This window comes from Elaeis guineensis, chromosome 2 (genome assembly GCF_000442705.2).
Source record: "Elaeis guineensis isolate ETL-2024a chromosome 2, EG11, whole genome shotgun sequence".
Lineage (NCBI taxonomy): Eukaryota > Viridiplantae > Streptophyta > Magnoliopsida > Arecales > Arecaceae > Elaeis > Elaeis guineensis.
The window spans coordinates 72915207-72987295 of NC_025994.2; the positions used below are offsets into that span (position 1 = coordinate 72915207).

The 72089-nt window shown below is 43.0% G+C and overlaps 2 protein-coding genes across 8 annotated transcripts; both read right to left on the reverse strand.

Moving 5' to 3' along the window:
* Positions 1-27005: 27005 nt before the first annotated feature.
* On the reverse strand, positions 27006-29398 carry LOC109506143 (uncharacterized). The gene is made up of 2 exons (XM_073251837.1): positions 29243-29398; positions 27006-28478 (listed from the first exon to the last, which is right to left on the reverse strand). The coding sequence occupies exon 2, from the start codon at positions 27489-27491 to the stop codon at positions 27225-27227; it is 267 nt and encodes an 88-aa protein (XP_073107938.1). The 5' UTR covers positions 27492-28478; positions 29243-29398; the 3' UTR covers positions 27006-27224.
* An 11269-nt stretch (positions 29399-40667) lies between these two features.
* On the reverse strand, positions 40668-45619 carry LOC105058577 (uncharacterized). 7 transcript variants are annotated; one of them, XR_012138585.1, is made up of 6 exons: positions 45413-45619; positions 45187-45316; positions 44440-45078; positions 44127-44313; positions 42269-42362; positions 40668-40929 (listed from the first exon to the last, which is right to left on the reverse strand). XR_012138585.1 is itself a non-coding variant. In XM_073251840.1 (5 exons), the coding sequence occupies exons 1-5, from the start codon at positions 45487-45489 to the stop codon at positions 42349-42351; spliced, it is 1047 nt and encodes a 348-aa protein (XP_073107941.1). In that variant the 5' UTR covers positions 45490-45619; the 3' UTR covers positions 40668-42348. The 7 variants fall into 7 exon arrangements, 2 of the variants coding, with proteins under 2 accessions (XP_073107941.1, XP_073107940.1); XR_012138584.1 differs by having other exon boundaries at positions 40668-41593; XR_012138583.1 differs by having other exon boundaries at positions 42269-42374; positions 45413-45618.
* Positions 45620-72089: the final 26470 nt, after the last annotated feature.

Here is a 72089-nt window from a genome sequence, read left to right on the forward strand (position 1 = left end):
TTAGAGATAATAAAGGTGCTCAAAGATTTACTGTTACAGACTTTAACAGTTATAAGATGATAGACAATATCCCTATTAATGACCAAATCCACTAATTTCAAAACTATATCCATGAGATTCATAGGGGTAGTTCCATGTCAGATGAAAATTAACAAATTACTTGTTTAATTGTAAGTTACCATCTTCTTAGTCTAATTTTACCCAAGAACTTAGGAGAACCTAAGGAACACTTAGTCTTAGATTAGTCATCCAATCTATTAGAATATCGATTTAGGGAGACTAAAAAGAATCAGCTATAAACCAAGGTTAACTTAATTGAGGTTAATTATCAAAATAAGAATCATAACTTTAAGGATCATCGGTCTAGACAATTTTAAAATCACAATTTTAAACCTAAGGGGAGGAACTTTAAACCCACAGATAAAGATCCTAAAGACAAACCTAAACCCAATCAGCCAAAAGGGAATAAGAAGAATAATGATGGAAGGTTCTGCTATATTTGTGGTTGGAACAACCATCTGGTTGTTGATTGTTTTTATAAAAAGAAAAAAAATATCACCACTTATAAGAAGGATCAACTATACCAACCTAAATCTCAAATCAATATGATAGAGGCTGGACCTTCAAATACTACCTTTAGATCAGTAACTTTTGTACCTACTGTTAGCCATATCTTTTCAAATTTAGATTGGTGATTAGATTTTGGCACCAATATTCATGCCTGTACTGATAAGGCTTGGTTTTGTTTCTATTAGGATTCAAATGGAAGATAGAAAAAAAATTTGACATAGTTGAAAACTACATAAGAGGGAATTAGTAATAATATTATCATATGTTACACTGTTTAGAGTTACTTCACTCTTAAGCAAAAAGAAGATGCTTTCTTTATTGACTAAATAGGAATCTCATCCTCAAACTCATAGAATATGAATGTAACAAGGAAACAAAGTAGGATGACAGTTGCTCGTGAACTAAGGAGACAATTAGATACTTCATACTATTTTATGACTTGGCCTACATAGAGCATATAGGATATAATTTCAGATATCATCGAATATGATTGAGAATATTATCATCATTATTGATATCATGCAAATGTAATCATTATCTTGATTGTATGATTGAGAATATTTTTAGCTAAGTTTGATTGAAAGCTTCAAAAGAGAATATATTCTACCATTATCATTGATTAGTAATTTGATAAAAATGGTTATTAATGAGTATCTCAAAGGTTGTATGCAAAAAAAGAGAATATGGTGTATTATTTGCAATATAGCTTCGGAGTTATATGTCAAAATATAGTTATGAATAGGAATGCTATTTTAATATTGGAACACATGTAGAGAAGAACATGCAATGTTCGGTGAAACAGATACTCAAATGGCAGGATATGACTAAAAGAATATTTAAAATTTAATTAAATAATGTGAACACTTATGTTTATGAACTACAATTGAAGATGACAAAAAGATCGAACACCTTACCCCCAAAAAAAAAAGATTGAACATCCAACAAAGTGGAAAAAAGAAGAATGGCCATAGCTTCATTTTAGTATTGAATTTGTTTTACAACACTCAAATAGAACTTTTATTAATGGAATTCATCAATATTCAGATAACTCTTAAGTTTCCAACCTAGATTTCAAGCTAGGATATTAAGTTAGTCGCGTTCTCAAGGAAGATTCAAAAGTTGAGCTGCTTATGATCTCAAGCTCTTTAAGCCAAATTATCCAATCCCTTTGTTAGCTTCAAAAAATGTTTGTTGAAGCTATTTGAGTCTCCTAAAATATTAATGTCTTGCATAGAAGATGTTACAAATAGAAATCACAACTTAAATAAAAAAATAAAAAAATAAAGGAAGAAAGAAAGAAAGAAAAGTCATCAAGTTAAAACCTCCCCACAAGATTCTATTATGTTTAAATGTAGCTACACAAGTAAGAGGATTCTCCTAAAACACTTAATTATTATCATGCTTCTTTATTTTGACGTGTGTTACATTATATATATCTTAGATATTTTGTTATTTACAAAAATTTTATGTTTTATATAAAAATACAAAATGTGATTCTTTTACCCTGCAATTAAAACATATAAATCACCCTCTCCAGAGTAGTTTAGATCTTATTTATTGTGTGAGCATACCACTTGATCTCGATCTTTTCTCTTCAAACCACCAGCACCCACTTCAGTTTCCTCAAAATGAAGATTGGGCGGCTAGAGGGGAATTAACCTATTTCCTCGGTCGTAACTTGATGATGTGTTGTGCTCATGCCGACTCTATGCTCGGATTTGAGCCGACTACTCATAGAGAATTTCAAGGCATTAATTGGACTATTATAGGAGAGAACATGGGTTGATGAAAATTTTCTCTAATCTCGGATAGTTACAGGAGAACGTGGCATGTAAGTTAATGCCACTTATTGTTCATTACTCATGATCAATATAATCATGGGTCTTAATTCTTCATGGTGGTTACTAATTAATGGGATAGTGTACTGCTTCACTCCTTCTATAAAAGGAGCACAAAGGACTTTCTAGTAAGAGCTTCTCTAAAAAAATCAAAAACATCTACTCATTTTCTCTCTCTCTCTCTCTCATTATTCCCAAATCTCCGACTAACTTAAGTATCGAAGGATTCTCCAGTAAAGAATCTTCAGTGATCGGACTTTTTTTTCAAAATTTGGAAGTAATCATCCATCCTCAGATCTCTACTGACCATCGAGCCCTAGATTGGACAAGCATCGACCACAGCCATACTCTCTTCATACTGCAGCCTTGTGGCAACAGTTTAGCATCAGAGGAAGCATTTTTTGATCCAACAACAAAGGAAAAAAAATCATGGTGAGGATTAGAGTACACAACAACTCCATTACCTCCCATCGATAGTCATCTCGACATAGCTTAGCTGGTGCCATGCAATGTCTGTCCCAGAGGGACCTACACAACCACCCATGATGGCGGATTGATAGCAATCTAATACCTTGGTCCAATAGATCCACACTTTGACCAATGTCGCATAGCAACTTCAATAGGTCGTTGAGCAACGATAATCCTAAAAACCTGCTCATCAGGCAACACCTTTTTGGCACAGCCATCGGATCCCCCCTGGAGTGTGAAACTAGACTCCAATGCGTGCATTATTCTATTCCCATTGCATGGTGATCACTATCCCCTTGAGGCTTGAGGAAGGAGGAGCAATCTCGGCACTCCCTGACCTCTTACAGCAGTGATTTGATCCCAAGCTACCCTCCACATCTCAGAAAATCTTATCGAGAGGAAGATCTTGATCAGAAAATCCGAGAGATTGAGTATCATTTAAGCGAGATGCAAACTGATAGCCAAAAGATTAATGATGACCCTAGCTTCAACTCTCGGCCACCCATTTCCTACATCATATTGCAGGAATCGATTCTGAGTTGGTTTAAGATGCCGTAGATAGAACTATAGATGGCTCTTTGGACCTCCTTGACCACTTGGAGGGTTATGAAACCCTCATGATGCTTTAAGATGCCTTGGACGTGCTCCTCTGCATCATCTTCTTGGCCACTCTTAAGACAGCGTGAGTATGGTACTTCAGGCTCCAATCAGAGTCCATTTATTTATTTGAGTAGCTTGAAAAATTGTGTATCATCCACTTCGACAATAATTGAGCACAGCTAAAGAATGATGATAGTCTCTTCTCGACTCAGTAGGAAGAGGACAAATCTCTATATAATTACATGGCATATTTTGATGCGGCCACACTGGAGATGCCCAATTTTGATTAGTCGGTGGCGATGTCGGTCCTTAAGAGAGGACTTCGAAATGAGCATCTCATCTTCTTCCTCGATAAAATTTTTTCGAAGGACTATACCGATCTCCTAGCACGGGCTCAAAAGTATGCATAGGTAGAAGAGGCCCAAATTATGTGTAAGTATGCTAAAGGAGGAGGACTTCCAACAAAAAGCAGAGATGGGGGGATCTGCATGTAATCTATGCTGAAGAAGAATCCTCCCAACCAACAAAGAGTCTTAGGTCGAGGAGTCTCTATAGGTGATTTAGCAATTATGCTCTTCTGACTGCTCATTGAACCCTAATCTGGATGGAGATCAAAGGCCAACGATATCTCTGCTGACCTTCACCGACAAAGACTCCATCCATAAGGAGGAATAAAAGGAAGTACTGTCACTTCTATTGAGATCACCACCATGATATCTAGGACTACCTCCAATTGAAAAATGAAATTGAAGCTTTGACTCGGAAAGGCTATCTCGAGAAGTATGTTCGTGAATTCGAGGAGCACATGATTAAGGAGCTACCTCAGCACCAGTCTGACGAGGAGAACAACAACAATCGACCAACAGTTGGTATTATCAATATGATCTCGAACTTCGATAGTGGTGGGAGGTCAAAAGATTGAGTTGAGGGCCTGAAAACACAACGGATTGGAGAGGTTATTTCTTTTTTTGATGATGATATCTGAAATATTCAAACTCTTTATGATGATGCTATCATCATATCAATAGCAATAGCAAATTATGATATAAAAAAATTTTAGTTAACAATGGTAGCTTAATTGATGTATTGTTTTATGATACATTTCGATGAATGAGAATGCCAACTACTCGACTAAAAAAAGTTAATACCCTTTGGTCGATTCTCTGAGGATTTGATAGTAGATGAAGGGGAGATCATTCTACTAGGAGCCACTGGATTATAGCCTCGACAAATGACTATTCAGCCCACTTTCTTTGTCATTTGCATTCCTTCGAGTTATAACACAATTCTCAAAGATCCTGGTTGAATGCATCGCAAGTAATTATTTCCACATATCATCTGCTCATTAGATTTCCAATCTAAAATGGGGTTAGAAAAATCTAAGGAGACCAAATGCTCATCTAGCAATATTATCTCACTATAATCAAAGAAAAATGACTAATAGAGATCCTACTGATCGAAGATCACAAAGACAAGTCAGAAGAGTCCCATGGAGAATCAGCCAAGCAACTTATCACAGTCCCCATCAGAGAATATCTGAATTGAACGATTCAGATCGATTCTTAGCTGATGCCCAATAATAAGGATCAGCCAATGGCATTTCTATCGACTAATGAAGACACCTTCATCGAGTTAGCATCTAACATGCTAGATATTTTTTCTAATGTCATTGTCCATAGGTTAAATATGAATCCAGAGCATTGACTAGTGTAGTAGAAAAAGAGAAGTTTCTCCCCTGGAGTAACAACAAGCAATTAAGGAAGAAGTGGACAAAATTCTGATAATGGGTTCATCCAAGATGCTCACTATTTGGAGTGGCTTGCTAATGTCATCATGGTCAAGAAAGTAAATGGCAAATAGATGATTTATATTGATTATATCGATCTCAATAAGGTGTGTCCAAAGGATGGCTTTTCTCTTTCGAAAATTGATCAGCTTGTGGATGCTACCTTGGGACACCAACTACTGAGTTTTATGGACACCTTCTAAGGACACAATTAGATTCGGATGGCATCCGAAAGCAAGAAAAATACTGCATTCATAACCAATCAAAATTTGTATTATTATAAGATGATGCCTTTTGGATTAAAAAATATAGAAGCTACATATCAACACCTCATCAATAAGATATTTAAGTGTCAGATTTGATGCAACATAGAAGTCTATGTTGATGATATGCTGGTGAAAATTATTGTGGCTGATCGGTACATACCCAACCTAGAAGAAGCTTTGGATGAGCTAAGACAGCACCAAATGAAACTCAATCTGAATAAATGTATTTTTGTAGTGATCTTGAAAAAATTTTTAGGATTTATGGAGACTCAGCGTGCGATAGAGACCAACCTGGAGAAGATCTAAGCACTACTGGACATGAAACACCTAGGTACCAAAAAAGATGTGCAGCGCTTGGTGGGTTGGATGGCGGCTCTCAGTCAATTTATTTCAAGATCGATCGAGAAATACCTCTCCTTCTTTAAAATCTTGAGGCAAATGAAAGTTTTTAAGTGGTTGGATGAATGTCAGATCGCTTGCAAGGAACTCAAGCAGTACCGTGGGTCCTATCTGCTTCTCTCCAAACCAACAAAAGGTGAGGAATTATTAATCTATCTATTCGTCTCAACTATTATTGTTAGCTCAATTTTGGTTCAAGAAGATGTAGAAACTCAGAAGCCAATTTATTATACAAGTAAAATTTTTCAGGACACGAAAATTAGATACTCCAAGACTGAAAAGATGATTTATTTTTGATTATGTGCTGGTGCAACACTTGATGGGACCCGAGAGGGGTTGTCAGTCGAGGGTGGTTGATGATGTGGCAACATCCTTAGAGGTCGACCTGGAGGATCGACTCGTCCTTGATAGGTAAGGATTAAATGGGATTGACTATCTAACCTGCTGCTTGAGGTCGATCTGCCTTGATGCGCATCGACTCAAGTGCGAAGTCTCTCAGACCCGCCTGTAGCATGTATAGATACGGAGTTCTATTTTTATAAATAAAGGCAAATAAACTTATCTTCTATTAGGCAATTATCTTCTAGAAGAGTGGTCGGAGCTACGGTCCTAATAAGCGGCTAGAGGAGAATTAATCCATTTCCTCAACTGTAAGCCGATGATTTGGTTCGGCTCATGCCGACCCCATGGTGCCAACGACTCATAGAGGACTTTGAGACATTGGACTGTTACAGGGGGAGAATATGAGCTGGTGAAAATTTCCTCAAATCTCGAACTGTTACAAGGGAAGAATATGAGCTGGTGGAAATTTTCTCAAATCTCGGATGATTACAGGAAAATATGGTATGTAAGTTAACACTACTTATTTTTCATTCTCCACAATCAATATAATCATGGATCCTAATTCTTCGTGGTGGTTATCGATTAATGGGATAACATACTGCTTCCCCTCCTATAAAAGCAGGCATGAAGGACTCTTTGGTAAGGACCTCTCTTAAAAAATCAAAAACACCCACTTATTCGTTCTCTTTTTCTCTCACTATTTACAAAACCCCAGCTAATTTAAATATCAAAATATTTTTCATTAAAAAATCTCTGACGACCGAATTTATTTTTCAAGATCTGGGAGCAATAAACCCATAGATGCGTTGTTTCGTGGCCTCTAGCGGCAGTTAATCCATACGATCCAGAATACATGGATGGCATCAAAATTCTTTGATTCAAAAAGGTTCCACGGCAAATATATATCATTGTATGTCAAACATCACTTGACATCTTTTATTGCATCAATTATTGGACCTCCCATGGCCGGAGTATGGACACCGGAGCCAGCCAACACTGCCCACCGTCCATCTAGCAGTCCACATGTGTGGAGGTGGACTTTGAAGGCTGTCTGCATCCAGATGTGTTCTAGATGTCATCTTCTAGATTGCTGCTGACCAGGCGGTGAACCTCAGACCCTTTTAAACCGTCCAATGTTGTCTCTTTTTCTGGAAAAATTATATCCACACGGAGTGCGCCACGATTGCCGTTGGTCGGGCGTTCGGAGAAGAATGCGTAAACTTCTAGAAAGTACAAATGTTCGAAATAGAGAAGTGTCGTGATGTTTGTGGGCGTCGGGATGCCGACCGAGCTTTTAAAATGAGGCTCCGCTGTGCGGCCGGTGATCGTCGCCAGCTTTGCTTTGTTTTAGTGGTCAGCGACCGAATGATGCAAAATTTTTGGCATATGGTCTTGGTCAACGATGGGAGGGTGTAATTTTTGGTTAGTATAAAATGCATTCAGAGACCGTGATGAGTGACCACGAGAAAAATCTTACGAATATATAACGATTTATGCTTATTCCAAAGATGTTTGTATTTATCATTTATTGTTGTTGTTTATTATGAAAGATAAAAAAAAATAATATGTCCCATCCATATTATTCATCTCCCTCATAATAAATAATAAAAAATAAATATAAATTTCGGATGAAATAAATATAAACTCCATCACAATAAACGCAAATCTTTCTAAAACAAACGCAAAGATGTCTTGAATAAAGAGAAACGGTCTAAAATAAATATAGACTCTGTGGTAATAAATAAAAATGCTAAACAGACATAAATTTGATCCTACTCATTCGCGCACGTGGTTTTCCATGGCCCATCCCATCCGCATTAATGCCTGATTTCTAGTTTTTAATTTTTTAAAATCAAATAGATAAAAAAAACCATTAATTTTTATTTTCTTGCATGGACATCCGAATCAGACAGTGGGAAACCTAACCAAATTGAAGGCAGATCTGATCGATTGAGCCTAGTCTATTATATATTTATTTATATGATTCTCTCAATCTAAAGATGCAATGGTTTGGTTTTCACAGTGGATTTTTTTTTGATTTTTTTTCTTTTGAGAGATGGAAGCTTAATTTTTTCGGGCAAATTTTTTGAGATTTCTTTTCGAATCTCGATGACGGAGATTTCACAAGATTATTAATAGGTGAAAGCTATGGAGATCATCCGTGATTAATTAACTATGAAGGCTAAATGATTATTCTTCTCCTCCAAAATAAACAAACAAACAAGCACATTATGGATGCTAAACTTACTAGGTACATCTATTATGGTAAATTCTCCAAATAATTCACGTGATTAAATGGCATTACTGTTGTTTGTCTGATCAAATTATACTTTATGATCTATAGAATTCAATCTGTTCAATTCTCTTGACAAGGAGTAACTATTCTATATATGTATATAAAAAATCTTGATAAGGGAACCATGTTAAATCAATAATCACCATAAATTACACCAAAGTGACCTTGTGACAATTTCAGTGTCTAACACCGATCGTTGGAATTTTATATAAAAAATTAGTGGTTGGTTGCAATTCAGCAAAGCTAAACATACTACCTAACAAGAAGCATATATTTCAAAATTGCTTTTGTTGGTTCCGGAAGGAAATTAAAAATTAAAATTTTTTTCTATTTATTTTTAAATAAACATCTGGTCTTTATGAAGTTTAGTCTCATATTGAGAAAAAAAATGAGAAAATGATTTATTTTGAAAACCTTTCTCTTAGGCCTATAAACATGCACGCCGTCTGACTTGGCCCAGCCCGACCTACACACGTGCAATCGCATCGCGGCCATGATAGGTAGGGTTGGTAAAATATGATCCGACCCACCAATTCGATCCGTATTCGATCCGCTATAAATATGTTTGCATTTAGGCTAAATGGGTTTGGATCATAAACGGATTGATCCGTTTAACCCATTTAATAATTGGATCGGATTTGGATTTTAAATATCTAATCCATTTAACTCATTTAATATCCAGATCGGATTGAGTCAGATAATCTATTTAACATGTTTAACCTGTTTAATCTATTTCTGACTCATTTAATCCGACATGTTTAACCCATTTAAGATCCGTTTAATCTGTTTAAAACCTATTTAACCTGTTTCTGACCCATTTAACCCGACCTGTTTAATCTATTTAATCAGTTTAACCTATTTAATCCATTTAACCTAATTTGATCTATTTAATAAATAGATTAAATTGGTCGGGTCGGGTTACCTATTTAATAAATAGGTCGGGTTCAAGTTTGAATTTTTGATCCATTTAATAAACAGGTCAGATTTGGATTGACGATTTTCTGACCCGATCCATTTATGATCCGACCAGATCCGATTGCCACTACTAATGATAGGGCCTACATTTTGTTTCTCTAATCTTTATTTTTCTGTTAGTGATAGTATAATATTTACTTCATCTTAAATTTCTCATCTTGGTATGATAAGTTTGAGTTAACGATAGTATTTATTTTTTCTGCTAATACCCTATTGAAAATTTATTTTTTTATAAAAAAATAAATTTTTATTTATCAATTCTGTTCTATATTAAAATTTATTTTTTACTATCAATAAAAAATTAATAAAATTTTATAGATAAAATATTGATATGGAATCACTAAAATATTTCGATATATATTTTTTGTAGCTCTTTTCTCTTATAGTCTTGTTCTTTAGTTTTCTTTTGAGATTTTTTCCTATGGGTTCTAAAGATTTATCTAGTCTTAAACTTGATAGGTTAATGAAAAAAAAAATTTTAGGTGGTAAAATTAATTAGAAGCCTGGTTGATATCTTTAGGTTTGCTATCTGCTCTAAAAAAATCACTACCATTTAAATCATCCTCCTCTTGTATAGATTCTAAATCCTCTGAAAAATAGATTATCACTATAGATTTAGAAGTTTAAGTTGCCTATCTGATAAACTATATAAAATTTATAGAAAATATAAGACCTCTATAAATCTTTAATAACTTTTAAAAGAAATCTATATTCGAGATAATGAGAGGACTATAAAGTTTACCATTTTTGACTTTCATAATTTTAAAATGATGAATAATATATATATCAATGACTAAATTTATTAATTTCAAAATCTAGTCCAAGAGATTCATAGAGGGAGATATATTCTGGATGAAAACTATTAGATATCATGCTTGATAGATAAGCTTCCACCCTCTTGGTCTTAATTTATCTGTGACCTTAGAAGATCATAGTCTTTCCTCAATCTTAGGACTATTCTTTAATCTATTAGGATAGAAGATTAATTTAGAATTAGAAAAATTTAAAAAATTATGAAAACCAACTTCAAACTAAGGTTAATCTAACTAATTAATCTCAAAATCCAAGTCCAAATTCTATACGTCAAATTTATAGAGGTCAAAATCTAAATTTCAAAGCTAAAGAAAAGAATTTTAAAAGAAAGGACAAAGCTAAGTTTCAAAATCAAAAGCTAGGTCTAATAATCAATTCCAAAAACTTAAGGATCAAGGTGGTGAGAGGTTCTACTTTGTCTGTGGTTAGGACAACCATCTTACATTCAAATATTTCAATCAAAAAAATAAAATATTATCTATAAAAAGAAAAATATAAAGAACCAAAATCAAACCAAACCTTAGGTCAATATAATAGAAGGAGAATCATCTTCTTTTAGGTTAGTCTTTTTTTCTCCATCAATCAATTTAACCTACTTAGATTCAAAGTGGTGGTTAGATACTGAAGCCAACATTCATGTTTGTTCTGATAGACCTTATTTTTCATCATATTAGGGATCAAGTAGAGGAAGTATAACCATGGGTGACAAGACAGCTGTCAAAATTCTTGAAAGTGGAACTGTTAATTTGAAGTTTACTTCAAAAAAAATTTTAACTCTTTGAAATGTGCAGCTTATACCCGCCATAAGAAGAAATTTGTTAACTAGTTCTCTACTTGTTCAATTAGGTTTTAAGATTGTTTTAGAGTCCAATAAAGTTATAATTTCTAAGGAAGATGTATATGTTGGAAAGAGCTTTATGTTTGAAGTGTTGTTCAAGTTAAATGTATTCTCTTCTTTCAAAATTAATGAAAGTTCAATTAGTTCTTTTTTATCTCTTGTACTAAATTTTGAATGTTGTGGAATATGGCATGGAAGATTAGATCATGTCAATCTTAGATGAATCAAAAGAATGTCTTGTTTTAACTGGATTCCAAAATTCAATATTGATCAAAATTTAAAATCTGAAGGTTGTGTTCAGGCCAAACAGCCTGAAAAATCTTTCAAGCTTGTCGCTTTTAGAGATACTCAAATTCTCAAACTTATTCATAATAATATCTATGATTCTAGTAGAGGTCCAACCCATGAAGGTAGTCATTATTTTGTAACTTTTATTGATGACTTCTCCAAGTTTTGCTATACCTATCTTTTAAAGATCAAGGATGAAGTCTTAAATAAATTTAAGGTTTATAAAGCAGAAGCTAAAAATTAACTTAAAAAAAAATAAAATGGTAAGGTCTGATCGAGGATTGAATATACTTCAAACGAATTGATCCTATTATGTGAAGAAAATGAGATAATTCATGAAGTTATTGCTCTTTATTCTCCTCAATCGAATGGCATAATTGAGTGAAAGAATTAAATTTTACTAGACATGATCAATATCATGATTATAAATTTTGATGTACCTCAGAAGTTATGGAGAGAAGCTCTTCTATCAGTCTGTTATATCCTAAATAGAGTACCTCCTAAAGATAGAAAAAAAACACCCTTTGAATTTTGAAAAGGATATCCTCCTAAGCTTAGTTACTTTCGAGTTTGGGGGTGCTTGGCTAAAGTTAAAATTTTTCAACCAAAAAGAGTTAAAATAGGACATAAAACTATTGATGCTATTATTGTTGGCTACTTTTTAGAAAGTAATACTTATAGGTTCCTTATTGTCAACTCTGAAATACCTTCAATATCAAATAATATCATTATTGAATCTAGAGATGTATTTTTTTCAAAAATATCTTTTTTTAACCTCGAACATTTAGATAATATGATTAATCATTCTCTTCAAATTGACCACCATCATCATCAACAGTTCCTACTCCAATAGAATTAACCTCGAAATCTGAGCTTAAGAGAAGCAAGAAAATTAGAATTGAAAAATACTTTGATGATGGCTTCTTTATCATTTTGATAGAAGATACCCCTATCTTTTTTCAAGAAGCCATGTATTCTCCTGACGCTTCATTTTGGAAGAAGGTAATAAATAGTGAAATCGAATATATTATTGAAAATAATACTTGGATTCTTACTGATTCACCTCTTGGAAACAAACCTTTAGAGTGCAAGTGGATCTTCAAAAAGAAATCGAGGACTGATGATATAATTGAAAAATACAATACAAGGCTTGTTGCTCAAGGTTTCAGATAAAAAGTCGGTATTGACTCCTTCAATACTTATTCGTCTGTAGCTCACATTATTATTATTCGAGTTCTATTTGCATTAGATTCCATCCATAAACTTGTTGTTCATCAAATGGATGTTAAAACTATCTTTTTGCACGGAGATCTTAAAAAAGAGATTTACATGCAGCAACCTGAGAATTTTTCTATGCCAGACTAGGAGCATAAAGTTTGTAGATTTTTTCGATCCCTCTATGAATTAAAATAAGCTCCTAAGCAATGGCATAAAAAGTTTGATCAAATAATATTTTTTTATGTATTTCAAATCAATAAATCAGATAATTATCTTTATTATAAATAATTTGATGATCGACTCATTGTTTTTTGCCTCTATGTTGATAAATTTTGATTCTCGCTTCTGATATTGACTTAATCAATAACATCAAAAATTTTCTATTACATCATTTTGATATGAAAGATTTAGATGAAGCTAATACAATTTTTGGTATGAAGATCATTCATACTTCTGATTCGATCTGTCTATCCCTATCTCACTATACTCAAATGATTATTAATAAATTTGGATATTCTAATTATACTTCTGTATCTACTCCTTATGATCCATCTATCCACCTCTTGAAGAATATAGAAAAATCTATGAACCAAAAAAAATATGCTCAAATTATTGATTTATTAATGTATCTATCTAATCGACTAGATCTGATATTGTTTATGCTATTTCTAGACTCAACAAATATACCAATAATCCTAGTCTAGTTCATTGGATTGCTTTATAAAGAGTATTCCAATATCTTAAAGGTACTACAAATTATTCCTTATATTTTGTAGGTTATCCAAATATACTTGAGGGTTATAGTCATTCAAATCAGATTTTTGACACATTAGATGTTAAATCAACTTCTGGCTATATGTTTCTTCTAGAAGGAAGTACTATTTCTTGGTAATCTTTCAAACAAATAATTTTAGCTAGAAATACTATGGAAGCTGAACTTATTACCTTGATTTTACTTGTCTAAAGTTAAATGGCTAAAAGAACTTCTATCTAAGATTTCTTTAGCATCTTCTTCTATTCCTCCAATATCAGTTTATTGTGATTCAAATACTATAATAGATTTTTATAAAAAAAATCTTGTGAATATTAAAATAAACAGACATTAAACTAAGACAAAAGTCTATAAAAAGAAAAAAAAATTCAAATAATTTTTTTGAATCATGTTGCAACTAATCTTAATTTAGCAGATTGCCTTACAAAAGGCTTAAATAGAACTAAGGACCTAGAGTTATCGAGAGGGATGGGGCTTAGCTTATAAAAGATCTTCTAGCAGTGAGAACCCAATCTCTGAGATGGAAGATCCCTTGAAGGATGTTCAATATGGTAATAACAAGCTGATTGGTTGGTCAGAAAATGCATGTGATTTATTTGATATAGGAATCATAGACTCTAGCCCATCTTTATAGTGATTAGTGCTCCTATGTAGTGATTAGGAAGAGTTTATCTCTGAATAAGATCCGAGAAGTATTCCTCAAGATATGATGCTACACATATTCTTGGAGGGATTCACTTATGTGAGAGTATCCATACTCGATTATGGCTAAAGACATAAGCAATCTCTAGAAACTCTTATGAAATAATCAAGAAACTTGCATACGGCCATTAATGTGCAAACTTACGATATGAGCTTCTGTATTGTGTGTGTAATAATAGAAATCTAAGTTAAAAGAACGTAGTTCAAGATTTGGTTCACTCTATTTTTTTTAGATTGATACTATTAATACTAAATGAAGTCAAGTCAAGAAAGATACTTCACCCATTGCACAATATTTATACTCAACAAAAACTTATTTCACATTATTAATTTTAATTATGTTAAAAGTTTTGAATTTTGAGGAGGATTGTTGGTTTTGGAGGGAAATTGAAAGTTCAAAATTTCCACCATCTATTTCCAACCAAACATCTAGTTTTCATGAAGTTTAGTCCCATATTGCAAAAAAAAAGGGAAAGGGGTTTATTTTGAAGACCTTTCTCTTGGGCTTATGAACGTGCGTGTGCGGCTTGGCTCAGCCCAGCTTGCACATGCGCGATCGTGGTGCATCCGCATCTGCAGCATGTTTTTTGAGGTTTGTTTAATTATTTTTGAGATTATCGTTGGACTAGCTAGTCCATGGGCCTATCGAATGGCTCTGTCTGATCTCGTTTCTTTTTCTTAACCAGTGTTTTTTCTTCAAAATTTTTCTTTGATTTTTTGATCATTCATCAAAATTTTTTTTTTGATTCTTTAATCATTCATCTACTGGTTAAAGCTTTATCATCCTCTCCACGGTCGTGTCCATAGAGAAGATCTCTGGTTGTATCTTGAAGCTAATTTCTTGAGTTTGATCCTGCACGAGGATGAAAATTATTTTCAGATAGTGCATTGCACGTCTTCGATCGGTAAATTTTAGATTGATTTAATATTAATTTTATATTTATTTTAAATTAATTTAATATTAATATTTATTTATTTATTTAATTAGCTGCAATCGACTCCCGTGAAAAGTAAGTTACCTAATATCTTTCTGGATTATCGTTTCAGCATTTATGGCACTAAAAGTTTATTTGTGGGCTCGCATGATATTAGAAATATTCTCCAATGAATATTTAGATATGATAAATTTTAGTCATTTAGAAAGAAGGGGGTCCAGTAAGTCCAACGCTTCTCGATAATTTTATGTGATGCAAGCTGCATGATGTACTTTTCTTATGTTGATTTATCTTGTTGATCTGTTTTCCGACGACTTCTGATTTTTAGAATCTACTGGTTAGCTAACATACAATATCGAAGCTAATTAGCTAAGGTTGTCGATGGCTGTGGGTTTCGGATTCCATCCAAATAAATCATTCACCAATATGGTAGGTCGAGATGCAATATTAATCAAGCCTAATATTAAAGAAATAACTAATTAATTATTTGATAAACACTAGACTTGAAACATAAGAGTTTAATTAACACTGATACGAAAGATTGGATACACCCCTGCCATATTAATTGCGTGCATGTGAGAATGCATCTCAAGTACATATACATATCATTAATTGGCTGCCCCACAAAGTGCTGGAACATGAAAATTAGTTGAGAAACGCCAGACTCGACCAGCCTGGTACACCAAATGACTAAAAACCAAACGCATGCTCGGACAACACTGAAAGCTTTGGAAGGCAACAGTGCCCAAAACTTGGAGGGTGGAGATCAAAGGCCCCACAGCGCACCAACCAGCAGGGATACAATTCATATACCTGCAACGGATTCGCCGGATCTAAGGACTGAGTAGGATGAAAGGGAACTGGTACAGCCAAGCCCACGCGGGAGAATCGTCGCAGCTGACGACCACGCGTCCGGTGGTGAACCCATCTGGCAACTAACGTGCACTAAATTCTCTCTCTCTATTTGTATTTGTTGACATGGGAACAATCCAGCTCAATCTTTGCGCATTTTATTTTCTGATTCCCACGACACGTTTATACATACGCGATTGATTTAGTTTAATCGATTCTAGACAAAGAAAAAGTAGTAAGATTGTAATCAAAACTCGAAAAAATTTATTCAATCCAATCCAATAAATATCAATTTTGGTCGGTTGAAAGACATGAACCGGATTGAAGTTTGTAAAAAATTAATTATTTATGATCGGATTCGATTTTTATATTTTTAATTTGTGTGAAACTAAATCCAATCGATGTAATATTTCACAAACTCACTTTCATTTTAGGATGACGTCGTTTAGACTTCAATATTTCATTTTAAAAAATACTCTATCATCCATTTGGATTTATTAAAATATTAATGTTGAATTGTTGATGGAAATAAATGAATTTGGAACAATTCTAAAGTAAAAACTTTCAGATGTAGTTGCTTTCGGATTAATAATTTTTTATTTTTTATTTTATTTTGTATAGATTCAAAAATAAATATAAAATTTATAATTTATAAAATTTAATTTTTTTGTATTAAATTAAAAAAAATAAATAATTCTACATGGGTCAATGTTGGACTTAAAATCAATATTAGGTCAATATTGAAGTCCAAACCGACACAACCCATCCAAATCCATTATAAATTATTTATTTCAATTTTAAATAGTTTATATATAATAAATGATCGACAGTGGATTGAATTTTTTTTAATTCGATTAAATTTGATTGGATAAAAAATTTTTCAATTCGACCGAATCCGATCTATGCTCAACTCTAAAAGTAGAACCGATCCCATTCTTCGAGGGTCAACCTTCAACTTTTTGTTATCGATATTTTCTGGATATCTGTGAACCCAAGTCTATATGCCAGAGACCAAAAAGGAAAAAGCAAAGAAAAAAAAGGGATAAAGAGTAACATGGTTCCATGCTCACGTAAGTGTTTTTTTTTTTTTTTTGATAATTCATCAAATCTTTTATTTAACCAAATAAAAGCAAGAGGATGGCCTTTGTAGAATAGAGTTGTGAGAGTTTCTTTTCTTCTTTTGGAGAGATAGAATAAATATTTTTAGAGAGATAAATATTATTTATTTAAAAATAAGTTTATCTCATGTTTGGGAGCAGCCTATCCACCTGATGGTACACCAGCCAAACAATCCATAGGATGCATAGGAGTAAATTTTGGAGTAGAAGAATATATATTTATTATTCTTGATGTGTACGTCCACAAGAATAAAATCATATCCTTTGAATTAGGAAGACAATATTGCCACAATATGATTAGTGCATCTTTTGCACCGCAAGGAGCATAGATGATCAACATGTCATTCATATTAAGAATGAAAAACTCCTGCTTATTTTGGAAGATAGCCATGCTAAGATGCCCAATACATGGGTAGCCAGATGGGGGATTGTGTAAGAGTCCTCCATTTCCCATATGGGTAACGTGGCGGCAATCCAGGCACGCATAGTATCAAGCTTCTGGATAAAAGATATTTGGAATCACAAGCAAATTTGTAGCCAATTGTGAATAGATGGAAGCATTTATCTCAAGCAGATTTGTAGCCAATTAGTGATAGAAGGAAAGGTTTTGAGTTTCAACTTAAAATCTTCTTTGCCCATTAATGACAAATGTTTCAATACATAGGATATGAGACTAGGTGCTACATGGCTGCCTTCCCATGATATCAAAATGCAGTTGTGGGGTCAATGTTAGACTTACAACTGGCAAAAATAACATGGTGATGTACATGGTTCAATTAAAATAAAATCTTCTTTCCTATTTTTTTTTAGTGATCAAGCATGATTGGACCGAACTTTTTTTTTTTTCTTTTGTAATTATTCTAGCATTGCTCTTCCTTGATGCAAATGGAGGAAGGCTATTGGAGGATTGCTCGTGGAGAAACATTAGGTATTATATGATGGTATACGTTGCAACCAAAAACCTACCTCAGCCAACCCTTTTGGAAAAAGAAGCATCCCTTTTTGAGGTGCCAACCGGTTGAGTCTGCTAAAACAATTATCACTAAACAATTGTGCAGAAAAATGAAACTAAGTGGGGCTTATTTAAACCCATGTAGATCGAGCTGCACTAGAGGGGCCCAACCCCTCCTTTTGGTGCATGATGGGGGTGCCTACCTCTCCTTCACCAAGATTATCATGGCAAGGCACACACCTTGAGCTAATCTTGTTGATGTGTGGATGGCGAGACCAGTCTTCGATGGATCTTTTGCAGGGTTGGTCATACCTTATATTACATGCATCATGTGGCTACGTTGAAAGAGGCCTATGGAAAGGAGATGAAATGCAATGCAGCACACCAAACAATCTCATAATTTCTAGACATGTGACTTATAATATAAGTAATTCTCCTAAAAATAAAAATATCTCATAAAAAAACTAGATAGCCTGCCGTGTTGGTTTACTGATTGTTCAGATTTGACGTCTCGAGATTTGATCCACATTGAGCTCACAGCGAGGTTCGCGACAAAAAACGAAGTCTAACGAGATCAAGATCACCCAAAATGGAGCTCGGACGGAGGAGATACGTGCTTTTGAAGTTGGCACGCAACTCGAGGTGGTGGAGGACCACCAGCGGTCGGTGGCGAACTGACGGAGCGACGGCCGTAGGAGGTGGGAAGCCGCCTAGCGCGCGGCAGCATGGGGCACGCCGCCCAGGTGCGGGCACGCAGCCCAGGGCGGGCGTGAGGCTCGGCCCAGGCGCGCGTGGGGTGCGGCCTGGCCCAGGTGCTCAGCATGGGTGGCCCAGGCCCACGCGCACGGGCCGGCCCAGGCCCAGGTGTCGCGCCTCGGGCTGTACCCCGGTCCATCATGGATCGGGTGGTCCACGGCCCAATGCGTGGACCGCATGGGCGTTTCCCACGCGTTTGCGGTCCACGGCACTGTTCCCTGGATCGGAGTGCGATCCAACGGTGTGGGTTGATTCTGATCTTGATCCAATGTTTGGGACTTGATTTGAGGTTGATTAGGAGTTTTAATCCCTTTCTAATTGATGTTTAAGCTCTTTAAAAGGCCTGATTCTCAACAGAAGACCAGATGGTGGCTTGGTTCTCTCACAGAAAGCTATGATTTGGTTACTATTCATAGAAATAGTAACCTGTGGTCTCCTGGTGGCTTTTTGTTTGCGAACAGAGACCCAACGGCCTGGTGGTCTCACATGGGTGCAGAAACCCAGAAAACCCGAAAGAGAAGAAAGAGAGCCATATACTGGGAGAGAAGGAGCATGGCTCCTAGACAGCAGACAATGATCGCTTCAGGGGTTCAGGGAGTCTTCTAAAAGAGAGAGCTTTTGTGAGGGAAATTTTCTGTGAGAGAAAAATTGGGTGTACGAGGGTTGAGGGTGAGATCTCCTCTTGTAAAATTTCTTTTTCATAGTGAAGTTTGCATGCCCCATAGAGGCGAGCCTTTTTGTGGCTGATCCACGTATTTTGATTGTTTTTTGTTTTAATTCTTTTTTCTTTCTGCTGCATCATGCAGTACTGAAAATATCTTGAGAGGTACTGTCCTGACCAGACATCCACCCAACAAATGGTATCAGAGTGAGGTGGTATAAGGATGCAGATTGCAGCAGTAGTGAGCAAGACTGAAGATGGAGAAAACAGGAACAATCAAGATGGAGATCAACAAATTTGATGGGAAGAGCAATTTCTTCTTGTGGCAGGCAAGGGTGAGGACGGCTCATCCAACAAGGGTTGATCGATACTCTCTTATGCGATAAGAAGCCGATCACCATGGAGTTACGGGATTAGAAACGGCTACAGATGCACCGGTGAGTACCATCCGCAATACCTAAGGATGAGGTGGTGATCTCTATGCTGAGCGAGACTTCTCCGACAGTGCTGTAGTCGAAGCTCGAGGAGTTGTACATGGCGAAGTCTCTTACCAACACTCTTTTCTTTAGAGGCAGTTTTACCAACTGTGGATGGCTGAGGGACAGAGCATGCAAGAGCATCTAAGCCACTTTCAGAAGATCCTCACCGACCTCCTCTGCATTGGTAGAATGTTAAGGAGAAGATTAGGGTTGGTTTTGCTAGCATCGCTTCACCTTCGTACGAATCCTTGATGACTGCTCTTCTAGTGGGGAAGAGCACCATTAAGATGGACAAGTCACCACAGCGATACTCCAGAAGATATTCTCATGAGGGAGAATCCGGCTTCGAGCTCAGATGACGGTAGCTCAGCTTTGGTGCTTCTGGAGGAGCAGGAGGTGGTGACAGAGCGATAGGAGATGCGATGAGGGGGTCCAAGTCCAGGAGGGACTTAAGCAAAACAAGTGTTACCGGTGTGAGGAGTTGGGGCATCTAGCCAGAAATTATCCTCAACTCAAAAATCGGACGATGGCTGCTGTGGCGATGGGCAGCAGTGATTCAGATGGAGATGTCCTAGAGATATCTGACGAGGTATCTACTTCTTTCCAGTAGTGGATATTAGATTCTGCATGCCCCTATCATGTATGTAGCAGAGATGAGCAGTTTGACTCCCTGGAGAATAGTGAGGGGATGTATATCTACCGGATGGATGAGCTGTGTGATCAGAGGCATTGAGACGGTCACTAGAGGACACATGATAGTACAGTGAAGAGATTGGGAGAGGTCCGATACATATCCAATTTTAGATGGAATCTTATCTTACTTAGCAGACTGGATTCGAGAGGCTACAGGATAGTAGCTGATGGAGGAATCCTGAGGGTGCTACACGGCGATAAGATTATGCTAGAGGAAAGAAGGGGAGTAGAGGACATTATTATCTGGCAAGGAGTCCAATGCGAGGTGGAGCTTCAGAAACCAGGTGGAGCCAAACGAGGTGGAGCTCCAGGTGAAGGTGGATCGGGCACGAGATAGGAGACTCGGAGACGAGAGGCGACGTCGCAAGGTGAGATTTTATTACCGTAGGACGATGCCCCGAGCAGGTCTCAGGTTAGAGGAGCACAGCATACGATGGAGATGGGATCGAGCAACCTGGCTAGACTCCCATATTTGTCCATCTATGATCGGCAAGCGATTGCCCAGGATATGGGGGCGAGGAGATCCAGAAGCTCTCAGAGTTAGGAGGAGACCGAATATCGAGTCGAGATAGAGATTGTTAGAATTTGACACTTGAGATTCGATCCATATTGAGCCCACAGCGAGGTTCGTGATGAAAAATGAAGTCCAATGAGATCAAGATATCCAAAACGAAGCTCGAACGGAGGAGATACGTGCTTTTGAAGTTGGCACCAACCCAAGGCAATGGAGTATTGTCGGCGGTGGGTGCGGTTGCGGGCGGTGGTGGCACGACCGTAGGAGGTGAGATGCGCCCAGCACTGCAGTGCACGGGCCCGATGCGGGGCGCGCGGTTGACCCAAGCACGCACGCGGGGTGCAGCCTGGGCCCAAGCACCCGACGCGGGCGCGGCCCAGGCCCGAGCACACGGGCCGGCCCAGGCCTAGGCACAGTGCCTGGGGCCTTTACCCCGGTCCACGACCCAGTACGTGGACCGCGTGGGTATTTCACACGCGTTTCGCACGGTTCACGGTACTGTTCCATGGACTGGAGCACGATCCAACGGCGTGGGTTGATCCCGATCTTGATCCAATGGTTTGGGACTTGATTTAAGGTTGATTAGGAGTTCTAATCTCTTTCTAATTGATGTTTAAGTCCTTTAAAAGGGCCTGATGCTCAACAGAAGATCAGGTGATGGCTTGGTTCTCTCACGGAAAGCCATGATTTGATTATTATTCACGGGAATAGTAACATGTGGTCTCTTGGTGGCTTTTTGTTTGCGAACATAGACCCGACGGCCTGGTAGTCTCGCATGGGCGCGGAAACCCAAAAAACCCGAAAGAGAAGAGAGAGAGCCGTACGCTGGGAGAGAAGTAGTAGGGCTCCTGGATAGCGGATAGTAGTTGCTTCAAGGGTTCAGAAGGATCTTCCAAAAGAGAGAATTTTTGTAATGGAAACTTTTTGTGAGAAAAAAATTGAGTGTACGAGGGTTGAGGATGAAATCTCCTTTTGTAAAATTTCTTTTTCATAGTGAAGTTTGAATTCTCCGTGGAAGCGAGTCCTTTTGTGACTGATCTATATATTTTGATTATTTTTTATCTTATTTTTTCTTTCTTCCTTTTGTATCGTGCAGTACCGAAAAGATCTTGAAAGATGGTGTCTTGATCAGACATCCATCCAACATTGATTAGTGCAGTTTAGCATATTATCATGGTGCTCCGATTTAGGAGTAAGTTCATGAAGGGAGAAAGGCTTTGGGTGACCATATTTGATTTAGGAGATGGTGGGGTCCACAAGCACAACCACACAACGATGAAGGGTAGTTTCCCCTTCCATCGTTGCTCTCTTACGTGTTATAATCGCTTGATATGGCAATCTAAACTATTTCCCATGCAACATGCGATGCCTATGGTCTACTCAAGTGGACCTATTATTCATGTTGGCATTGGATTTTAGAAATGGAATACATGGAACACAAATTATGGCTAAGGTTAATTTCTTATTTAAGTAGAATAGACTATGTCCAATTTCAGCAGGATTTTTACGTCTGATTTGAGTTCAAATCAGGTTTGGCCTAGGCCACGCTATATATCCAATTACCACTTGAGCCTTACCATGTTCAAGCACAAATATACAAACTCTCAAATGGATGACATGAATTGTGATATGTTCTCAAAATGGAAAAAAATAAGCCATTTCGTCACGTAATGTAATTGGACTAGGATAGCTTAATGGATAGCAACTTCTTTCTCAAAACTGATTTGGAGAAAGAGTGCGGGTTGTATATTTCGCATGGAAGAATGATTAATCTTTTCTTGCATCATCAACTATTTGATCATATCTCACGTAAATTTCAAAGCATTTCAAACTTTCAGTTTCATCTACTTGCATAGATCTCATATCGGCTATTGCGTGATCTAATAGCTCATATCACGAAAAAAAATGGGAATCATCCTTTTGCACGAAAAGATACAATCCGAACCCTTGGTAGAAAAGCTCAGCCCACGAGTTAGCTTCGCATAAGATTCAAGCTAAGATGGACAGATTCTCAATTCTTATCTGAAGGGAATTGCCTTGCTGGGTATGAGCTGGAATTTTTTGTGGGAACCAAGATATCCTGTTGCTGATAAGACAAGAAGGGTTGAACAAAGATGCTAAGACGGAAAGGGATGAACAAAAGATGCTAGCTGGAAGCTATATATATATCTCACATGATAGAGAACTAGTTACTTGATAGCTGAGTTTTGGATAAAGAGATCCCTCTGGTAAAGGACAAATACGGGAAAGGACAAATAAATGGAACGAAAATTATCTAACAAACTTTCTATACCTTCGAAAATTAAGTTAGATATTATTGCACATTCAAGTACTTCCTCTCTTAATACAAATGTTTCAATCATGTAGGTTAGTAGTTGAACAAAGTTTAGGTATAGATAATCCTCCAAAAATCCAAAAGAAAGAAAGTACATAGGAAAGAAAATATCCATGAATCAATTAACGGTGCAAAATAATATAATTGGCAACATTATTGAGTGCCGAATGCGAAACACCGGGTTCAAAGATTTTGCCTTCATCTTGATCTAGCCAAGCTTCCTTCTATAGTATCTAATATCTTATCATTTCTTTGATGAGATTTTTACATGTCATCCCTTGACCATTATCATTCAATTTTTGGTCTTGATTTACACTTATATTATACACACACTAGTTCTTGGTGAGATGAAAGTGGATTGAATAATTCTATTTTCGCATTCGAATTTATCTGGATATGGATAAATATTTGAGCATTCGATTACCATCTATATCTATATCCATATCAATCAAAGAAAAATGAATATAAAAATGGATAGACAACTATCTGATCTATATCTGAATATTCGATTATATTTATAATATTATTTAATTTTCTATAGCACTGATTAACTTTTAGATAAAATATATAATGACATTAACATGATATTAATCTGATTTACTATCTACTTAATAATATCTTTGATTTCGTGGTGATAAAGTTTAATTATCCAATTAACATTCATATTTATATCCATATTTTCAGTAATCCAATTTGTATCTATATCCATTTAAAATAGATATAGATATAGATTTTTGCATTCATATCTATGCCCGAATTTGTATTCGTCAGATACAATAAATATGGATATCGATATATTAATATCCGATCTATATCTGAAATAGTTTCATCCTCATTATGCACAATTATACTCTCTCTGTAGAAAGTTATATTGTTACAATAAAGATTTCTCTTCCTTCCTTCTAAAAGAAAAGGGAAGGATGTGCTATCTACGAGGGTGATACGGGATACTTGCATTAAAGGGAAACACTACTCTTTCCCTCGATTGTTTCATGAGAAACAAAGGAAGCATGCTTCCAAAGACTGCTCGAATTTTATGCAGAGGAATCGAAATTTTCATTTAATAAACTGTGGCATCAGTGGATTCCTATGTCCATCTATCTGGCTTTCAAATTTTTTGATTTTGTTTATCGATCAAGTTGAGTATAATACATCAATTGGATGGCTAGTCCAATCCAAGAGTACCGTAGGAAAAAGCATGAAGCTCTAACTTTCTTCACATGGATCCCCTCCAAAAGCTGGTGGGTTATCACTCAACAACTTGGCCCTCACAAAGATATGTAAGTTATGTTGATGGCACAACCCAAGCTAGCTAATAGATTCATGAACCACATGAGCTCTTACAAGCACAAGTATCCACACCGTCACCCACGTAAATGGCGTTCTTATGTATCTAAAAGCGAATGTTGCACAACGAAAGGGGCCGACCATGGCTTCCCAACATAAGACTTCTGAAATTTGATATATGGCTCATGGCACAGATTTCCCTTGAAAATTTAAAGTAGGAAAAAGTCTTATATTCTTTATATTAAATATCATGCAAAGGCTATGAACTTACCGCTTTATTTGTTGAAGCAACGTAGGGCATTATTCTTTTTGAATAGTTTTTGGGATTCTTCATCTTATTTGCTAACTGCCATGTATTACTTTTGATAAGTTGATTATTAATTAATCTGGTTTCATCGCGGTGAAAATTTATTCTGCCAACTTGTTGGTTCTCTACAAGGCCATTAATATAATTTCATTTTTAATAGCCAAGTGGATGGATAAGTTGGTGAATTATTGTTCAAAAGAATATTCAACATCGTGAGGTTGCAGAAGCCAACGGTCACAAACCATAAATCAGGTTAAATAAAGCATGCACATATTCCTTCTTTTCCTTTTTGCAAGGAGAAGATGCCATGCGTTCATTATCCAATAGTGTTTTTTTTCCTGGTGAACGTTATCCATTAGTTTTAGTTTTTTTTTGAATGCTACACCAGTTAGCAGCTTTGCGAAACCTTTATTACTCAATTTACATGTATGCTTTGCTCTCATCCTCATCATCATCATAGGAAGAAGAAAAGGAGGGAAGACACGCATGGAAGATGGAGAGGTCATGTAATGATATGTGCTTCAGCTACTTAGTATTAGTCGCATGTAAAGAAAGCTATACTCGGCAAGGTTCTTGATCATCTAGTCAAGGATTTCACATATGTAATAAATGTTCTAGACAAGGCTACTGTCAAATATATGAGATTTAAGATAATCTTTTGTTCAATTTCTTCTTCTAGATGCTCCTCACATCCAAGTGTTAAAACTATGGGAAATTTAATCAAATGAGACAAGTAGGTAGGCCTTGACTTGTATGCTGGCTAAAGCTAGTGGAAGCTGCTTTAACCTTAAATGGGGTAAGTGGCAGCCCTTAATTTGGTTTTCATGAGACAAAATCATAGAAAACATTGACTCTATAGCATATCCACTAGCTTTTATCGTCTATCTAATCTTATTGCGCATAACGATAATTAGAGGTCCTGAAAGGACAATCACCCCCGCATGACAACTTTTGAGCTGAAAGGTGCAATTTTGAAAACAAAAGTTAGTGGTGAGAACGAAACCTAATTCATTCTTTTTAAGTAATGAGACTTTCCCACAAATTTACCGGAGTTGCATTCCCATCAACAACCTTTTTCTAGTTCATTTTCCTTCAAACGTCAGAATCATTAGTGGATTTAGAGCTAGGAAAAAGAGATAGATGTGGTGGGAGATATCGAGGGAATAGTGATCGAATAAAGGAGAGAAATGCCAAATACGGGCATGACCGAGACGCAGAAAGGTAGAAAGTGCTGGCCTCTGATAGACTAGCAACACTGGTAGAAAGTGCTGGCCTCTAATATAGGGAGAGGTGTAACAATGGTTAACATATGTTTTTATGAGGCAAATTCTTAAAACATCTATACCAGTACTTTTTTTTTTTTTTTTAATGTTTTCCACTGACATTTCTTGTAATGCTGCTGCTTCAAACAATTGGCTAAGGAATTGAAGATATTGGGAACTCCACCCAACATTATCTCCTATGATGTCGTGCATGAAACAATAAAGAGGTCAATAAAAATAAAGGTATTGAAAAAGAAAAAGGAATAAAGGGAGGAAGGGCTAAGCCCCACTGAGCTCCATTGTGGTAAAGAAACAAACTTAAAAGCATCACAATTGATCCACCGAAACTAGAAGAAAGCTAAAGAAAAAGAGACAAAAAAGCGTGCAGACTTCAAATGTTTTTATCCTTGACCCTTGCATCAAACAACCACCATCCATAAATAGCCCGGATCACTGTCATATAGATTCGCATTGCCCCACCTTCCAAAGTATGCGTCAAACGTTGGAAATGGACAAGCACTCAGTATGTCATACACGATTGATTCATAGAGGTGGTAAATGGAAACCAATACACCTACTCGATCGTATCTTTAAATTTTATGCAACTTTCTTTTCTTAAAAAAAAAAAGCATCAAGAGGGGGCACATATGTCTCTCCCTCATATAGAGAGAGAGAGAGAGAGATGCAACAAAGATAGGTACATTGTCACATTAACAATAATTCAAATACGATCATGATCACACAATGACATGTAACGCCGACTAACAAGTTCAGCAGGAACAATGTTCAACCAACTTATTAAACTAACCATGCCAAAGAGCACAGCCTAGTAACGGGTCATGCATGCATGGGACTCCCAAGAACTCATGCAATTCCCTCTTGCTAGCTATATATACCTAAGCTTACGCGGTGCTCGGGCGGTCGCCGGGATCAATGGCGCGGACCTCCTTTTCCGATAGGCCGGTGCCGGAGAGCATGGGGCCATCGGTGGCACCGCCGTGCCTCGAAGTGTCGATGGCAGGGAGGTGGCCGTGGGTGCCATAGCCCTGCTGCTTGTAGTCCTCTATGTCCGAGTACTTCACGTAGGGGCTGCTCTCCAGAGGCAGCTCCTCTATTCCCTTGACTTCCTCCTCGCTTGCCCTTGGCCTCGCCGGTTGCTCGCTCGCCATCTCTTTTTTATTTTCTCTCACACTCTATCCGTTGGGGTGCACATATATATATATATATAAAGGCCAGAGGAGAGGGAAACTTGGGTGACGGTTTCTTTGACCCCGGAAAGAATGCGATGCCTCTAAACCAGCCTACATAACAAACTGGGGCTTGCTCTGTTTTTGGTGATGTTTTTAATGGCAAACTGCGCATCTCTGAAATGCCGCTATAAGGAGAAGTGGAATGGAGAAAATGTCGAAGAAAATTGATGGGAGGAAACCAGGAACAGCACCGGCCAAAGCGGTTCTTCAAAAAAATCAAACCTGCAGATAAATATTACTACATTAACTGATAAAAGAAGGATATTAGAGGAAAGACAACAGAGATCCAGCCCAGCCCGAGGAGCCAAAACAATACACATCATCTGAAAAACAAACTACTGCATAAACAATTAAATATTAGGAGATTGTATTAGATGTCTTTCCCAGCTTATCAGTGCATTTCTTATGCTCCAGTTATAGTATAGGTAGGATATATCATGCCACACAAAGACCCTATACAACTCAATTATATAATTTGCCATCAGTTTCCTATGTTGAACGTGCCACATCATCACTACATGAATCCTCATTCCAAGAGATGCCTAAAGATGTGGTGCGTTGCCCAGGTTGATCAACCAAGAGGTGTCAACAAGGATTGCAAGGCCACTGCCTATACGTTTCCATTTGAGTACAAGCCTAAGATGCATTTTCTCAAGCAATTTAGTATATATATTAATATCATAGATAGATAAAGGGAGATTGATCGATGAGCCACCTCAATCCCGAGTCTTTCAAGAAGCCTTGCCTTGTCCGTGCCCGTACCACAGCACGAGAAAGTCTATCACCTGACTCAACTCTGGCTACTCTCAGCCCACTGGCTCTGCAGCTTTGTATTCCCCAATTGCTGCTATTAGCTGCTCCAATTTCACCAGTGCCTCTATGGTCCCAATGAATTTGTTCATGTACCTGAGCATACCAGAAACCATTCTTTGATGATAATGTAAGAGATTCAAGTGGAGTTCTCATGTGGCATTTTCAGGAAAAATGATCACGTTCATGCAGAATGATATGTTATTCATAAGACAAGGGGGAAAGAGATTGGAAAATGACCAATGGAACTACGTACAAAATTAAAACTCTCCACGGAAATTCTATGCAGGAAAATGTCAGGCAGAGAAACCTTTCAGTGGTATATAAATCGGCCACCATTTGCCTAAGCTAGGAAAGAAGAGGGGGGAGGGGGTGACCTTAGTTGTTCAAGGAACCTAACAATCCAGCTTGAAATCTTGGTCGGAAACTTAACAAAATATTTGTAAATATTGTTGATAAAAGTGCTATTTGAATGTTGTAAAACAAATTCATTAACATACCAAGTATATACTAAAATTTATTTATAATAAATAAAATATATTTTCTAATATATATAATATTTAAAATATTTATTAATTCATATAAATATATTTCAAAATTTAAAATGGTCTATATTGATAGTCTTGAGATATCTGGCACATAAATGGGCAGAACAAAACAAAAATGTTGTTTGAATTGTTTATTCAATAGTATTGTCAAAAATTGGATAATATTTTTATATAAAATTACCTCCAATTAAATATAATAATTTTTTTTTTCCAGTGTCATAATTCTCCAAAAAATTGTTCCACTAAGCAAAAATAATAAAATTTATTTTCTTTCACAACCATTTGTAGAGATAAATAATTTTTAGGAGTTACCAGATTATGTCATAATTTGGCATACTACAACCAAACGAATCCTTTGAAAAAAAGACGTTGGCGGTGATAGATCCGGACACCGTGCAGAACCAAGGATTGGTTTGACAGCATCCTTTGGAAGGCAGGAGATTTAACGCTTGGGACGTGTTGGGTACAAAATACCCCAACAATCGAAGTTTGAGCCAGAAGTGATTCTCTGAAAATTCTGCCAACCTCTGAACTTCGACGACATCTTTTCGAATCTCTCTGACAGTCGAGCCTCCACAGCATTCCCGAGTTCTACCAATGGATAAACCCCCACCAGCGTCGATCAGATTCTTCACGACAGACGGGCTCCTACGGGAATCGGACTTCGCCGACTTTGACCGCGTGAGGACTTCGTCCGGACTCCTACGGGAGCCGGACTTCGTCGACTTCGACTGCGTGAGGACTTCATCCGGACTCCTACAGGAGCCAGACTTCGCCGACTTCGACTGCGTGAGGACTTCGTCCGGACTCCCACGGGAGTCGGACTTCGTCCCCGACTTCTACTGCAGGTGAGCTTCATCCGGACTCCTACGGGAGCCGGACTTCGTCCCTGACTTCAACTACAGGTAGACTTCGTCCGGACTCCTACGGGAGCCGGACTTCATCCCCGACTTCTACTATAGGCAGACTTCGTCCGGACTCTTACGGGAGCCGGACTTCGCCCCCGACGTCAATTGCAACTTCGTCCGGACTCCTATGGGAGCCGAACTTCGTCCCGGCTTCTACTGCAGGCAAACTTCGTCCGGACTCCCACGGGAGTCGGACTTCGCCCCCGACTTCAATTGCAGGTGAACTTCGTCCGGACTCCTACGAGAGCCGGACTTTGTCTTGACTTATACTGCAGGTGAACTTCGTCCGGACTTTTACGGGAGCCGGACTTCGTCCTGACTTCTACTGCAGGTGAATCTCGTCCAGACTCCTACGGGAGCCTGACTTCGTCCTGACTTATACTGCAGGTGAACTTCGTCCGGACTCCTACGGGAGCCAAACTTCGTCCTGACTTATATTGCAGGTGAACTTCGTCCGGACTCCTACGGGAGCCAGACTTCGTCCTGACTTCTACTGCAGGTGAACCTCGTCCGGACTCCTACGGGAGCCGGACTTCGTCTTGACTTATACTGCAGGTGAATTTCGTCCAGACTCCTACGGGAGCCGGACTTCGTCCTGACTTCTACTGCAGGTGAACTTCGTCCAGACTCCTACGGGAGCCGGACTTCGTCCTGACTTCTACTGCAGGTGAACCTCGTCCGGACTCCTACGGGAGCTGGACTTCATCCCCGACTTCAATTGCAGATGGCCCTCGCCTATAGTACTAACGCTCAAGGCACCCAATGGTGGACGGCCCGCCAGCAACATCCGAGCTCCTTCCAGATGGATAGCCACCTCTCTCCATCAGGCGCTTCGACCGAGCTTCGGCCGATAGGCCTAGACTCCCTGATAGGCCACAGTAACGGCCACGACCCTGCTCCACCTCCTGCGATGGATTCTGCGCGGCTCCACCACTCCCCGCAATAGGCTCCACGCGGCAGGCCGCAGTAATGGCCACGAATCTACTTCACTCCTCGCGGTGGATGCTGCGCGGCTCCCCCACTCTCTGACGAGTCACGATAATGGATGCCGCTCCACTCTCCGCAACAGATTCCATGTGGCGAGCCATGGTGACAGCCATGACTCCACCCCATTACTCTTCATGATAAATTCCTCCTGGCCTCGTGCGGCCCACGACTGGCGGTTACAAACAGTCGCTATCAGTCTATCGCACCCCCCGCCTATAAAAGAGGGACCCCAGATACGTTATTCTCTAAGCTATAATTTCTATTCCAAAACTCTGCTAAAATTTTCGTTCGAGCACTCCATTCTTGTTGAGGCAGAGAACTGACTTGAGCGTCGGAGGATCTTGCCGGAGCAACCCCAACTCTGGTTTAGACTTCTTTTACAGGTCCCGGCGGCGACCGCGACTTCCTCGACTCCAGCTTCTTCGACGCAGGCAGATTTTTGCACCAACAGGATTGGCGCTAGAGGAAGGGCTGTGTCTTCGCAGTATCCTTGTTCTTAAAGGAGCGCTCAATGGGACCGCCTCCGGTCATCTTTTCCGGCATCCTCTTCTCCTTCCCCCACTAAGTCTTCACCCGATGCCTCCCCGCAAAGCATCCACGCGACGATCCATGGCCTCCGCGGCCAGATCTCAGGCTCCGACCTTACCTCCAGTTTCCCAGCCTTCTCCTTCTCCTCCGACAATGGCCGTCAGCGTGGGGCGGTCAGACAATCGGCCTCCGACAGATTTCTCCAACACCATCTCAGAAGAATCCCGGCAGGGAGCAACCAGCGTATTGGCCGTACCCCCCAAGCGACAAAAGATTGAGGAGTCCATAACCTTTATTGAAGAAGATGCTCGGGGAGTTCAATTCCCTCATAACGATACGGTTGTAGTTTCCTTGAATATAGCAAATTACGATGTCCGCCGCATTCTTGTCGACAATGAGAGTTCGACCGACATTTTGTTCTACGACGCCTTTTCAAGAATATCCATCCTTGACGACCATTTGGGACCGATTAGCTCCCCTCTGGTAGGGTTTACCGGCGATGCTGTCCCGGTGGAGGGAGTGATAACTTTGACTGTAGCTGCGGGTCGATATCCAAGACAATCCAGGGCCCTGGTGAATTTCCTAGTGGTGAAGGCGCCGTCAGCCTACAACGCAATCCTCGGCCGATCTGACCTCAATGCTCTCCGGGCCGTCGTGTCAACCTATCATTTGAAATTGAAATTTCCTACCAACCAGGGGGTCGGAGAAGTCAGGGGAGACCAAGCCCTGGCCAGACACTGCTACAACATAGCCTTGCAAAGAAGTGACTAATCCGACCTCTGTCCAGTTGATGGGCTGGACGCCCGCGACGACCTCGCTGAGGAGAGGGGCGGCCCAATCGAAAATCTGGTTTCGATCCCTTTGAACGATGGGAATGCGGAGCATGTGGTGAAGATCGGCTCCAACCTGGGAGAAGAGGTGCGGGCGCATCTCGTCGATTTTCTACGAAAGAATGCAGACGTTTTCGCTTGGGTTCCAGCAGACATGCCGGGGATTGACACGAAAGTCATGGAGCACCGTCTGACCGTCGATCCAAAGCATCGACCGACGAAAAAAAAAATTCGAGGTCACGCACCGGAGAGGCAGAAAGCGATAGCCGAGGAAGTGGACAAACTCCTGAAAGCCGGATTCATTAGAGAAGTCGACTATCCTGACTGGATTTCCAACGTTGTCCTAGTCAAAAAGGCAAACGACAAGTGGAGGATGTGTATAGACTTCAAAAAGCTGAATAAAGCCTGCCCAAAGGACAGCTACCCTCTGCCCAGAATTGATCAATTGGTGGACGCAACCTTGGGCCATGAGCTTCTCACCTTTATGGACGCGTTCTCCGGCTATAACCAAATCAGGATGGCGCCGGAAGACGAAGAAAAGACTACTTTCATTACTAACCGTGGCCTTTACTGTTACAGGGTCATGCCTTTTAGCCTCAAAAATGCAGGTGCGACCTATCAACGGCTGGTGAACAAAATCTTCAAGGAGCAGATCGACCACAACATGGAGGTCTACGTGGATGACATGTTCGTGAAAAGCAAATCTTCTATGAACCACGTCGCCGACCTCGAGGAGATCTTCGGTGCCCTCCAGAAATATAAGATGAAGCTGAATCCGACTAAATGTGCTTTCGGAGTGACCTCGGGGAAGTTTCTGGGCTTCATGGTGTCGGGGTGCGGGATTGAAGCCAATCCAGAGAAAATTTACGCCATCCAGGAGATGGCCACCCCGAAGTCGATAAAAGAGGTTCAACGCCTTACAGGGAGGGTAGCGGCCCTAAATCACTTCGTCGCGAGGTGGCCGAACGGTGCTTACCCTTCTTCCAAACCCTCAAGCGGCCGAAGAATTTCTGTTGGACCCTGAATGCCAACAGGCATTCGAACAGCTAAGGAGCTACCTCGGCTCACCTCCGTTGTTGGCGAAGCCCGAGCCTGGAGAGGAGCTATTTTTATACCTGGCGGTCTCCCTTATGGCTCTCGCAGCAGTCTTTGTTAAGGAAGAGGCGAAAATTCAATGGCCGATCTACTACGTCAGTCGCGCATTGAGAGACACCGAAACCAGGTATACTAAATTAGAGAAACTAACTTACGCCCTGTTGATTGCAGCCTGGAGGCTCCGACCCTACTTCCAAGGGCACACCGTAACGTTACTCACCGACCAGCTGATCAAGGCTATTCTGCACTGGGCAGATACCTTCGGGAGGATGGCGAAATGGACGATCGAGCTCACCGAATTCGACATCAACTATCGATCCAGACCGACGGTAAAAGCCCAGATATTGACAGATTTTATAGTAGAGTGCACAATCTCGGAGGAGGCCGAACCGGAACAGGGTGAAATGGACGACCTTGAGCCCCGACCGAACTCCCCTGAAGAAGAAGCCGACCTCCCTGGTTGCTTTTGGGCCCTCTACGTGGACGGGTCTTCCAACATGTCGGGCGCAGGCGCGGGCCTGATCTTGATCAGTCTAGAGGGAATCATCGCGGAGTACGCTCTGCGCTTTGAGTTCCCTGCAACAAACAATGGAGCTGAATATGAAGCTTTGATCGCAGGATTAAAGATCGCCAAAGAATTAGGAGTGGATCGGCTCCAAGTTCACAGCGATTCCTAATTGGTAGTGGAACAAGTCAACGGAAACTACGAAGCACGGGAGGACAGCATGGCTAAGTATCTTGAAAGGATAAAGGAGCTCGTCCCCGCCTTTAGTAGCTTCCACATCAGGCAGATTCCAAGAATGAAAAATACCAGGGCCGATCTTCTCTCCAAGCTAGCTACGCTGGCCCCAGATGAATTGCCCAAGGGTGTTCCTTTTGAAATTCTGAAGTGCCCAAGTACGGAGGAATCGCGGCCAGTGATGAAAATTGACCATGAGCCCAGTTGGATCGACCCGCTGGTGGCATATCTCAGGGATGGAGTTCTCCCTCATGATGCAAAAGAAGCCCGAAAGCTCAGAAATCAAGCCTCCCGGTACATCCTCTATGAGGACAAGCTGTACAAGAGATCATACTCTTTGCCCCTCTTAAAATGTCTCCAACCTTCGGAAGCCGACTACGCCTTATGGGAGGTGCATGAAGGAATCTGTGGAAGCCATCTGGGGGCTAGATCCTTATCCCACAAGTTGCTCCGCCAAGGATATTACTGGCCGACTATGCATCGTGACTCAATTGAGTACGTCAGAAAGTGCGACCGATGTCAGAGATATGCCAACATCCAGAGACAGCCCGCCACCGAGCTTACCCCCTTAAGTGCCCCATGGCCGTTTGCGCAATGGGGGATGGATATCCTTGGACCCTTTCCCGTGGCGTCGGGGCAGAGGAAGTTCCTCCTGGTAGCGATTGACTATTTCACCAAGTGGGTCGAGGCCGAACCGCTGGCAAAAATCACAGAAGCTAAAGTGCAAGACTTCGTCTGGAAGTCAATCATTTGCAGGTTCGGCCTGTCGAGAACCCTAATTACTGATAATGGACGGCAATTTGCGGGAGCGAGATTCACCAAATTTTGTGAGGACCTAAACATCTCCCATAACTTCACATCAGTAGCCCATCCTCAGGCGAACGGCGAAGCTGAAGTGACCAACAGAACCCTGCTGCAGGGGATCAAGACAAGGCTCGAAAAGGTGAAGAAAACTTGGATAGATGAACTTTATCATGTGCTGTGAGTGTATCGAACTACCCAAAGACTGCCCACGGGGGAGACCCCCTTTGCTCTAGCCTTCGGAACGGAGGCTGTTATCCCAATTGAGCTTAAACTCCCGTCGGCACGAGTCATGGCATTCAATGAACATCACAATTCGCAATGTCTTAAAACCAACCTCGACTTACTAGAAGAAAAGCAGGAGGTAGCTCAAGTTCGGATGGCAGCCTACAGACAGAAAGTCGCCCGCTATTACAATTCTCGGGTCAAGAATAAAGTCTTTAGAGCAGGAGATCTAGTGCTTCGACGAGCCGCTGTCTCGCAACCTCAAGATCGAGGAAAGCTCGCCCCAAATTAGGAAGGCCCGTACGAAGTCAAAGAAGTAGTCCGGCCCGAAACTTATTACCTCAAGGAGCTCGGAGGAGCAGACCTCCCACGACCATGGAGCTCGAAAAACTTACGAATGTATTACCAATAACTTTATTTTAAATAAAAGTTTCATATCTACATGTCTCCTCTCTTGGCACGAGCCTATATTGACAGGACAGTCAAAACAAACCGTGTCGGGAGCAGGAGGAGAACTTCATCTCGACAAAATCAAAGGCTCGGTTCTCCTTAGACCGGATGGGGGGAGAGGCCCTGCAACGCCCACAGGTGCCCCCACAGCCATGTTAGGGACAGGAGGAGAACCTCGCCCTAACTTTAGCAAAGTCGAAGGCCCGATTCTCCTTAAACCGGATGGGAGGAGAGGCCAAGCAACGCCCACATGTGCCCCCACAGCCATGTTAGGGACAGGAGGAGAACCTCGCCCTAACTTGAGCAAAGTCGAAGGTCCGGTTCCCCTTAGATCGGATGGGGGGAGAGGCCAAGCAGCGCCCATATGCACCTCCACAGCCATGTTAGGGACAGGAGGAGAACCTCGCCCTAACATGAGTAAAGTCGAAGGTCCGATTATCCTTAGACCGGATGGGGGGAGAGGCCCTACAATGCCCATATGTGCTCCCACAGCCCTGTTAGGGACAGGAGGAGAACCTCGCCCTAACTTGAGCAAGGTTGAAAGCCCGGTCACACTTAGATCGGATGGGGGGAGAGGCCCCGCAATGCCCATATGTGCCCCCATAGCCCTGTTAGCGACAAGAGGAGGACCTCGTCCTAACCTGAGCTAAAACCGATTACGTCAGAAATAAGGGAAGAACCCCGTCCTGACACCAATTAAGGTCTGGTAATTCAAGATCGGATGGAAAAAGGGGACCTTCCCAGCGGCCCCTTCACGCTCCCGCAACCCCACCAAGAGCAGAGGGAAAACCCTCACTCGAAAAAGAAAAAGGAGAAAGGGGAGGTGAGTTAAAAAGGAAAGCGACGGACTGCGTCAGCGACGAATGGAAAACAAACAGCATCAAAGATGCAGGGAACCTCATCCCAGCAAGGATTAGGGTTCTTATCAAAAACCCCAACCTTCAAGAAAGCCCTCAACGCAAGCTCGAGATAAAACGACTTCCTCAGGGTGACGAGAAGCTCGGACCTCCGAGCTCGAACTCTGAAAGAGGGCGTCAAACCTGAGCGGCCCCGGGCAAATCTGCGGCCATGGATGAAAGGATGGGTCAATGCAACGGCAATCGGGTACCTTCAAACGGCATCGATTTCAAGCAAGGCAAAAGCCGAAAGAAGCTCGGCAACCGACAATTCAACACATGAGTAAAAGAGGTAGCGAAAAATTTCCTTCTCATGTTATTTATTAAATATGCATTACACAGCCATTAAGGCTGAAGAAGAGGGATGACTGGAAAGGCGAGCCGACGCGGCAACGACCAGTGACCTCCGGACGACGTCAAAAAAAAAAAAAGAGAGAAGAGAAAAAGAAAAAGAAGGGAATACAACAATAACAATGGTAAATGAAAGAAGTTCGGCAGGCAGCAATTCGACGCAAAATGCGGACGAAGTAACAAAATCTCTTTCTCATTCTTGATTAACAAAGGTGTACGTTACAAGATCCTGGGAGCCAAGAAAAAAAAAATTACTACAAGACTCAAAAGGAATACGTTGGAGACCACTTCAAGCTCCCAACTTCTCCCTCCGGTTCCGTCCGTATCGGCAGCATTTTTCAGTGCGTGTGATAAATCCCTCAGCTCTTGCCCCCCACCTCGTTTCGCTCCATCGTTGAAACCCCAGCCCTAGGGGGAAAAGGGAGGGATAGAATTCAAGGGGCAGCGATGGCAACGACAGCGGCGACGATGACCTGCATCAAGAAGAACCGGAGGTACCCTGGAAGCCGCGATGGCGCCGGAGGCGTGCACCACCACCGTGTGCTCCACGACAACCACCATCCTAGGTACTTCGGCAAGGTCGGCATGCGCTACTTCCACCGTCCCCGCAACAAGTTCTACTGCCCCACCGTCGGTGCCAACCGCTTCTGGTCCCTCAGCCCCGACGACGTTAAGAATCCTGCCACAGCTTGTGACGACAACTCTGCCTCCTTGACCGGTGTCGCCCCGTTCAGCTACTCCAAAATTCTCGGACGGAACGCACTCACCGATTGTCCCCGTTATTAAATCCCTGTTGTTGAAGGAATTCTCCCTCGAGCCCCCTTTGAGGCGATGGGAACCCTCAGTGACAGTTCGACAGCCGGAGAATTCGCAGGCCGCTGTTTTCCCCCTCATACTCCTCTTGGTCCGTGGCATCCTCTTGAGGTTGGCCTCTGGGGCAGAGGCCCCGACGGGAGAACCCCTCGAAGGGGCTCAGAAGATTGAAGGCGGCGGGGAGCCGGTGGGGATGGTGAAGACTGGTGCGAAGAGTGCTTGAAGTCAAAAAGGGCGCCGATAGGGGTGGCTAAACTCTCAGGCAGAAGAAGGACGCCAACTCTCAAGCGAAGTGACCCCTCGAAGGGGCTCAGAAGATTGAAGGCGGCGGGGAGCCGTTGGGGATGGCGAAGACCGGTGCGAAGAGTGCTTGAAGTCAAAAAGGGCGCCGATAGGGGTGGCTAAACTCTCAGGCAGAAGAAGGACGCCAACTCTCAGGCGAAGTGAAGGCCTTGGAGGGAAGGAGGGGGCTTAAATAAGCGATGGGGCCTGGCGCAGTTATGGTGGCAGGTATCCCTAGGTCAACCAGTGCCCACCACGTGTCCCACTCACCGCGGCATAGGGCTGACCATTGGCGGGACCATTATGGTGTGGCGCTTGGAACTACGCTCCGGTGGGAATTCCAAAAGGACCCTTCGGATCGCCCCGATTGGAAAAAGGCTCTGGCACGCGCACATTCAATACCAAAATATTTGAGGGCGATCATGCACCAGATTCAAGGGGACAACTTCGACCATGAAATTTCTTTGAACTTCCTCCATTCGAAACTCGAACTCGGAAGTAGGGGGACTAGTGTTGGGTACAAAATACCCCAACAGCCGAAGTTCGCACCAAGAGTGATCCTCCGGGGATTCTGCCAACCCCCGACCTTCGGCGACATCTTTTCGAACCTCTCTGGCAGCCGAGCCTCCACAGTATTCCCGAGTTCTACCGATGGATAAACCCCCACCAGCATCGACCAGATTCTTCACGACAGACGGACTCCTATGGGAGCCGGACTTCGCCGACTTCGACTGCGTGAGGACTTCGTCCGGACTCCTACGGGAGTCGGACTTCGCTGACTTCGACTGCGTGAGGACTTCGTCCGGACTCCCATGGGAGCCGGACTTCGTCCCCGACTTCTACTGCAGGTGAGCTTCGTCCGGACTCCTACGGGATCCGGACTTCGTCCCTGACTTCAACTACAGGTAGACTTCGTCCGGACTCCTACGGGAGCCGGACTTCGTCTCCGGCTTCTACTGCAGGCAGACTTCGTCCGGACTCCTACGGGAGCCGGACTTCGCCCCCGACGTCAATTGCAAGTGAACTTCGTCCGGACTCCTACGGGAGCCGGACTTCGCCCCCGGCTTCTACTGCAGGCAGACTTCGTCCGGACTCCCACGGGAGCCGGACTTCGTCCCCGACTTCAATTGCAGGTGAACTTCGTCCGGACTCCTACGGAAGCCGGACTTCGTCCTGACTTATACTGCAGGTGAACTTCGTCCGGACTCCTACGGGAGCCGGACTTCGTCCTGACTTCTACTGCAGGTGAACCTCGTCCGGACTCCTACGGGAGCCGGACTTCGTTTTGACTTATACTGCAGGTGAACTTCGTCCGGACTCCTACTGGAGCCGGACTTCGTCCTGACTTATACTGCAGGTGAACTTCGTCCGGACTCCTACGGGAGCCGGACTTCGTCCTGACTTCTACTGTAGGTGAACCTCATCCGGACTCCTACGAGAGCCGGACTTCATCCTGACTTATACTGCAGGTGAACTTCGTCCGGACTCCTACGGGAGCCGGACTTCGTCCTGACTTCTACTGCAGATGAACTTCGTCCGGACTCCTACGGGAGCCGGACTTCGTCCTGACTTCTACTGCAGGTGAACCTCGTCCGGACTCCTACGGGAGCCGGACTTCGTCCCCGACTTCAATTCAGATGGCCCTTGCTTATGTACTAACGCTCAAGGCATCCAACGGTGGACGGCCCGCCAGCAACATCCGAGCTCCTTCCAGATGGATAGCACCTCTCTCCACCAGACGCTTCGACCGAGCTTCGGCCGATAGGCCTGGACTCTCTAACAGGCCACAGTAACGGCCACGACTCTGCTCCACCTCCTGCGACGGATTCTGCGCAGCTCCACCACTCCCCGCAACAGGCTCCACGTGGCAGACCGTAGTAATGGCCGCGAATCTGCTCCACTCCCCGCGGCGGATGCTGCGCAGCTCCCCCACTCCCTGGCAAGTCACGACAACGGACGCCGCCCCACTCTCTGCAACAGATTCCAAGTGGCGAGCCATGGTGACAACCACGACTCCACCCCATTACTCTTCATGATAAATTCCTCCTGACCCCGTGCGACCCATGACTAGACGGTTACAAACAGTCGCTATCAGTCTATCGCACCCCCGCCTATAAAAGAAGACCCCAGATACGTTATTCTCTAAATTCTAATTTCTATCCCAAAACTCTGCTAAAATTTCCGTTCGAGCACTCCATTTTTGTTGAGGCAAACAACTGACTTGAGCGTCGGAGGATCTTGCCGGAGCAAGCCCAACTCCGGTTTAAACTTCTTTTGCATGTCTCGACAGCGACCGCGACTCCCTCAACTCCAACTTTTTCGATGCAGATGAATTTTTGCACCAACAAAACGTATACATCAATCGAAGCAATGTCAAACAAATTTTACACCCAACAGGTCAGGCGACTAAGCACAATTATCAACATAGTCCATTCGGCATGACATGCCAAGCCTGCATTTTCCTCATGTCCTTTCTATTCAGTTTACTTTCCGCTTCTGGAAATCCAATGGAGTAACATGCTTGGTCCCAGATAGGAACAAAGAAAAGAAGTCCATACATATGGCCTTAGCTTGATGAAATGGATTGACCTTCCCAAGCACAAGCAAATTTAGAAGTTTTTATGTCATCTGTAGACTCTGCTACCTCTAACGTTGCATGATGAATCCCAAAATTCTGCACGATAGTTTCATGCCAGAACGACGACCCATCCTGCATGCAGTGCAGCACATGCAATTTGCAAAATTAAGTGCATCAACAATGGGGATGATTCCATTGCTATGCCTCTTCATGTGTCAGCATGGGATATTGCACAAGTATTCCTGAACTGCCAGTTGATGGAAAAAGACTCAGATTGCTGGCACAACAATTGACACCTCTCTGCTGGCATTAGAAGTTGGAGGCAAAGAGTGATCTTATGGAAATGGAACAAAAACATTTGCATTGGGATACAGAGGACTTTCACAACATAATACAGACAAGGCTCCTCAAGACAAAGCTTTCCAGACAGATCTTTTACTAACAAGAAACCTTAAAAAGATTTGCAGCTCTGACGCATGGGGTTGTCGTAAGCTTAAAAATTGTCAACAACCTGCACTGAAGAAAAATTTGAAAAGAAAAGATAGGTCAGACCAAACGAAACAGCATATACGACATTAAGAAATATTATGCTGCATGCAAGGCAGGCTATGAAAGCTACAGGGTATCCTAGAAGACATCCTCCGAGCCCGAGTCTTCCAGACTACTCTTTAGTTGGATGTATTCAATGCATGATCGTGTTTCTTCCATGAGATCGTCCCTGCATGTGTTTTTTGCCCACTGAAGGTTCTTAATACAAATCCCAACTCAAATCAACAGCAGCAGGACAATTGACTAGTTGTTCACATAAACAAAGCATATGTTTGGAAGAACAAACATCCCTTAGTGCAGTGCCTGACCAACCACCTAATTCAACAGCTTTCAGTTAGCGACTTGTAAGCTTCATTGGTGTCATTAACCATTTACATAGATCCCATCTGCCCATCCACTAGATTTCCAGGTGGGCACAAACTAACAGGATGGCAGGCATACCACAGCAGTTCAACCATCTGGTCTTTGCAAGGGCAGTCTTTTGCATGTGTATTGTGTAGTTCTTTGTATGTATCCACAAATGCAGTGGCAGCTAAGAAGGTAACCGATGGAAAACAGTTCACAGACTTTCTTCTGATTTTCTCTTTGTCCAGAACTAGCATTGCATTTGAAAATCAACATTGAAGATCCACTGCATACATATATATCATGTGAACACGCAGACGAACTATATTTAGCATTTGAAAATCCAATGCATGCAATATACGGAAACTGCAGCAACCATATTCACGCAAACTCTAATTTAAGAAAAATGTTCCTTGCACATCAAGATTATGGACATGCTCGCATGGTACTAGCGTAACTATATTTAGCTCAACTGTAACAGCTTGTTGTAAAGTTTTGAGCTCATGAAATTTGATACTGATGCTGAATCACATATAACCTCCAGATGGATAAATTCAGCATGAACATGTATGTGAATACAAACCTAGAAACAAGATGCTGCAACATGGCCCTTGTGCTAACTAGCATGAAAATAATTACCTCAGATGTATGTGCATGCTTCTAAACCACAAAAAAGGTTCCATTTCTCATGAGCATATTGCCCCTTTACATAACTTTTCAAGAGATTGTTGTTTCATAGGCTCGATACCACCTCATGTCAGTAGCAGAATTTGCAAAGTTAGCAACAATTGATGTTAAGAAGGGATCATAAAACCAGGTATGTATTCATCAAACGTCCCATCAGCCCTATCAGTAGCTTTCTATCAATTCCAAGAGTTACACATTTGTTCTTACATGGTTGTTTATGTTTTTATATATGACAGGATGATGATATGCTTTAAAGACAAAATAATATACCTACCATTGTCAAATATCAAAAGCTGGAAGCCGCACTCCTGGATTTTCCAATTGCCAAATGATTTATCAATATGTCTATCTCCACTAGATTGCAGTTACTGCCAATAAGACTGCAAAAATTAAGTATGACAGTTATAGTTTGAACAAAAAAAATCTGAGCTTTGGAAGTAGACAACTAACAATTAACTAAGGGCAAGCTTGCATTCACATTTGTCATAGATATTAAATCATAATCCAATTGTCGACATATGCAGTCCTTTGAAAGATTAAAATAGTTAAACAAAATGGTGGGCCTCTGGAAGCTAAATAAAGGCCCTTTCCTCCCCATCCAAGCAAAGAAACAAATTTTAAAAAAGGAAATACAAGAAACTACTTAATTATTGAACACGCAAATGTACAATTGTAATGCTCATTCAAGGAGATAAATAAAATTCAACAACTGCGATGTGTTGCACATTTTGTTAACCTTTTTATCCCAAAAGAAGAAAAAAAGTGAGAACTTTCAAAGGTCATGGGAGATATTGTACTGGAAACAAGACTTAAAAAAGGTCAACATTTTCTTTATTTGAGGGAAGCAGTCAAACTGGAAAAACATTTTAAGCTGAGTGTAAATGGAGAATCCATCTGAAGATAAATGCGTACATATAATAAAACATCACATATCATCACAGAAAAAGGTTTGTACCTCCAAAAGCGACATCAGGTTCTTGGGTGATGTTTTGTAAGACATCACACAGAATCACTCATGTGCCGTGCGACAACTTGAACTATAATTTACATCTTATGTGGCAGACATGCATTGATAATTTTCAAAATCAGTCAGGGGGGGTGGGGGGGTGGGGGACAATTAGATCCTTTTCATATAATTATAGACATTTGTATTTTGGAATTAGATTACTAATTTTGCAATGTCAACCTTCACCCTTGAGAAGGAAGGAGAGGGATACCATAATCTTCTATAATTCTGGTTCTACACTAAGACATCCCACCTGTGTGTGTGTCTGTGCACGCATGCGTGTGCGTGGAAGAAACAAGCCCCTTATAAAGATCTCAACCAGCTCTCCATATAAAGACGATCTAGGTAAATTTCCCTTGCCAAAAAAGGAATACCTAAAATGGGATCTCAGAGGTACACAACGGCTGATAACAAGCCAGGGCGAGTTGGCCAATAACCAAGTCCATTTTGGCTCTCAACACAGCATGGTGGGTTTTTCTTGAGTTTCAGCTCTTTTAAATTTCCCACGCTCAAGCTTTGTCTACTTTTTCCAGTTCTGTGCAGCCTGACTTTTTCCTATGATGATGGGCCTACGGACACATTAAGAATTATAACTGATTTTTTTTTTTAAAAAAAAAAGTTTGTGATCGTAGATCTTTAAAAATGTCAAAACAGTAATAGTAGGGGAACAATTCGCATTCTTAATTTCACATTAACTAGGAAGCCATGGATGTGGGTCCACTATTTTATTCCGTTCAATAGAGAAGCTTGTGAGATTAGTAGTATAGATTTCACCAAGCTCGCCCAACCTTAGGCTCAAGCTTGGCTTGTGAGATGAACATCTGATTGTTCCAGCTCAACCTAAGAAACTATATTACAAGCAAGCTGAGATGGCTCTAACTCATAAATATCCCTTCCAAGAAACCTTTTCAGTGAACAAAACCTAAACCAACAATACAACTTCCCAACCACCCAATCCATTTGTCCAACATCTTTATTATCCAAAACTATCAGGAACTAGCTCTTTGGTTTTCATGTTGAGCACTCATTCATTACAAAGCAATGAGTATTAATAAGAGAACTGCCTTGAATAGAAGAACTTCAATCTTTGAAAAGAAACCGGGGAGAAAAGGGAAGGAAAACTCACCTAGTATTACAACTACGAGAATGACCCAAAAGATCGTTTGATTAGGACGGCCATACTGGATTTGATACTGAGACCTTTGAAGCTGTCTTTGAAGAGCTCCAAACCACCCATAGAGCTGCTTATCATAAGATGCATTACTATAACTACTTAGGCAGCTCTTACTTTTCTCATAGCATGCACCAATTCCCTGTATGATGAACCAGAAACACAGTAACATTAAATATAGCTGCCGCAATCAAAAAAGCAATTATAGTGCTTTGAATGATTAAAAAAATGATCTTCAGAAAATAATAATTGATAAGAAACTCCTTACTTGACTCCATCGATTGTTTCGTAATGGGATCAACTCTTCTGCTTCACGTTGAACCCCACCTTTCCATTTCCTATAGCCATTTTTACACAATTTCGCCTTAGATGTTGATTCTAAAGCCCTTGTTAAGCAAGATAAGCTGGGCATCTTTGGAAGGGGTAAGTTGGGCCGTTCATCAAATGATCTCCTGGGAGTATCCTCGTTAGAAACTGAAATCTTCCATACCCCAATATCAGCGTTGGCACTTGCCGTCCTCCGGTGCCCTTTCACCTTCTCCTCTTCTGCTTCCCTTCTCCCCGACTCATTCAGGAGGAAACAATTCTTCGAACATTCAGCCTCTCCATTCATCCTCAGTTGATTGCCCCCTAATTTGACCTCACCAACAGACGGAACAGTCACCACTTTCTCTAGTTCTGGCAAGGGACAGGACAGGAAAAGCGCAAGCTCATCCCTTTCTCCTTCATCCAATTGAACCCAAGCCATAGCCTTCCCCCCCTCACGCGTCAATTCCCTCAAAGAATTCTCCACCAGCAATATCTGATTCCCGATCGCCGCAACGAATTGGCTGTGCCGGGTCCTCGTTTCCTCCCCGACCGAGCAAGCCTCATCGCTCGACCTAACCGCCCGATCTAACTCCTCGAGCTGAAAATTACATCCAACAATAATCAAAATCCCTCCTTGATCAGTAATCATTACAAAAAAAACCCAGAATAAATCAGATAGTTTCAAAATTGCAGCTTTGGAAGTCACCTGCCATTTTGCAGTTCCAAGGGCCGTATGAAGCTCCCTGAGGAGCTCGCCAGAGGCGTCTTCACCATTGCCGGTGTCGCTAGAAGCCGCTTTCCTCTCAGAAATCCATCTTCTATATAGGGATTCCATTCTGGAAAAGGGAAATCGAGAGAAATGAAACCGAAGCTCCTTCGGTGACCAGAATTAGAGGAAGAGAAGGAGAAAAAAACTATAGAAAAATCGGTACCTGTCGGCGGCTTCCTGGACTTCCTCGGCGGCGGCGAAGAAGGGATCCTTCTCCCACCGATCGAAGCACGTAGCCATACGGAAATCTCTCACAAAGGCAAAACCGTAGAAGAACCGGATTTAGATCTCAGAGGAAATATTTAACCCCAATCCCAAAGCCCAGAAACCGAGTTTCTCGGCTTATATAATGGAGGGTAAGGGGAAAGAACGAGATCTGTTCGCGCTGCTTTGCCGTTTGGGGAGGAAGAAGGCGACGTGGCGCTGCCGTTGGTGGACCGAGTGGGGCCCACCTCTCTCGCGGCACTGGCGGCGTAGAGACAAAGGAGATGGCCGTGCTAATTTGACCTGAAACTGACCGGGAGATAACTCCGAGCTCTTTTCTCGAATAATACAAAAAAAAATCTTTTTTACCAAAATATATTCAAATCAAACTTATTTACCAAAATGATGTAAGAGAGAAAAACGCCATTTTGAATGGCGTTTTTCCCCCTGCCACGTCACTCCCCATTTCCACGGTGGCATCGTCCCAAAAAAAAAAAAAAAAAAAAAAAAAAAAGGAAGAAACGCCATTTGGAATGGCGCTTTTAAAAACGCCATTCCAAATGGCGTTTTTCAATTTTTCCACCCAAAAATAAAGGAAAAAATCGTGGGAAAATAGAAAATTTTGTTTTTTAAAATTTGAAATTAGTAAATAAATTAAAAATTTTAATTTTGATTGAATTTTAAAATATAAAGATTTGAATTTGTAATTCATTAAAAAAATTAATTTAGATTTTTTATTTCAAATTTTTTTTAAAAGATGTCCAAAAAAATCTTAAGAAATTAAAAAAAAATTATCATAGAAAATAAAAAAAGAGACATGTCTAAATTAATTCTTTTTCTTTTTTCTAAATTTTAATTTAATTTAAATTAGAAAATATCATTTAAATTATTATTTTTATTATTTAATTAAATTTATTTATTAAAAAATTACAAATAGATAAATAAAGATATTAAAAAAAATAAAAAATAAAAAAAAAGAGAAAACGCCATTCTCTCCCCTCCCCAAACCCCTTTTTCCCCTCCTTCTCCCTTCTCCTTCTCCCTTCTCGATCTTCTCCTTCTTCCTTTACAAATTTAAGTAAAGGAAAACAATACATAATATATCATAAAAATGAAAGAAAACTAATATTATATTTTTAAATTATAAAAATTACAAATTAAATTAAAAAATATATCATAAAAAAAGTAAATAAAAGATAAAAAATGGTAATAAAATAGAAATTATAATTTAAAACAAAAAATTATCTTTAATTTCAATTAAAAATTATCATTCAAATTACTATCCTCATTAAAAAATTTAATAAATTAAAAAAAATAATTAAACAAATTATGAAAAAAAATTTAAAAAATTTAGAAAAAAGAAAAAGAATAAAAAAACACCGAAGGAAACGACGTTTTCTCCTTTCCCCCCTTCTTCTCTCCTTCTCCCTCTTCTTCTTTCTCCCTACTCCGGCGTCTCTCCGACAGCACGACGGTGAGCTGCCTCCTCTCTCCCTCTTCCTCTCTCTTCCTCTATTTAAAAAATTTAAAAAATAAAAATTACCAGAAAGAAAGTCAAGGGATCGACTCACAGAGTGTCGCAGTCAAAAATTTTGCGTGCCGTTAAACTCTTTTAGCCATGAGTCGATTCATGGGGTCGACTAAAAAATATAAATCTACTTTTCTTACAATTTTTATATTATGTATTTGTAATCTTTTAATAAATAAATTAAATGAAATAATAAAAATAATAATTTAAATGATAATTTTTAATTTAAATTAAAATTAAATTTCTTTAAAATTTATAATTATAATTCTTATTTTATTGTTATTTTTTTATTTTCCTATGATACTTTTTTTTATTTATTTTAAAATAATTATCATTTGAAATTATAATTTCATTTCTCTTCCATTTTTTTCTTTTTAGCATTCTATTACGTATTCTTTTTCTTTAATTAAAAAATTATTATTTTTTCTAAAGTTCAATTTACAAAATGGCGTTTTTAAAGACTTATTTTATTTTTATAAAATTTTTTTAGCCTATTTTTAAATTTTTTTTGAATCTTTTTTTAATTTATTATTTTTTATTTGAGAAAGTAATTTGAAATAATATTTTAATTTCAATTTATCTTTAAAATTTTATTCTTTTTTATTTTTACATTATAATTCTTTTTTTTTATTTTTTAAAAATTTTATAATTTTTAATTTTCTTAAAAATTTTGAAGACAAGTATTTCGAATGATGTTTTTCAATTTAATTTCAAATTTTTATTTCTTTCATATTTTTTTCTCTTTTTTTATTTTCTATGATAATTTTTTTTTAATTTCTTAAGATTTTTTTGGACATCTTTTAAAAAAAATTTGAAATAAAAAATCTAAATTAATTTTTTTAATGAATTACAAATTCAAATCTTTATATTTTAAAATTCAATCAAAATTAAAATTTTTAATTTATTTACTAATTTCAAATTTTAAAAAACAAAATTTTCCATTTTCCCACGATTTTTTCCTTTATTTTTGGGTGGAAAAATTGAAAAACGCCATTTTGAATGGCGTTTTTAAAAACGCCATTCAAAATGGCGTTTTTAAAAGCGCCATTTGGAATGGCGTTTTTAAAAGCGCCATTCCAAATGGCGTTTCTTTCTTTTTTTTTTTTTTTTTTTTTTTTTTGGGACGATGCCACCGTGGAAATGGGGAGTGACGTGGCAGGGGGAAAAACGCCATTCAAAATGGCGTTTTTCCCTCTTACATCATTTTGGTAAATAAGTTTGGTTTGAATATATTTTGGTAAAAAAGATTTTTTTTTGTATTATTCGAGAAAAGAGCTCAGATAACTCCTCACATGCAAGCGAAATGCACGTGGAACGCACATGAAAAGAAAAAGAAAAGAGGGAAAGAGAGAGTCGACGTTAGTTACTTAGACATGGGTTGAAAGCTGATTCATTTGAGAATCTCCAATTTCTTAGATTTCTAGAATTTTATTTCTTAAAAAGATTGTTTAGATTTTCTGTCTTCGATTTGCTCAAACGGTATTTACACATTTGTTTTTCTCTTTTATCTTGGCTTAAATTTATCCTTTCTGAGTTCTTTAAGTGTTTTTTTTTTTTTTTTTTCTCTTTCTTGCAATAGTAGTATAAATAGAAAGGGCAATTATAGAAGCTTTTAGATCACGGCAGCCTATCTAAGTTGCTGCAATACACAATTGCTAAGTGGCTTCTAAAGTTCTAATGGGTGATTTTGTGTTGCCAGCATCATCTCCCATTCCATCTGACTTTAGTTCCGTTTCTGTTTTCTGATCTTTGTAGTGGAACACAGTACAGAGTATAATTTGGGCTTAGCCTTTTTTGCAGTACCCAAAAAAAGTTAATTATTGCAGATATAGAAGGTGAAGTCATTAGATTGCAAATCATCACTCTAACTGTTACATGTTTAAAGTAGTCAATGAATTACTTACCATCACAAATTTATAGTTGAGGTTATTGGAAGCCAATATGAGGCGGAAGTATCTTACTTCTTCCTTGCTTTCTCCAAAAAGAGAGAGAGAGAGAGAGAGAGAGAGAGAGAGAGAGAGGATATCTTGCACTAGTATTCATATAATTTGTCAGGGGCTAATCTCCATTTGTTATTTTTGCCACATCTAGGCTAGAGACCAGGCTTTTGGATAGACCAAACCACTGCTCATGGAACCAGCAATCTACTAATTTAAGGGTCAAAAAGATCAATGATGCTGCGCTGAATCGAGCTCCCAGCTTCTTGCTTAAATAACAAGAGTAGAAATTCTTTTGTAAATTTCATATAAATTTTTTCAAATTGACGTTCTAAGTTCATTTATAAATTTGTATACAAGAGTAGAAGTTCTTTTGTAAATTTCATATAAATTTTTTCAAATTGACATTCTAAGTTCATTTATAAATTTGTATAGCCTTTAGCCTTTGTTGTGATTAAATAGAGCAACTAGTTCCCCGTTTTTACGGATAACTATTTTTTTTTAGGGATAACTAATTTCTTTTGAAAGCTTCGTTATCTTATCCCCAAAAAAAAAATATATGGATAACTAATTACTTTTAAAAAGGTAATTTATCTTACATATAAAAAACAGTGACAAACTTCTCCTTCGGCCGCGCTGTTTCACCCCGGCATCCACTATTTTATTAAGATTTAAGAATATGCCCTGTCAAAAGATCTTATCATCTATCTGAAGGAAGATCCCATCTAAACACGCCCCAAGTACATACGTAGACTTTGTTTCCTTGTTTCACATGGCATTTAGACTAAAACAATGCGTATTTTTCATATTGTTGAGCCACTAACACGATCTTCTTTCAAAAAAATGGTGATAGAGAGGTAGATGTTAATAGGATTCCAAACGAATTGAGTAGCTCTGTACCAAAAAAAAAAAAAACGAATGGAGTAGCTCATGAGCAACTTAGGTCCAGCTTGCTATTAGCCCACCTGAGATTGGTCAACTAAGAAACGGCTGAGCTCAAATAAGCTTTAAGCTTGGCTCATTAATTCATTACGGCCAAGCAGAGACGTAGAGCAGCTTGGCTCGATTAAAGCTCGTCTCAAAGCTTAACCTAGCTGAGCTAAGCCTGAGCAAGTCCTGTCGAGACCATCACAAAGTTTGTGCCCAAGCACGAGCAGCTTGTTTTGCACCAAGCCATGCCCAGGTAAGCAGTCTGGCACTCAGCTTAGCTCGGCTGGTTTGTACACCCGAGTTGCAGAGCCCTATTTTTATTTATTGGGTGATTTGAGGATCAAGTCCCCATGTCTCTAATTGTGTCACTCGAACACGCCTATAGCATCTTCTAGGTCTAAAAATCAATCATCTTTTTAACGGTGATGGTAGAATGTTGGTTCTTCTTCCTCAATCATGGTTGGAAAAAAACCTAGAAATCATGAAAAAAATACTAAAAAAAGTTTCAAAGAAAAAAATAATATTATGGTATAGAAAAGAGGACATCATTAGTTCTATATTAGTTGTGAGTCAAGAAAATTTTTTGTTTATATAGAAAAGGACCACTTGTCTCATATGATACGCCTTTTGGATTGGAATCCAGAAAAACAAAATTACGAGGTTCATGGGCTAGAACGGATAATATCCAACGTATTGAGCCACGAGCCTTTGGGAAGGAATCCTCTGCGGTACTCAAAAAATACTGTAGGGTACTGTGCATACTTCGGAGACATCCATCAAAAGATAAGTGGCCTCGTGCGCTTACACGCGCAAGTTAAAATACTAAAAAAAAAAATGGATAAACTCCAGGGGTATTTGAATAGTTTAGATAAACATCATATAACTGTCTTTTTTTTTATGGACGTCCAAATATGTGCACAGCACCGTACAGTACTTTTTGAGTACCGTAGAGGATCCCATTTCAACGAGCCTTTAACCATAATAGTAGCGCACTAGATGGGGAATCACTCTTGGAACTATAGGACTCCTTCCATCCGTACATGGACTATGGTAAAAATAAAGATGAGAAGCGAACAATACCTCATATATGTAGGAGCGGAGACCGACTCATCTGAGCCACGAGCCCTTGACCGTAATATTAGATAAAGTGTCCACTTGGCACCCCACGCCTCAGTGGACTGTGCTGATCTCCTACTGATAAAGCAATTAAATGATTTGGCATTTCGTCTCACCAGAAAGATCGGGCATCAATTCTAGCTTGAACTCAAGAGCCAGGGTAATATGATATGAATAGGAAAATCTTGTCTTAATTAGAGCCGATGCACAAGCAGTCTCTATCCGGTCCGACTTTGATGTTGGCCGATCTAAGGTATTTTCAAAATCGACCCAAGCAGAAAAGTTTTATACTTGATATCATTGTTTGATTTAGGCCAGCCGAAAAAATCTTGAAGTCCGTGTGATAGCCTATCATGAGTAGATAAAGAAGAAGACAATGGCGTATCTCTTCAAATAAAGTAGGTTATAACAAACGTATTTCGTCTAATAAAACAAGGCTAATAACCTAATTCTCCAGATTTCTCATGGTACTTCCAATCTCACCTAGAAATAGAGAGCCAAAGAGGATTCTCGATGCATGCAATCACTTCTGTTCCAACAACACACTCCATTTTGTTCCTTAATTTTTCGACTTGAATATCGAAAGGTCCTTATTGAAACTAACTCCGATCAAAAACTTATTTTGTGGATCGAGCCACTGTCATTGAGCATCAACTATATCCTATTTCCAACCGATCCAACCTCCACCAGAAGACCAACGATAGCAAACAACATTCATCTTCTAGACTCTTTCTTCAAAAGAAAAAAAAATATTTTTTAGATTATTTTTTGTTTCATAATATCCCTTGCATGCAGATCCTTTACTGTACACCACACACACCGTGTAGTGCATAGCACGCATGCCCTCATATGCAGTGATTATGCAATGCATGCCATGCGCAGCCGCACACACCGTCCATCATATGATGGATGGTGCTTGTGATGCATCACACTCACAGTAGACGATCTGTAGTGCATCACACTCACAATAGATGATCCACATCCCCATCATGCGGTACATCATACATACAGTAGACGATCCGCATCCCTATCCCTTTACTCCCATTTTAGCACCTTGACTTTACTGCATCACACGCATAGCAAACGATCCGCGTCCGCATCCCTTTACTCCCATTTTAGCACCTTGACTCTTTGGTAGGCTGAGAACGTAAGTCTACATAACTCAACTTCCTACCAGATCCAAATATGTAAGCCCTTGTCATGGCAACAGATCTTTTACCATCCAAAACCCATGAATAACGACGCTATGAAGGTCCCGTGGTGCCATATGGTGAGAGAAGATTAGTGCAAATAGCGAGATTGTTACTAGGAACGATGAATTTTTAATATGAAATTGGCAATGCAGCAATTTTGGCCTTGAAGAACTTTTCGTGCACGTATGATGGATCCATAGAAGAACCCCCCCCTTTTTTTAATCAACAAAAGGTGATGCAATCCAATGCGTCCAGCATATCCTAATTTCGCCGTTCCCGTTACGCTAGATATGTTGTCTAGGCCGGTCGACAGATTTGTCAGCTGAAGAGCCTGCTTTGATATATACCAAAAAAAAAAGAGCCACTTTTGGTAGGAGCAATAACTATGATTTAGAGAACCGAGAAAGTTCGGACTAGTTCATGGTCGCCCAGCACATAATCCTCAGTAAAATCAGAATTTTATTCAAATTGGGCCCGGGAATTAACGTGGAGATTAGCACTTATATGAGTCAGCTTCTAATTAACCTGCTTTAGGAGACTAATAAATGACAGTGTTGGATAACAGATCAAGTTGGAATTCCAGTCTCGCTCTTTTTTGCTCTTAGATTTCGGTGAATCGTTTGATATGCTCCTGTATTTAAACTACGTGGTAGGAACACTCCTTATCGATAACGTCTATGGCATACTTTTCTTCGATCTTGATCTTGGTAAATCAGATAGTAAAATCAAAGGATGAGAGCTTGATCTCTCATGGATAGTATCAGATTCTTATACTATCATCACGAACTTGTTGTAGATATTAACAAGTTATTTTGTCTAAATAGTAGCTGCAAGACCGATATTACCTTAATGTTCTTGAAGTATCGATATTACTTTGGGGCTGTTTGAATAGTGACCATTTAAATAGTATCATTATGCTTTGAGATTATTGTTGTGGCCAGTCTTCCCTTGAATGCCGGTGATCTAGCCGGCTAGAGTGCTCGTGGTCGTCGAAGGTTACGGTGAACTCTTCTATGAATCATCCGATGGTCTCAAAAATGGGTGTTGTGTTGGATTTGAACTGGAGAAGGATGGTGGATGGTCGCTTGGTGTGGATCTCATCGAAGCCGTCACCAGAAAAAGTGGAGGACCTCATCAAATCATACCCAAAGGTGGTCCTATTCTTAGAGGAGGAGTTGAGGGAGGAAGCGTCGAGTTGGATAGAGTTGGCTGTGGTAGCTAGGTGCTTTGGCCGGAGGGTGGCAGCAGAGGCAATAGCGTGGGAATTCCAACTGCGTGCCGAGCTAAAAGGAGAGATCGTGGGGCATGGGCTTCGAAGGGGTTTCTATCTCTTCAACTTCAAGGAGGCCGCAGAGCACGATCAGGTCCTCAACTGGCCATGGGTGGTGGCCGAGCAGGTGGTGATGGTGGAGCCCTGGCGCCCCGATTTGTTTCCATCGGAGGGGGCAATCAATGCATCTCTTGTGTGGATCCGACTGCCAAAACTTCCAATGGAGTTTTGGGGCAAGGCGGCGCTACGGAGACTTCTACATCTGACCGGTGAGTTCTTCTCAGTGGACGATTGTATGGTTGAGAGGAGGAGAGTTGGGTTCGCCCGAGCGTGCATCAAAGTTGATCTCCCCCGACCGCCGCGATCGGGAGCTATGATCATGGGTTCGAAGGGGCCCTTCTAGCAACGATTTGTGTATGAGAGTCTTGATGGTCTTTGCTTCTGTTGCAGCCGACTGCATGGGCCGATGGAGGTATGCCAGGCTGGTGGAGGAGGGGATGCATCGATGGTACTGGACCCAAAGGTGGGTGCGTCAGTCGAAGTGGAGGAGCTGAGAGCATCATCGATCGACCCATGCTTGGGGTCTTGGATGCTGGCGATGCGTCAGTGGCAAGCCAGTTTGGAGAGGTAGGATGAGCCAACGAAAAAGAAAGCTGAGTCATCCCTGCCTTTTGAGCCTGGCTCGTGGGAGACTCGATCGGAATCGGGCCGAGCAGACACGGGAAAGGAATGGAGGGCTGGATCAAGCCCTCTAAGATCACATGGTGGCGATCACCCTTCCATTCCAAGGCTGATCCAATGGCTGCTATGGGTGGGATGGGCGTGGAGATTACCACTGCTACCTTCCCGAGCCTTAACCCATGTGCGGATGGGCCCGTGAACCAATTTGGTGTGCTTGGCCGCACCGCGGGAGTAGGCCGAACGGGGCCCGTTGGTGGTGTGCGGGTGGGTGGCTTGAAAGTGGGCCCTTCCCAGCCCAAGAGGGCCCAACCCTGTGATTTTGATGCAGGATGGGTTCCTATAGAGCGTAGTAGACCGAGTTCCGAGCCCAGAAAGCCCAAAAAAGGCCCTATCATGTCCAGCAAGGTGAAAGACAAGGCTTTGATCTTTCTAGAGGCCATTAAGGAGTTGGCAGAGGGCACTAAGGCCCTGGAGATTTTATCTTCTCTACCACTACCTCGGGGAAGGAGGATTGAGCCTTGGTCCAGTCGGAGATGACGGTGTCTAACCTGAGGGCTCCTACTGAGGAGGGGCATTCAAATCTTGGGCCTGGGCCCTTAAGGGAGCATGACCTGACACCCTCCAGGGGCTTTGATCCAATGCACATGGATGTGATAGGGGGAAGCCTGGTCCATGGCCACAAGGAGGTTGTTGTCTGATTGAGACAGGCCATTTAGAGAGAGAGTATGAGCCTGCCAGTGATGGACTTGGCAGTCACTGGATTTGAGATTGTTGCTCAAATTGAGGGTGGTCCTGGTGTGGACACTCTTTCCCACTAGTTTTTGATGCAGATGCTGATATGGAACACTCGAGGGGTAGGGAAACCCTCCTTTCGATCAACCTTCGGTAGATTGATCCAGCAGTGTGGTCCTGATGTGTGTGTTCTTCCAACTCTCAGGGGCAAGTCTTGCTTGAGCCAGATGGTGGACTCCAAGGACGTGGAGCTCTTATGTTGTGGAGTCCAAAGATATGTCTGGAGGGATCTTGGTGATGTAGAGGCTTGGTTCGGCTAGGGTGGATGCCTTCCACAGTTATGAGCAATAAGTGGCCATGGTCATCTCTGAGCCGACCGGTGGGCCGTGGTTTCTATCCAGGGAATATGCGAGCACCGAGTACAGTGTGCAGAGGGAGCTATGGTCTGAGATTTTTATGACGGTGCAATAGAATCTACCCTCCCTTATCACCGAAGACTTTAACTACATTATGGGGCCCTATGAGAAGATAGGTGGTAGGCAATACACAGATAGCATTGATTCTAAAGAATTCAGGGAGTTTATTGATGATACGGGCTTGATTGATCTTAGTTTCTTTGGATCCAGATTTATATGATGCAACAACTGAGAGGGAACTATTAAGGTTTGGGAGAGAATTGATCGGGCTCTTGCCACTGCTAATTAGATCCAGTACTTTTCGGGCCATCAGATACAACACCTTCCGAAGATTGCTTTGGATCACTGTCCGGTTCTCATCACCACTGATAGTCCCTTTTTGCCTAGGGGCGCATTCAGATTTGAAAAGTTCTAGACCCTCTATCCGAAATCATAGAACCTGATTAGGGAGGTTTGGAAGACACCTATCCGTGGGGATGCTTGGTATCAGATGACTAAGAGGTTAGAGCTTACCAGACGCAGACTCCTCCATTGGAACAGAACTGAGGTGGGTGACATCTTCAGATGGATTGAAGGAGTAGAGGTGGACATTACAAAGCTGCAAAGTAGAGAAAATCAGGAGGGGGGTCTCCAGGAGTCCGACTTGAGGAGGCTTCGCCACAAGCTTCTTGTTGGGTATAAAGTACCCACGGTCGAAGTTCTCAGCGGAATTGACCCTTGCGGGCTCTGTCCACGACGCCAAGGAAGACTCCGTCCGGACTCCTACGGGAGCCGGGCTCCGTCCACGACACCAAGGGGGACTCCGTCCGGACTCCGTCCACGACGCCAAGGGGGACTCCGCCCAGACTTCTACGGGAGCTGGGCTCCGTCCACGACTCCAAGGGGGACTCCGCCCGGACTCCTACGGGAGCCGGGCTCCACCCATGATTTCAGCCGCAAGGAGGACTTCCTCCGGACTCCTACGGGAGCCGGGCTCCGTCGCCAACTTCAACTGCCGGTAAGCCCCGTCCGGACTCCTACGGGAGCCGGACTTTGCACCTAACCTTAATTGCAGGAAGGCTCCGCTCGGACTCCTACGGGAGCCAGGCTCCGTCCACGACGCCAAGAAAGACTCCACCCGAACTCCTACGGGAGCCGGACTCCATCCACGATGCCAAGGGGGACTCCGCCCGGACTCCTACGGGAGCCGGGCTCCGTCCACGACGCCAAGGGGGACTCCGCCCGGACTTCTACGGGAGTCGGGCTCCGTCCACGACTCCAAGGGGGACTCTGCCCGGACTCCTACGGAAGCCGGGCTCCACCCATGATTTCAGCCGCAAGGAGGACTTCGCCCGGACTCCTACGGGAGCCGGGCTCCGTCGCCAACTTCAACTGCCGGTAAGCCCCGTCCGGACTCCTACGGGAGCCAGACTTCGCATCTAACCTTAATTGCAGGAAGACTCCTCCCGGACTCCTATGGGAGCCGGGCTCCGTCCATGACGTCAAGGAAGACTCCGCCCGGACTCCTACGGGAGCCGGGCTCCATCCACGATGCCAAGGAAGACTCCGCCCAGACTCCTATGGGAGCCGGGCTCCGTCCACGACGTCAAGGAAGACTCTGCCCGGACTCCTACGGGAGCCGGGCTCCGTCCACGACGCCAAGGAAGACTCCGCCCGGACTCCTACGGGAGCCGGACTCCGTCCACGACGCCAAGGAAGACTCCGCCCGGACTCCTACGGGAGCCGGGCTCCGTCCACGACTCCAAGGGGGACTCCGCCCGGACTCCTACGGGAGCCGGGCTCCACCCACGACTTCAACCGCAAGGACTCCGCCCGGACTCCTACGGGAGCCGGGCTCCGTCGCCAACTTCAACTGTCGGTAAGCCCTGTCTGGACTCCTACGGGAGCCGGACTTCGCACCTAACCTTAATTGCAGGAAGACTCCGTCCGGACTCCTACGGGAGCCGGACTCTGTCCACGACGCCAAGAAAGACTCCGCCCGGACTCCTACGGGAGCCGGGCTCCGTCCACGATGCCAAGGAAGACTCCGCCCGGACTCCTATGGGAGCCGGACTCCGTCCACGATGCCAAGGAAGACTCCGCCCGGACTCCTACGGGAGTCGGACTCCGTCCACGACTCCAAGGGGGACTCCACCCGGACTCCTACAGGAGCCGGGCTCCGTCGCCAACTTCAACTGTCGGTAAGCCCCGTCCGAACTACTACGGGAGCCGGACCTCGCATCTAACTTTAATTGCAAGAAGACTCCGCCCGGACTCCTACGGGAGCCGGGCTCCGTCCACGACGCCAAGGGTGACCCCACCCGGACTCCTATGGGAGCCGGGCTCCATCCACGACTCCGGCTGCAGGAAGGCCTCGTCCTGACTCCTACGGGAGCCGGACTCCGTCCATGACTTCAATCACAGGTAGACTTCGTTCGGACCCCTACAGGAGCCGGATTCCGCCCACGACTTCAATCACAGGTAAACTTCGTCCGGACTCCTACGGGAGCCGGACTTCACCCCCCGACTTCAGTTGCAGGTAGACTTCGTCCGGACTCCTACGGGACTCGGACTTCATCCCTGACTTCGACCGCAGGAAGACTTCATCCGGACTCCTACGGGAGTCGGACTTCGAGCTCCTGTTGCAAGCGACCCACTCCGAGTTACCACTGCAAACGAACTACTTCAAGTTCCTACTCCGAGCGGCCTTGGCCGAGACTCCTCGACAAAAGATCCCCGTCCGAACTTCTACGGAGACCGGACTCCGACCGAACTTCGACCAACAGGCCTGGACCCCCTGGCAGGCCACAGTAACGGCCACGACTCTGCTCCACTTCCTGCGATGGATTTCGCGCGGCTCCATCACTCCCTGACAGGCCGCAGTAACGGCCACGACTCTGCTCCACTTTCTGCGACGGATTCCGCGTGGCTCCATCACCTCCTGGCAGACCGCAATAATGGCCACGATCTTGCTCCACTTCCTGCGATGGATACCGCACGGATCCTCCTTCCTCTGGTAAGTCGCGACAACGGACGCCGCTCCACTCCCCGCAACAGGCTCCACGTGGCATGTCCTGGTGATAGCAACGATTCCACTCCACTACTCTTCGCAACAAACTCCTCCTGACCCCGGGCAGTCCACTGCCAGACAGTTACAAACGTCGCTATCAGTCTGTTGCCCCCTCCACCTATAAAAGGGGGACCCCAGATACGTTATTCTCTAAGCCCTCATTTTTATCTAGAAACTCTGCTAAAATTTTTGTTCGAGCACTCCATTCTTGTTGAGGCAGAGAACTGACTTGAGCGTCGGAGGGTCTTGCCGGAGCAACCCCACCTCCGATTTAGACTTCTTTTGCAGGTCCCGACGGCGACCGCGACTCCCTCGACTCCAGCTTCTCCGACTCAAGCGAATTTTTGCACCAACAGGATTGGTGCTAGAGGAAGGGGCTGTGTCTTCGCAGCATCCTTGTTCTTAAAGGAGCGCTCAACGGGACCGCCTCCGGTCATCTTCTCCGGCACCCACTCCTCCTTTCCCCCACTGGATCCTCGCCCGATGCCTTCTCGCGAAGCATCCGCGCAGCTACCCACGGCCTCCGCAGCCATGTCTCAGACCCCGGTCTCGCCTCTGGTTTCCCAGGCCTCGCGCCCTCCGGCTATGGTCGCCGGCATGGAGTGGCCGGGCGATCGGCCTCCGATGGATTTCGCCAACACCATCTCGGGAGGATCCCGACAGAAAACGACCGACATACCGGCTGTATCCCCCAAGCTGCAAAAGACTGAAGAGCTCATAACCTTTACCGAAGAAGACACTCAGGGGGTCCAATTCCCTCATAACGACGCGGTCGTAGTTTCCTTGAATATAGCAAATTACGACGTCCGTCGCGTTCTTGTCAACAATGAAAGTTCGACCGACATCTTATTCTACGACGTCTTTTCAAGAATGTCCACTCTTGACGGCCATCTGAGGTCGATTAGCTCCCCTTTGGTAGGGTTTACCGGCGACGCCGTTCTGACGGAAAGAATAATAACTTTGACTGTGGCCGCAGGTCAATATCCAAGGCAATCCAGGGCCCTGGTGAATTTCTTGGTGGTGAAGGCGCCATCCGCCTACAATGCAATCCTCGACCGACCTGGCCTCAATGCTCTCCGAGCCATCGTATCGACCTACCATTTGAAGTTGAAGTTCCCCACCAACCATGGGATCGGAGAGGTCCGGGGAGACCAAGCCCTGGCCAGACACTGCTACAATATAGCCGTGCGAAGAAGCGATCAATCTAACCCCTGCCCCGTCGATGGACTGGATGCTCGCGATGACCTCACCGAAGAGAGGGGCGCCCCAATCGAAGATCTGGTACCAATCCCTTTGAATGACGGAAACGCGGAGCATGTAGCGATGATCAGCTCCAACCTAGGGGAGGAGGTGCGGACGCGTCTCATTGATTTTCTACGAAGGAATGCGGACGTTTTCGCTTGGGTTCCAGCAGACATACCGGAGATTGACACGGAAGTCATGGAACATCGTCTGACCGTCGATCCAAAGCATCGACCGACGAAAGAAAAAATCCGAAGTCATGCTCCGGAGAGGCAGAAGGCGATAGCCGAGGAAGTGGATAAGCTCCTTAAGGCCGGATTCATTAAGGAAGTCAATTATCCTGATTGGATTTCCAACGTTGTCCTGATCAAAAAAGCAAACGGCAAGTGGAGAATGTGCATAGACTTCAAAAAGCTGAATAAGGCCTGTCCGAAGGACAGCTACCCCCTTCCCAGAATCGATCAACTGGTAGACGCGACCTCGGGCCATGAGCTCCTCACCTTCATGGATGCATTCTCTGGCTATAATCAAATTAGAATGGTGCCGGAAGACGAAGAAAAGACAGCTTTCATCACTAATCGTGGCCTTTACTGTTACAAGGTCATGCCTTTCGGCCTCGAGAATGCGGGCGCAACCTACCAACGGTTGGTGAACAAAATCTTCAAGGAGCAGATCGGCCGTAACATGGAGGTCTACGTGGACGATATGCTCGTAAAAAATAAATCTTTCAGAGATCATATCGCCGACCTCGAGGAGACCTTCGACGCTCTTCGAAAATATAGAATGAAGCTGAACCCAACTAAATGCGCTTTCGGCGTAACCTCAGGAAAGTTCCTGGGCTTCATGGTATCAGGGTGCGGGATCGAGGCCAATCCAGAGAAAATTCGCGCCATCCAGGAGATGGCCACCCCAAAGTCGATAAAAGAGGTTCAGCACCTCATGGAGAGGATAGCGGCCCTTAATCACTTCGTCGCAAGGTCGGCCGAACGGTGCTTGCCCTTCTTTCAAACCCTCAAGCAGCCGAAGAACTTCTGTTAGACCTCTGAGTGCCAACAGGCGTTCGAAGAATTAAGGAGCTACCTTGGCTCACCCCCGCTGTTAGCAAAGCCTGAGCCTGGAGAGGAGCTATTTTTTTCCCTGGCGGTCTCTCCCATGGCCCTCGCGGCCGTCCTTGTCAAAGAAGAAACGAAAGTCCAGCGGTCGATCTACTACATTAGCCACGCATTGAGGGACGCCGAGACCAGGTACACCAAATTAAAAAAATTGACTTACGCCTTGTTGATTGCAGCCCGGGGGCTCCGACCCTACTTTCAAGGGCACACCGTGATGCTACTCACCAATCAACCAATCAAGGCAGTTTTGTACCGGGCGGACACCTCCGGGAGGATGGCAAAATGGGCGATCGAGCTCACAAAATTCGACATCAACTATCAACCCAGGTCAGCAGTGAAGGCTCAAATACTGGCAGATTTCATAGTAGAGTGTACCATCCCAGAGGAGGCTGAACCTGAACAAAGCAAAGTTGACGACCTGAAGTCCCAACCGAACTCCTCCGAAGAAGAGGCCGATCCCTCTGATCGCTTTTGGGCCCTCTATGTGGACGGATCTTCCAACATGTCAGGCGTAGGTGCAGGCCTGATCTTGGTCAGTCCGGAGGGAGTCATCGCGGAATACGCTCTGCGTTTCGAGTTCCCGCAACAAACAATGGAGCGGAATATGAAGCTCTGATCGCAGGACTAAGGATCGCCAAAGAGCTGGGAATAAGTCAGCTCTGGGTGCACAGTGACTCTCAACTAGTGGTGGGGCAAGTCAGCGGGAGTTACGAAGCGCGGGAGGACAGTATGGCCAAATACCTTGAGAAGGTAAAGGAGCTCACCCCCGCCTTTAGCAGCTTCAACATTAGACAGATTCCAAGGTTGGAAAATACCAGGGCTGACCTTCTCTCCAAGCTGGCGACGTTGGCTCCGACCGAATTGCCCAAAGGCATCCTCTTTGAAGTTCTAAAACACCCGAGTACAGAAGAATCGCGGCCCGTGATGGAGATTGACCACGAGCCCAGCTGGGTCGACCCACTGATAATCTATCTCAGAGATGGAGTTCTCCCCCAGGATGCGAAAGAAGCTCGGAAGCTCCGAAATCAAGCCTCCCGATACATCTTTTATGAGGGCAAATTGTACAAGAGATCATACTCCTTGCCCCTCTTAAAATATCTCCGACCCTCGGAAGCTGACTACGCCTTGTGGGAAGTACATGAAAGAATTTGCGGAAACCATTTGGGGGCTAGATCTTTATCCCACAAGTTGCTTCGCCAAGGATATTACTGGCCAACAATGCATCATGATTCGATTGAATATGTCAAAAAGTGTGATCGATGCCAGAGATACGCCAACGTCCAGAGACAGCCCGCCACCGAGCTCACACCCTTGAGTGCCCCATGGCCTTTTGCACAATGGGGGATGGACATCCTTGGCCCCTTTCCCATGGCATCTGGGCAAAGGAAGTTCCTCCTTGTAGCGATCGACTACTTCACTAAAAGGGTTGAAGCCGAACCACTGGCGAAAATCACAGAAGCAAAAGTGCAAGATTTCGTCTGAAAGTCGATCGTGTGTAGGTTCGGTCTGCCTAGAACCCTAATCACTGATAATGGACGGCAATTCGTGGGAGCAAAATTCATCGAATTCTGTGAAGATCTAAACATCTCCCACAACTTCACATCAGTAGCCCATCCCCAGACGAATGGCGAAGCTGAGATGACTAATAGAACCCTTTTGCAGGGGATTAAGACAAGGCTCGAAAAAGCGAAGGAAACTTGGGCGGACGAACTTTATCATGTGTTATGGACGTATCAAACTACCCAGAGGCTACCTACGGGGGAGACCCCCTTTGCTTTAGCCTTCGGTACGGAAGCCGTCATCCCAATCGAGCTTAAACTCCCGTCAGCACGAGTCGTGGCATTCGACGAACATCAAAATTCGCAAAGTCTTAGAGCCAATCTCGACCTGCTGGAAGAAAGACGGGAGATAGCTCAGGTTCGAATGGCAGCCTACAGACAAAAAGTTGCTCGATATTACAATGCCCGGGTCAAGAACAAAGCCTTTAGAGCAGGAGATCTAGTGCTTCGACGAGCCGCTGTCTCGTTACCTCAGGACCGGGGGAAACTCGCCCCAAACTGGGAAAGACCGTATGAAGTCAAAGAAGTAGTCCGGCCCGGAACTTATTATCTTAAGGAACTCAGAGGAGCCGACCTCCCACGACCGTGGAGCTCGAAAAACTTACGGATGTACTACCAATAACTTCATTTTAATTGAAAGTTGCATACCTGTATGTCTTTGGACAATTCAAACAAACTGTATCAGAAACGAAAGGGAAACCTCGTCCCGACAAAATCGAAGGCCCGGTTCCATTTAGACCGGATGGGGGGAGAGGCCCTGCAACGCCCATATGCGCCCCCACAGCCCTGTTAGGGACAGGAGGAAAATCTCGCCCTAACTTGAGCAAAGTCGAAGGCCCGATTCCATTTAGATCGGATGGGGGGAGAGGCCCTGCAATGCCCATATGCGCCCCCACAGCCCTGTTAGGGACAGGAGAAAAATCTCGCCCTAACTTGAGCAAAGTCGAAGGCCCGGTTTCATTTAGACCGGATGGGGGGAGAGGTCCTGCAACGCCCATATGTGCCCCCACAGCCCTGTTAGGGACAGGAGGAAAACCTCGTCCTAACTTGAGCAAAGTCGAAGGCCCGATTTCATTTAGACCGGATGGGGGGAGAGGCCCTGCAACGTCCATATGTGCCCCCACAGCCTTGCTAAGGACAGGAGGAGAACCTCGCCCTAGCTTGAGCAAAGTCGAAGGCCCGGACTCCTACGGGAGCCGGGCTCCGTCCGCGACTTCTACCGCAAGGAGGACTCCGCCCAAACTCCTACGGGAGTCAGACTCCGTCACCAACTTCAACCGATGGTAAGCTCCGCCCGGACTCCTACGGGAGCCAGACTCCGTCGCCGACTTCAACTGCTGATAAACCCCGTCCGGACTCCTACGGGAGCCGGACTTCGCACCTTACTTTAATTGCAGGAAGACTCCGCCCAGACTCCCACGGGAGCCGGGCTCCGTCCGCAATTTTAATCACAGGGAGGACTCCGCCCGGACTCCTACGGGAGCCGGGCTTCGTCACCAACTTCAACTGCTGGTAATCTTCGTCCGGACTCCCACGGGAGCCGAACTTCGCCCCGACTTCGTCTACGGGAGCCGAACTCCCGTAGCCTTGCTGAGAGCGAAGGAAAAATTCCAAGCGAAAAAGAAAAAAGAAGGCGATGGACCACATCTGCGACGATTGAAAAACAAACAGCGTCCAAGGTGCAGAGAACCCTGTCACAGCAGGGATTGGGGCTCCCATCAGGAGTCCCGACTTTCAAGGAAGCTTTCGATGCAAATCCAAGGTAGGACAACTTCCTCAGGGTGACAGAAGCTCAAACCTCCGAGCTCAAACCCTAAGGGGGACACCAAGCCCGAATGGCCCCCAGGCGAGTCTGCAGCCACTGACGGAAAGGATGGGTCGATACGATGGCAACCGGGTATCTTCGAACGATGCAAAAACCAAAAAGGAGCTCGCAAACGACGATTCAACATGAATAAAAGGGCCACCGATGACCTTAGGATAACTCAAAAAAAAAAAAAAGAGAGAACAAAGAAGAAGAAAATATGAGAAAAGGAAGGAAGTTCGGCAGACAACAATTCGATGCAAAGTGCGGATGAGGTAACAAAATCTCCTTCTCATTTTTCAACTAACAAAATGTACGTTACAAGACCCGGAGGGCCAGAAAAGAATACATTATTACAAGGCTCGAGAACATGGCTTGGAAAGGATACACCGAAGGCCGCTTCAAGCTGCAAACTTCTCTTCCCATTTCTGTCCTTCCCAGTCGCATTTTTCAGTGCGTGTGGCAGGCCTATCGGCTCTCGCCCCGCCTTGTTTCGCTCCACCTCCGAAGTCCCAACCCAGGGGGAAAAGGATGAGATAGGTTTCAGGGGGCAGTAAGGGTAACGGCAGCAGCGACGAAGACCTGTTTCAAGAAGAACCGGAGTCACCCCGGAGGCAGCGGTGGCGCCAGAGATATGCGCCATCACCGAATGCTCCGCGACAGCCACCGTCCAAAATATTCCGGCAAGATCGGCATGCGCTACTTCCACCGTCCCCGCAACAAGTTTTACTGCCCCACCGTCGACGCCGACCGCTTCTGATCCCTCGGCCCCGACGACATCAAGGATCCCGCCACAGCTTGTGACGACAGCTCTGCCCTCCTGACCGGTATCATCCCGTCTTGCTACTCCAAAATTCTCAGGCAGAATGCCTTTACCGGCGGTCTCCATTATTAAACCCCTGTCATTGAAGGAATTCTTCCTCGAGCCCCCTTTGAAGCGACGGAGACCTTCAGCGGTCGCTCGATGACCGGAGAACTCACAGACCGCTGTTCTCCTCCTTGCCTTCCTCCAAGCCCTTGGCATCCTCTTGAGGATGGCTTCCGAGGTGGAGGACCTGGCGGAGAAACCCCTTAGAGAGGAATCGGGGGGCTGAAGATGGCAGAGAGACGGCAAAGACCGGCGCGGAGGACGCTCGAAGTTGGCAGGGGCACCGAGGGAGTGGCTGAGTAGCTAGGCTCTCGGACGAAAGAAAGGTGCCGTCCTTTTGGCGGAGTAAAGCCCCGAAGGAAGGGTAGGGGGTCTAAATAGGCAGCGGATCTTAGCGCAATTATGGTGGCGGGTGTCTCTAGACCAACCGGTGCTTACTGCGTGTCCCGCGTGTCCCACTCGCCGCTATCGAGGATTGACTGTTCGCAAATTTTTATGGCGCGACGCTTGGGATCACATCTCAGTGGGAGTTCCGAAAAAACTCTTCGGGTCGCCCTAATCAGAAAAAGGACTCCAGCACGCGCACATTTAATGCCAAAATATCTGGGGGCGGTCGTGAACAGGATTCGAGGAGATAACTTTGGCTATGCCAATCTCTCTGTACTTCCTTCATTCGAAATTCAAACTCGGAAGTAGGGGGACTGGTGTTGGGTATAAAGTACCCACGACCGAAGTTCTCAACGGAATTGACCCTTGCGGGCTCTGTCCACGACGCCAAGGAAGACTCCGCCCGGACTCCTACGGGAGCCGGGCTCCGTCCACGATGCCAAGGGGGACTCCGTCCGGACTCCTACAGGAGCCGGGCTCCATCCACGACGCCAAGGGGACTCCGCCCGGCTCCATCCACGACGCCAAGGGGGACTCCGCCCGGACTTCTACGAAAGCCAGGCTCCGTCCACGACTCCAAGGGGGACTCCGCCCGGACTCCTACGGGAGCCGGGCTCCACCCATGATTTCAGCCGCAAGGAGGACTTCACCCGGACTCCTACGGGAGCCGGGCTCCGTCGCCGCTCCGTCGCCAACTTCAACTGCCGGTAAGCCCCGTCCGGACTCCTACGGGAGACGGACTTTGCACCTAACCTTAATTGCAGGAAGGCTCCGCCCGGACTCCTACGGGAGCCGGGCTCCGTCCATGACGCCAAGGAAGACTCCACCCGGACTCCTACGGGAGCCGGGCTCCATCCACGACGCCAAGGGGGACTCCGCCCGGACTCCTACGGGAGCCGGGCTCCACCCATGATTTCAGCCGCAAGGAGGACTTCGCCCGGACTCCTACGGGAGCCGGGCTCCGTCGCCAACTTCAACTGCCGGTAAGCCCCGTCCAGACTCCTACGGGAGCCGGACTTCGCACCTAACTTTAATTGCAGGAAGATTCCACCCAGACTCCTATGGGAGCCGGGCTCCGTCCACGACGCCAAGGAAGACTCCGCCCGGACTCCTACGGGAGCCGGGCTCCATCCACGACTCCAAGGGGGACTCCGCCCGGACTCCTACAGGAGCCGGGCTCCACCCACAACTTCAACCGCAAGGACTCCGCCCGGACTCCTATGGGAGCCGGGCTCTGTCGCCAACTTCAACTACCGGTAAGCCCCGTCCGGACTCCTACGGGAGCCGGACCTCGCATCTAATTTTAATTGCAGGAAGACTCCGCCTGGACTCCTACGGGAGCCGGGCTCCGTCCACGACGCCAAGGGAGACCCCGTTCGGACTCCTACGGGAGCCGGGCTCCATCCACGATGCCAAGGGAGACCCCGCCCGGACTCCTACGGGAGTCGGGCTCCGTCCACGACTCCGGCTGCAGGAAGGCCTCGTCCTGATTCCTACGGGAGCCGGACTCCGCCCATGACTTCAGTCACAGGTAGACTTCGTTCGGACCCCTACGGGAGCCGGATTCCGCCCACGACTTCAATCACAGGTAAACTTCGTCCGGACTCCTACGGGAGCCAGACTTCATCCCCCGACTTCAGTTGCAGGTAGACTTCATCCGGACTCCTATGGAATCCGGACTTCATCCCTGACTTCGACCGCAGGAAGACTTCATCCGGACTCCTACGGGAGTCGGACTTCGAGCTCCTGTTGCAAGCGACCCACTCCGAGTTACCACTGCAAATGAACTACTTCAAGTTCCTACTCCGAGCGGCCTTGGCCGAGACTCCTCGACAAAAGATCCCCGTCCGGACTTCTACGGAGACCGGACTCCGACCGAACTTTGGCCAACAGGCCTGGACCCCCTGGCAGACCGCAGTAACGGCCACGACTCTGCTCCACTTCCTGCGATGGATTTCGCGCGGCTCCATCACTCCCTGGCAGGCCGCAGTAACGGCCACGACTCTGCTCCACTTCCTGCGACGGATTCCACACGGCTCCATCACCTCCTGGCAGACCGCAATAATGGCCACGCCGCTCCACTTCCTACGATGGATACTGCATGGATCCTCTTTCCTCTGATAAGTCGCGACAACGGACGCCGCTCCACTCCCCGCAACAGGCTCCACGTGGCATGTCCCGGTGATAGCCACGATTCCACTCCACTACTCTTCGCAACAAACTCCTCCTGATCCCGGGCAGCCCACTGCCAGACGGTTACAAACATCGCTATCAGTCTGTTGCCCCCTCCACCTATAAAAGGGGGACCCCAGATACGTTATTCTCTAAGCCTTCGTTTTTACCTAGAAACTCTGCTAAAATTTTCGTTCGAGCACTCCATTCTTGTTGAGGCAGAGAACTGACTTGAGCGTCGGAGGGTCTTACCGGAGCAACCCCACCTCCGGTTTAGACTTCTTTTGCAGGTCCCGACGGCGACCGCGACTCCCTCGACTCCAGCTTCTCCGGCTCAAGCGAATTTTTGCACCAACACTTCTGAAGCACCATGCTTTGTTAAGACAGCAGAAGACTTTGGAGAGGCAAAAGTTTAGGGTTCAGTGGATTAGGAAGGGTGATAGAAATACTAGATTCTTTCATCAGTCCATCTTGATTCGGAGGTCTGTGAATCGTATCAAGCAGCTGAGGGAGAGCGATGGAAGATGGGTGGATGATGGGGAGGAGATCGGGAGCAGATATTTTGGTTCTTCAAATCGCGATGGACAGCATCGTTGGGCAAGGATTCACCTTTCCAGGGGTCCTAGCCTGTGATCCGTATCTCTGATCAGGAGAATGAGATCCTGGCTCGCCCTGTCTGTCAAGGAGGTTCAGAGCACCCTTTGGTCTCTTGGGAAGGATAAGGCCCCTAGGTCGGATGGCTTCCTCCCTCTCTTTTTCCATCGGTACTGGCCTATTATCCGAGGTGAGGTGGTGAAGGCTGTGCAGATGATCTTCGACTACAGAGGCATCCTAACAAAGTGGAAGAAGATATTGATTACTCTCATCCCAAAGCACCCCGATGCATCTACCTCGGCTCACTTCAAATCGATTAGTCTTTAAACCACCCTCTACAAAGTATGTGCTAGGGTTTTGGTCAGGATACTGAAATCGATTATCCCCCATCTGATTTGTACTGAGTAGGAAGCTTTTGTCAGTGGCCAGTGCATCTCTGATAACATCTTGCTAGCCCACGAGTTCATGCATGATCTGTAGCATGCCCCTACCCATTGGAGTCTTATGGCAATCAAGCTGGATATGGAGCAGACGTATGATCGGATGAGCTGGCGCTTTGTGTAACAGACCTTTCAGGAGCTTGGCTTCTATGACAGGTGGATTCGCTGGATTATGGATTGTGTGGAGCCTCCGAGTTTTTCCATTTTGATTAATGGTGCTCCGATGAAGTCCTTTCATTCCACGATTGGTCTACGTCAAAATTGCCCTTTTTTCTCCTTATCTGTTCATTTTATGTGCTGATGCTCTATCTCGAGTATTGACGATAGTGGTTCAAGGGTAGGAGCTGGAGCCCTACTGGCCCGCCCCTAGGGCCCAACCTCTCTCTCACATTCATTTTGCAGATGACTACCTTCTGATTGGTCATCCCTCGATCCAAAATGCGAGATGTTTTGCTTCTATCATCGAGACATATTGCCAGACTTTGGGACAACTGGTGAATCTGTAGAAATCCACTGTCATCTTCAGTCCCAAGTTGAAGGTCCAGATGAAGCAAGCAATTCGAGAGATTTTGGGGATCCAAGAGCAGATCGGGACCCTATCCTATCTAGGGGTTCCTCTTACTGGTCGGCGCCTTCGGAGGGCTGAGTGTAGGCCTATGGAACAGCAGATTCAGGATCGTCTTTAAGGCTGGCATGCCAACACTCTCTCTATGATGGGCAGACTGACGCTTCTATTTTTGGTGCTGTGCTCCTTACCTATTTATCTCTTGACGAACACGATTGTATCGAGCTCTTGTCTCAAGTGGTTAGAGCATCTCTTTCGACAGTTCGTATGGGGCTCCAAGCATGATGATGTGGTCTCCACTTGCTGTCCTACGAGGTGGTCAGCCAGCTAGTGGAGGAAAGTGATCTTGGGATTCAATCTCTGATAGTCAGAAGAGAGGCTCTGATTACCAAGCATGCCATTAGATTTCTTCTCCAGTCGGAGAGTTGGTGGATGATAAGTCATATATTTTTACATTTACTTTAGATATTTTTGATAATTAATGGTGCTAACATCTTTTTAAAAAAACTAATTTCATAAATAAATTAAATTTTTTAAAAAAAATAATTTCAAAAAAATAAAATTAGAGCATATTTATGAAAAATAGATGTCAAGCTAATTGAGCAATTTAAGCATCAAAATAATTGAAGAATTAATGAGTAATTTAATTTATATTTTTTCTTAATTTTTAAGCACAAAATTCGAGCAAAATCAATCCAAAATACCAAAAAATCTATTTTAAATAACCTTCGGTGCACGGTGGACCGACCGCTTAGTCCACAGAATCCATGATGCGGTCCACAGTATAGTTTTGCAGTGCACGACGCGGTTCACAGGCAGATGGCTCATTTTTGCATCATCAGACGGTTGAAATCATGCTGAACATGAGATCGGACGGTCCAAAACGTGCTAACCCATATGCTTCGGTGGTGGCCCACTTCCAGTACGTGATCCAATGGCCCAAATCGATCCTGAGCGAGATCCGACGGACTATATTGGTTGCCGACTGAAAACTAAACCAGAAGAGATCTTGTGCACCACCTGACGGTCGAAATTCGATCTGATGCTCGATTCGACGGTCAGTATCGATTCCGATTGTGAATAGGAGATTCTAAGCACTGAACAACGACAAAAATTAAATCTATCATGCAATCCAATGGTTGATATTGATCCTGATCAAGATGAGGAAGTTAACGATGATTTTTTATGTGATCTAGGTGGTCCAAACAAGATCCAATGGTCAGAATTAAAGGACACAGGTTTAACATGATTTTGAGGGTTTTTTGAAACTCCATTTGCTACCAAAAAAAGATAAAAAATTTATCTATAAATAAAAAATCTAAAAATAAAAAATAAAAAAAATAAAAAAAATAAAAAAAAAAATAGAAAAAAAATAGAAAAATTTTAGAGATCCAAGAAGAAGGAGAGAAGCTAGTTCGCTCTATGGAGTACGAAGAAAGAAAGAGAGGTCGTCAATCATTTTTTCGATGAGACTACACTGATCAACTTCAGATCCTTATTTTAATTTTATTTTATTTTATTTTATTTTATTTTATTTTTTTATAATTAAATTTTAATTTTAATTAATATAAAATTTATTTTAGTATATTTTTAAATTTTTATTATTTATTTTTATTGCAAGTAGTGTTAGGATCTAATTAGTAGATCTTAGTACCAACTTATTTTTATATACTTTAACTTTCTGTTATTTATTTTTATTGCAAGTAGAAGCTAGGATCTAAATAGTAGATTTTAGTACCTGATTTATTTTTTATATTTTTAATTTTTATTTTTTTGACTTAAATTATTTTTTTTAAAATTTTATTTTTTTTATAAAATCAAATATTTCAAATCAAAGTACTGTCTTTTATGTAGATTCGATCCGACTCGCTACTCTTTATGTGTTTTTAATTTTTATTGAAGTCAGAATTAATTTGATAATCACCGTGTCCTAACGACAACATCGCGAGCCTATCAATTTTTGACACCTTTGTCGGAGAAGGCATCAATTTTAATATTTAATTTTTTTAATTTTTTTATGATTATAGCTTACTAAATTTTTTAATTTTTTTTATCTTTTTGTAGAAAAAAAAAAGAGAGAAGAAAGAAGGGTGAAATGCTTCAATTTGGTGAAATCAATCCTAACCTTAAACTACTTTCTTTTTTTACTATTAATTATTATTATTTTTTTAAATTAACATAAAATTCATCTACATAAACCTAATAAAAATCGTATGACAAGAGTAGAAACTTAATTATTTAGAAGTATTCATCATCTTAGATTTATTTTTGATGATCACTGGAGACAAGAAAAGCTTTCAAGTTTGATCAATTACATGCATATAATTTAGTTGCATAAAACTCCTTGATTGAAATTAGTTGTGCATATTCATCTTAAATCAACTTAAAGGCAACACCCATTAATAAGATAAGATAAGAATTTCATCACCCTTCTTTAGTCCAAAAACCACCAACCAGCATCCTGCATTAACCCAAGCCTAATTAAAATTAAATAGACATTGGCCTCTAGGATCAATTAAGTTCAGTTCGAGTATTGTAGTGAAGTCTAGTACAAAGTAAGTTTGGACTCACCTTTGAAACTGGTGTATAAGGCAAAAGGATTAAAAGACTAAACCTAAGTGGACTCGTGGTTATTTAATAAGTTCCATTAGCTTATCTGACTAATCTAATTGGTGTCAAAGGCAAGCAATGGGGGGACCCCTACGACCCCACCTTTTACCTGGCTAGTTGAAGGAAGTCAGAACAGACCCAACTTGCATCTAGGCTAAGTCACTCTACATCGAACTGTTAAGTCTAAGAAATTCATAGATATCTAGATTTAATTACTTACTCACTTGATTGCAATTAACACTTGACCATAACTAATTCTTCTCATCTATCATCTCTAGATCTAGGGCTTTCTTAAGGTTCCTACTTTTAGAACTTCTCTCTTTCTTCCTCCTCTCTTTTCTTTCTCTCTCTTCTTTAAAAAAAAATCTAAACCACGCATATTAGGGGTTGCACTAGTCTATGCACGGTAGGAGATCTCTTTACTCTAACCT

Excerpts from the sequence above, each read along its gene's own strand:
- LOC105058577 (XM_073251839.1), bottom strand. The coding sequence starts at position 45,489 with ATGGCTACGTGCTTCGATCGGTGGGAGAAGGATCCCTTCTTCGCCGCC. Across the intron at positions 44,314-44,439 it reads GAAACAATCGATGGAGTCAA|GGAATTGGTGCATGCTATGA; the intron begins GTAAGGAGTTTC and ends TTCATCATACAG. Across the intron at positions 42,375-44,126 it reads TCTCGTAGTTGTAATACTAG|TCTTATTGGCAGTAACTGCA; the intron begins GTGAGTTTTCCT and ends TAATTTTTGCAG.
- LOC109506143 (XM_073251837.1), bottom strand. The coding sequence starts at position 27,491 with ATGGCGAGCGAGCAACCGGCGAGGCCAAGGGCAAGCGAGGAGGAAGTC.